This window comes from Anastrepha ludens, chromosome 2, assembly GCF_028408465.1.
Source record: "Anastrepha ludens isolate Willacy chromosome 2, idAnaLude1.1, whole genome shotgun sequence".
Taxonomy (NCBI): Eukaryota; Metazoa; Arthropoda; class Insecta; order Diptera; family Tephritidae; genus Anastrepha; species Anastrepha ludens.
The window spans coordinates 166,664,653-166,736,741 of NC_071498.1; the positions used below are offsets into that span (position 1 = coordinate 166,664,653).

The following is a 72,089-nucleotide window of genomic DNA, read 5'->3' on the forward strand; positions in this document are numbered from 1 at the left end:
TATATCCATATTGGTCATACCTTCTCAAATGCTTGTGCTATGCCTAGAAAGACGGCAACACAGTATTCTCTACTTTCGAATGCTTCCCTGGCGAAATTTTATACAGAGTTGACCAGCTCGATGGTGGATTGATGTTTCCTGAACCCAAATTGATGCTTCGGGATAAAATTTCTTTGTGCAATTATCGGGTTGAGCTGATTATATAGTTAATGTTTTTCGTAGGTTTTCAATGAAATAGGAATCGAACTTATTGGTTAATAAGAGGTCGCTATGCCCAAGGGTTTTCCCTGATTAGAATTATGTCCGATACTTTCCACGGCACTGAAAAATACTAGTGGTACTCATTTAATGTGGCATCTATGTAACAATCGCAAAGTTGCAAAGTTGCCACTACTGTTTAATGAGCGCCCCACTGGCAATACTTTTATAAGTTAGCTGTTTTTTATTTGCCAAAAGTAAAAATTTAAATGCCGAAAACAAGTGAAAAGCAAAAATTTCTAAAATTATTAGAAGGAACAGCGCGAAATGATTTTATGATTCTGGAATTCTTTTGTGAGGACGAAGATATGAATTTAAACTAGATTATATTTTATTTCATATGACTAACTTTTATTTTTTTGGCAGAAGAGAAAAAAACAAAGAAGATTAAATATTGGAGGAATTTCAATTGTGTTTGGCCCTAGGTGTAGAATGCAGATACAGTGTACCATTTATCCAAAATAGCGTGCCTAAATGTAAGGTATTTTTAAAGGAAGTTTTATGGGAACTTGAATAATGCAAATTCAAGAAGATTGCACGTGTGACTTGGATTGCAGGTGACAGCGCCTATAAACTGTCTCGTACAGTTATAACGTCATTTAGGGAAAATTCCAGAGAACTGACACCAAGTCGAAGGACTTTTTTTAACAAAACATTCAGTTGTTATAGAATACGAATTGAACACTGTTTCGGTATGCTGAAGGAAAGGTTTGGCAGTTTAAAAAGTTTAAGACTCAAATTAAAGATGCAAATGGCATGAAAAAAGTGAACAAGTGGATTCTCTGTTGCGCATTGTTGCACAATCTTATACTTCAACAAGATGATCATTTCGATTACCAACTTGAGGAATCGGAGCACGATATTAATGAGACATTACCTAGTGCACGAACTAATGAGGGAGAAGCAGTGCGACAAACAGTTTGTGAACTGTTAGAATATGCAAACAATCAATAAATAAATTCGTATTATTTTAATTGCTTTTTAACTTTGTACAATAGTTTGAGCTGTGCTCATTTATTCATATTACAAACCCATTTTGGCAGCTTATTAATTATTTACATTTTTCAATCCTTCGTGTTCCAATCTTAATTTTTCCATCTCGACTCTCTCTTCTTTCTCCAGTTGTAGTTTCTGCAATTACATTTATTTTCCTCTTTTTCTATTTAAAATTCCAGTTTTTGTGTTTCTAACCGAACCACCTTTTTCTTTTGAATTTCAAATAATAGAGCAAATGGGCTCGAGCTTTCAGCTCTCTTCAAATTTCTTTTTGTTGTCGTTGTATTGTTTTGTGTGCGAATATCTGATGCCAATGAACAAGGCGGACTGACTTGATCCTCAGGAAATGTTGGAGAAATTAAAACAGATGGACTCACAAATGGACTTTCAGGCAAACTCGTAGATGTTTCGCAATCAATTTCTAATAACACTTCCTCTTCATTATTCTCCAAGGTCAACACTGGCTCTGAAGACTGATAGATTGCTGGTGGCTGGATATTGATGCGCCGTGCAAAAATTGCGTGTAGGTCATTATAAAATGGACAAGTCTTTTTAATGTATTCTTCTACACTGGTTACATCTCCATTCTCAAGCAATCCTGCGCCCGTTTGGCTTTTCCACTTGACCGCGGCCAAAAAACTTGTTTTAAGGTGTCTCATTTTTGTGCGCATATTATCCCCTTTGATTGTGCATAACTTTGGCGAATTTTGCTTAATGCGATCATAAAATTTTTGAGCAGTTGGTTTCTAAAATAAGTTTGTAAAATGTAAACAAGCTAGTAATGGAAAATATAAGAGCATTACCTCAAATTGTTCCGGATTAGCCTTCACATTCTCAAAGAAAATCGTAAGCAAATCTCTGGTTTGCTGTTCACTCCACCGAAAAGTGCCATTAATGCGTAATCCATGAAGGTGCGTAATCGTTTTTCTATAAATATATAAATAAACCAATTGATTTTTACAAATGTATTTACTTACGTCTTCCATTTCAAAGCAAATAGCGAATCGCGCGTTTATGCTTAACAGCTGATAATGATTTGCGACAAATTGCCACGGATGCCTTTGAAAATAGTCTAGCAAAGTTGCTATTATATTGCAAACATAATTGTATGTAAAAATGAACAGCTGATTTGCGACTTTGCCACCTTGCGAAGTTTGCAATAAATGCCATATGTTTGCAACATTACATGAGTACCACTACTATGTTTGAATCATTGCATTAAGTATATACGCGACGAGCTTAAAGCCGGAAGTTGGTAGTTCCCTCAACACTTTGCCCATTATGAGATCATATCTGGGTGCTTTGTTTGGCTTTAATGCTTTTGTCGTTTTTCGTTTATTTCAAGTCTTTGCTACATTTGCTTTTTATCCTTTTATTTCCTTTGAAGTGAATTTTGGAACCGAAAAATCTATTTGAAAACTATTATGAAGAGAATGGAAATTTTGAATATCTATCGAGATTTATAGATTAAGACCCATTTTTAATGTCTCAGTGTGAGTGGTGAGCCGAATCCATGAAGGTACTTTTGCATTGACAGAAGACGGTAATTTGCAATACCGCTTTTATTACCGCTTCTGCAAAATTGGAGGGACTAAAGTCAGTCATCGATAAATATTCCTGCAGCCAAGGATTTGTTAAAAATTAATTTAAGAGGTTGCACCAAAGAGTGACAATTTTTAAACAAAGTTACAGAAAGACCCGGACATCGACATCCGAATGTCGATATGATGAAAAATTGCGAACTTGTCGACACGAGACGCATATTCTACAACATTTTTCTGTGAATACTCTCTTCAATCCAGTATTGAAGTCGAGCTGCAACAGCAAGTTGCAAGTTTATAAGAGCTGAAACAAAGTATTAATGGCAACTGTTTTCCAAACGGAAGATTTTGCCATCCTGAAAGTAGCCGAATGGATAATCGAGAGGAGATGGAGCGGGAAACAGATTGGAGTTTTCAGTGGCAGTCAGGCTGCACTGAAGGCCCTGGAGAACGCAAAGCAAACCTCAAAGACTGTTCAGGAATGTAAGAAGAGGCTTAATTCTGTCGCAAGACAGACACTCCAGTGTTCAGGGAAACGAAATTGCCGATGAATTGGCCAACCGTGGATCAGCGGTTCCCCTACAAGGGCCAGAGCTAATCATCAGAATTAGTTCCACAGGAATCGTGAATTGGATAGAACGCTGTAGAGCTGCAAAGTGTTTTGTGACAAGTCCGAACAGAAAACTGTCAAACTTTCTACTAAAACTTGGAAGGATAGACGTTCGGTTGATGGTTGATATAATTACACGACACAACCAATGGGGTCAGCCGACGACCACTATTGGAATCATTGAGGAACCAAAGTGCCTGTCATGCTTGGAGGAGGCGAATAGCACTGAGCACTTTCTCTGTGAGTGTTCTGCTTTTGCTAGAGCACGGCTACGAGTTTTGGGTTCCGATGTCGTGAGAATGAGTATATTCGTTCTCTAAAACTGGAGGATATGTACAGATTTCCCACAGAATCTGGAAAATGTTCACAGAACTTATATCTCTATCTCTGTCTCTATTCTTTCCTATCTCTTTCTCTGATACTTTTCTCCTTCCCTCCTTGACTATTTACCCCCTTTCCAGAGCTTTAAATACAATGGGCTTGTTTAGCCTGAGTGTTTTAGGAGCCTCCAAATCTCTTGGTGCTCCTTGGTTCGACCTTTAAAAATTTCAATTTCAAGTATAGGACTATGAATAAGTTCGTGCGGTTTTTTTTCGAAATTTGAAACTTTATTGACCTAAAATGGTTACAAATTTAATGTTCAAAATATTGTCCATCGCTTACTACTACTTTTTCCCATCTTTCTGGCAATTCACGGATTCCCTTTGTGAAAAATTCGGTCGGTTTTGCCGCAATCCACGAATCGATCCATTTTTTGACTTCATCGTAATTACGGAAGTGCTGGTCAGCCAGGCCATGTTGCATCGATCGGAAGAGATAGTAATCGGATGGCGCAAGGTCTGGACTATACGGCGGGTGGGGTAGGACATCCCATTTGAGCGTTTCTAAGTATGTTTTGACCACTTGTGCAACATGTGGCCGAGCATTGTCATGTTGCAAAATAACTTTGTCGTGTCTATCGGCGTATTGCGGCCGTTTTTCTCGCAGTGCTCGGCTCAAACGCATCAATTGTCGTCGGTAGACATCCCCCGTAATCGTTTCATTCGGTTTCAGTAGCTCATAATACACAACACCCAGCTGGTCCCACCAGATACACAGCATAACCTTCAGGCCATGAATATTCTGCGCCGACGTCGATGTTGAAGCATGGCCAGGGTATCCATACGTTGCCCGACGTTTTGGATTGTCGTAATGGACCCACTTTTCATCGCCAGTCACAATTCGATGCAAAAAACCCTTTCTTTTGTGCCGTTGAAGCAGTTGTTCGCATGCCATAAAACGGCGTTCAACGTCTCTTGGCTTCAATTCATACGGCACCCAATGGCCTACCTTTCGGATCATTCCCATGGCTTTTAAACGTTTGGAAATGGTTGATTGATCAACTCCCAAAGTTTTTGCAACCTCTTCTTGCGTTTGAGCCGGATCTTGATCGAGCAATTCCTCCAATTCGGTATCCATGAACTTTGGCGGCGCACCCTCGCGTTCTTCGTCTTCCAAGCCAAAATCACCACTTTTAAAGCGTGCAAACCACTTCTGGCACGTTCGCTCAGATAGAGCATGCTCACCATAAACTTCCACCAAGATACGATGACTTTCGGCTGCTTTTTTCTTCATATTAAAATAATGAAGAAGAATTCCCCGCAAAAACACATTATTTGGCACGAAATTCGACATTTTCAAGTGTGGTAAAAATATTGTTGTTTACGCTTCAAATAAAAAACTTATACTGACGTTTGTGCCTTACGACAGTAGCTCTCCAATGAATGTTTGGAAATGTGGATCGATGGAATAATAATCAAGTTACGCCATCTGTTGTAAAACCGCACGAACTTATTCATAGTCCATTATTTCTTATTTTGGTTTACTTTTTTCTAGTTACTCCAATAATTTCGAATTATTTTCTTACCAAAATTTCAAAGTCGATGCGCCTGCGGTTTTTATGTTTGATTTACTTTTCGTTCCCAAGTGCCGCTCAATGCATTAATAACTTCGCTTGTGGTCTTCAAGAAACCTTTCTGAGTTGTTCGGAAGTCGTCTTACGACTCGGATAGTTGCTAATTTCATTGCTTTTGTAGGCATTCCATGCTTTTTTGAATTACGTCTTGTGTCATTCCCAGCGATTCTGCAAGTTTTTTTACGAATGGCACTAAGTAATGCCTTAAAATTTTTGTTTCACACTTTTTCGGTGGAGGAACGTTTGCCTCGTCTTCGGTGTCAAAAGTACCAGATTATGGGATTGAAGAAGAAAAGTTAGATTTTCCATAAATGCAGTTTTTTTCATATATGCTGATACCCCTTACCAACACCTAAAAATAAGCGCAATACCTCATTGCCATTTAATTATTTGCAATTCTCTTATTTTAAAGCTTAATCAGTTACTAAAAAATCTCACACTATTTAATTCAGTTTTAAACTTATTTTAAGTCCCCCATACCAGCTGCATATTTTGAGCAAGGAGAGAAACTAAGCTTTATTTTACAGAAAAAATTCGCTTAGGTTACATACAAGGACGAATGTGTGTGTAAATGTGTGCATATGCATTTGCACATGAAATCACGCGGCGCCGACATGGCGTATGAGTTACTTTAGTTACTCAAACTAGATAGTACTTGGCGTAAATTGAATGCTTTTTAATGCAGCCAACAACAATAACAACTATAAAAACTTTGACAGAAATTCAGTAGCTAACTGCGCCTACTACACACGCACACATATGTAGCTGTGTGTATGTATGAGTACATTAAATATAGTTGCTACACACAAACATATGCATATAAGATGTCCTTCAGAGCGTGTGCGGCAAATATTCTGTCATAGATGCGCTGTAAATGATATGCTTTAACATCATATTTGCCTTCTAAATACATAAATCTATAAATTAGCTTACACACACACACACGTGCACACATACTAAGGAGTATAAAAATAAATGTGTGGTGTATGGCTTACACATCTATTTAGGTTTTTTATATCTGCGCTTTGGGTTACAAATGACGGTGGGTTATAAATGGAGCGAAGTAGGCACCAGCTGAGGACTTAAAAATATATCTGGGCTGAGTAGGTAAGAGAGTAGAGAATTTAAGCTCTTCCTAGTTGATCAATAACTTTATAAGACTTTCATGTCATGTCCGTACTTTTGTATTTCTCAGAAGCTTTTGTGAGAAAAAAATCTTATGAGATGGCTTTCGGGCTGCTTGCGGGAATGTTTTATTGGAAGTTTTTCTTCTGTTTATTTGGCACTGTGGCGATTGTGGGGTTTGGGCTGAGACCAAAGTATCGCCCACTGCCATATTGGTAAACAGCTTGTGTTTAGTTGACACAATTTTATCGTCCTAGGTCTATATTGAACGTAGATGATCCTAATAGCCAACCTGAAGATGGGCTTAGAACTGGCTTGGGACTTGGCTGACTTCACTGTCGATCGTAACTGAATATTTTGCTATCAAGCCTAAGAGCATAAGCGAACTACACTACAGTGGAATAGCAGGAAAATTTACTGCTCATTAGATGGCCATAGGGGTCACTTCAAATTGTTTCTATTGTCTCGATAGGTGACCCAAGAGCCAGTTCAGGGAGTCTTATTTCCAAATTCGAAAAGCCCTTCTAACCACGAGTGGAGCGAGGGCTAACAAGAATGCTTCTAGTTAACAAAATCTCTCTCAATGCTGCCAAATGTCAACCCATGTGACGCGAATCAAATTCAAGTTCACTCTGCGGATGATGAAGTGAAGGGACTGCGAGACTGGTGAGCAGTACTCTCAGTTGTCGTACATTCTTTGGGTATGCAGATGTATGTTTTTTGCTGCATAGAGGCGTGCACATATTTGGGCTGCAACAAGATAATGATCCGTGTCGATCTTGGACCCTCGGGTCGTACGTACATCTAAAACACTAGAAGGGGGCTTGCATCTATCACAACATGATTGATATGGTTTCGTGTTTTTCTATCAGCAGACAGCCACGTTGCTTGGAGTATCTTTTCATGCTGGAATCTGGTGCTGGAAACTACTACGCTTCGAGCCCCGGCGAAGTCGATCAGCCTCTGTCCGTTACTGAATGTCTCGTTGAATTTTCCGACGGTGGGACCAAAAATTCTTTTCTAGTCCACTCTGGCATTGAAGCCACCAAGCACGATTTTTATGTCATTGCGGACGCAGCGCTCATAGGAATGTTCCAGGCGCTCATAGCAGGAAAATTTGGTCGCATCGTCATTGTCTTCCGCCGCGACATGGACGCAAATGAGAGAGATGTTAAAAAATCCCGCTTTGATCCAAATTATTGCGCGACGCTCGAACGAAAGTGCTCTTCTTGCCTTGGCCCATCCATCGCATCTCTTTAATGGCAGTGATGTCAGCCTGTGCTCCTATGAGGATATCAAGAAGAGGATAGGATACCGAGAAGAGGAAGGATACCGAGAAGAGGCACTTTCGTTCCCATGACAGTCGGTTCTGCGGATTTATATTCGGCCAAGGACTGTCACTCAAGCAGCATTCCACGTGCTTTATGCTGCTACAACAACAACAACAGTCACTTTCCCCATTATGGGACTAGACATTCCGGGTGCATACCCTCAAATTATGATATGATATAATTCTAAGTTTGTTTGTAGGGGTCGTCATCAGAGTAAGCAGTTCTCACCCGAGGCTTTGTGTAGTTTTTCAATGGGGGAGATTTTTACGTGGCGGATCCCAAGGCCAGCGCTCAACCAGATATCCTGGGATGCTTCGCGTTCTCACAAACGGATGTTCAGGAAATATCCAGAGGATACTTGCGCGAAGCCCGGAAGTTGTAAACTTCTTGGACCATCAGGGACTTTCCCCATTTGCGTGAACTTCTACACACGGAACTATCCTCCGCACCTTTTTGAACTAGCAAGTGCAGCACTCAGACATTAATTAAGTCCATTTTACTACACTTGGATTCCCCTTTAATTTTCTTTAAATCCACATGATTTCCGAAGAAATCTGAGGGGATCTTGTGGTGCCAAGGAGCCAAGATGGTCGCTTCTTAACACATCAGTGCCAAAGACTTCAAATCTGATTCGAGGGAAGGTGCGGCAGACGCACAGGAAGTGGTCCGCCGTCTCATCCTCTTCAGAAGCTGGGCTGAGTACACTGTCTGAGATGCCCAACCTTTTCCATGTGCCTCGCCCATAGCAAGTGTCCCGTCATCAGTCCAACATCATCATCAGCTGCCTACAGTCTCTTCTGCTTAATGGCAAGAGGATCTGAGACAGTTGGTCGGACATGACAGGTAACATCAGTTTAGTCCATCTGCAGCCTCTCTTATCCTGTCAAGCTCGCTTGTGGGTTGTAGTAACCCATTTGCTAACCGTAGCTTTGATGGCCAGAGAAGGAAGTAGCAAAACTGGTTCCGGGACGAAGAAGTTGTCCTCAGAGCCCATCTTAGCTAAGGAGTGAGAGGTCTCGTTACCCCCGATACCCATGTGTTTCCGTGACCCACCTTGCTGAGCAGAAATATCTACACAGTTTGCCATTTTCAGCTGTCAAACTATACTTATCGATATCGGTAGTGTTCGGGCAGCTGCAAAAGCTGTGCATAAGCAGCTAAAATTTTAGAAAATTGAGTTCTCCGAAACTTTAAGGTACTTTAAGAGAGCAAAATAATTTCATGGCAATCACTCCTAATTTACAAATCGCTTTATTGACATTTTTTTATAGAAGGTGCATGATAACAAATTTGAAAAGTTTAATAATACGATTCGTACGAAAATAGGTATCACTTTTCCCAACTCTACTATTTAGTAAGCAAACAAGAAGAAAAGGATGAATAAAATAAAATAAATAAAAAAAACTCATTAATTTTATTCGTCTGCATACAGACTGAACGGTTTGTTGTTATTTTTAGCATCAACTTGACAAGCCCTTCGTCAAAAGGGCATTGTTAAATTGGGATACTTTCCCCGTTCCATCTACTCACATCCGCTACCCACACAACTCTATTTCGCACACACACACACACAAAGAGCCCACACTTGTCTCGATGTACTGTTGACCTTTGTGCCTTTTAAGTATGAAGATAGCGTCTATCACATTTTTGCCGCCTTTTTTCAACTTCACTTTCTTCATCCTTCACAAACTGCCGACCGGCTGCCGAAACTATCAGTCTCTATATCTTTTTTTGTGGCATCTAATGAAACCGTAACGGAAATTTCAATTTTGTGAACGTTTGTGCAAATCAGCTGACAATTTGTAATAACCTGCAATGAATTTTCCTATGCCCATCTACTCATATACGAGAATGAGTACATGAGTTCATAAACGGATGGTCCATTGAGGCAAGCAGGTCTGCTGAAATATGTAGTTGGACATGCAGTTTTGCGCAACGTAAGTGGGTAGGAAGTGTCACAGAGATGAGTGGAAGTGTAAAGGAATACGAGAAGCAGGCTATGATCGCCAGCCGCTGTGACACGGATATACTCCAACTATGTTATTCTTAATTGAATTGTCATAAATTTTGTAGATGACCGCAATTTATATTCCTTTTTTTAAGCTGTTGAAAGACTCTCATGTCACTATCACAAACATGTAACCATTCTGTGGTAAGAATCGGGCGAAAAGGTGATTGTAAAACTGTTTCGGGGTAGTTTTGTTAAAATTAAATTTGAAGGTAACCGCATAGAAATTCGATTGTCGCGACAATGAACACAATTTCGTTCTATAGGCTGTAGTGGAAGAATAGCCCGTGGCATACTAAGTATACATAGATATGAGGAGTGACTGACTGTGAAAGAAGATGGGACCAACAACACTTTCGCGTGGAGATTTTCGAATGTTCGCATGCAGTCCCTCTCGCTCCTATGCATGCATCGCTATAATCACAGATTTCATTAGCATTAGCATAGTTTTTCTATGTCGGCAGAAAAGTCGTAGGTGTATCCAAAGAGTATCCAAGCCAGCGGCTCATATCGCTCCGTCTATCAAGAGTTTTTACGCACGTACAGCATCCCACTGCTCGACAATTCCCTTCGTTGCCTTGTCTCATTGCTGTTGAAGTGGTTGAGTATTTCCACTGAAATAATCCTAATTAGTGACCAGTACCGTTTTACTACCACTGTTCTCGTAAGATGATGCCTGTTTTTTTTTGGTCTTCTTTTGTTCCAAGTCAGACCCATTTAGTGAGGTCCAAGTATAGCAGCAAATTCTTTATCTCGACGCCTGAGATCTCATTAATTTGCTGTAAGAAAGGCTGACCGGAGAATCAGAGTCGTGCCCTAGCTAGCCCTGGACATTCACATAAAGACTTTCCTTCACCCCTTCCGCTTGACAGCTTCTAGTGATGGGATTGAAGGGGAGGTTAAGTCTGGCTGCATGATGCTCTACTTTCCAATGACCTGTAAGGGTTGCAGTGATGCGTGAAATGTTATAATTTAAATGGGTTATGTTAGGAAACGCCATGCACATCTAAATTTCAAACTTTGTACAAGAGGAATAAAAACTGGACAAATTTTGAATAAAATTTTAAACTTTGTACCTAAAAACAAAAATTGGGTACGCAGTTTTACAACTCATTAAATTTTAGTTTAATAAAATGCAAGTTTGAAGTTCCTAGAAAATTCCGTTGATTTTTTATAATTTTTTTTGCGGTGTTGCGCATTTTCTTCACGAAATTTTTGAAGTGAAACTTCGTCGATGGGCGAGCGAGAATGGAGAGTAAAATTTCTAGGCTATGCAACGTTTTGGGCATTTTCGTTCCGCGAGAGAGAAAAAAGAGATAACGTAGAGGAAAAGGAGAGAGAGAGCTATACCTTATATATATCTTAGAAACACTTAAGGCTATTTTCTCTGAGTTTTTCCTTGAGGTTGCTAATTTCTAGTAATAAATAACACTGCCTACTTTTTGGCGCTTGTTTGTTGGCGCAAAACTGTAGGAATTATATTTTTGTGGCCTATTTTTGGCGTTCTATTTCCTTGTTGGCTACTTTTTGGCGATATTTTTCTTTGGTGCCTACTGTTTGCGGCGTTTTTTGGTCCCAATTTGTTGTCCCTTTTTTTTTTTTTTGGTGCCTACTTTTTGGCGGTTATTTCCGTTTCCTGGCTAGTGTGTGTGCGTACTATAAAGTGCTATCCATTCCGGCGTCGGATTTATTGGTATTGCCTTGCGCTAATTTGTGCCGTCGCTGCGGTCCTGGAATCGCTGCGTTCGAGCGGGTGATAAACGCTCGGTCGACCCTTCTCCGTTTTTTGTAAATTTTGTCTATTTGTATTCTCTGCAAATGTTGTGAATTTATTTAGAAATATATTCTTTCCCTCTTTCTTTCTCTCTCTCTCTGTCATTCCCTCTGGGGTCTCTCCCTCTTTCTTTGTGTGCCGTAAAAGTTTCACTTTATGTTTACTACGCTGCACGCACGGTTTTTTGTATGGAGATTACGCACTACTGTAAGAAAATAATATTTTTGAAATCAAAGAGAATCTTGAGCTCCTATAAACTTGCACTTTTTCATACTAAAATTTAATGGAGTATTAAACTGCGTACCTTAATTTTTTAGTGCTAAATAAGAATTTAATAAATCTTTTATAAATTTGAATATTAAAAAATTATTTAAAAGAAAAATTTATAATTAATTAAAACTGATCAAATTATTGAAATGCTACAGTTTGTCGCGGGCTGTAGATGAAAAGGAAAAATATATTATAATAAATAACTAGTTCCAAATGGGTCAAAGTGTCACTACTACCTTATAGGTAGGTGTCACTGAGGATTCAGCACAGACCAGCTGCATGCGCAATTCACTGTGGGGTATCAGCCGACATACAAAGTTACTTGGCAGTATGTATGTATGTGTTCGCCCACACATGCTTCAGTTGTTACTTGGAATTTTCATTGTTTGTTTCATACTACAAACATATACACACATACACACACACATACATAGCCTTTCTGTCGTCTATGCCTGTTTCTGACAGTCAGCTCAGTTGAACCCTTTAACGGAAATAAGGCAATTAGTATTGCCATCACTAGCACTTTTTGGCGCTTTGGACCCATCCATTCAACCTTTTACATATCCATCAAGTGACATTTTCTTTCTTCAGCATCAGCAAAGTGGCGCTAATACGTCTACTGTTATTGTTGTTGCTGTTGTTGTTATTCTCATTGCTTTCATTGGGCATACGTCTGTCGTTGTCTAAAAAGCCATTAATGTCGGTGCACTTGTGCTCACTAGTGTTTGTTGGTAGAATTTCTACTATACTTCTTCCTTTTTCCCCCTCACCTCCCCAGTTGGACCCGTTTCACTTATCCCACCCCTAATTGTAGGTTTGCTTTGCATCGATCGATTTGCCATGGCACACGAAAGCCTTTTGATTTGAAATGTATTTGTATATGTAAGTGCATGCGTCAGATTTCTGAAAAGCCTTTATAGCCCCATCAAAATGTCTATTGTAAGTACCCTCATTATCCTTGGCCAATACACTTGGCTTCAAACCACTCACAATCATACACAATGTGGGACCTTGTCTAGCGATAAGTGATGTGGCAGCTGATTTTAAATAAATATTATTGCATGTTTTTTGAAAACTTAAATTTTTGGATTTCAAGTTCATTAATTCATTCCAAGCGTTTATGGATGTTGTTAAGAAAATGTCGCGCAAATTCATCATCCTTTCGCAAGATTTATAATTTTTGCAAATGGCGTCATACATCAATCATATTTGCCACTTGTGAACTAGACCTGCTGCAGTATACAAACGGACAAGCAATGCAACGCGTAAAGTCAAAATAAAAATTTTGTTATCAAATTTTCCAAAAATTAACAAAATCAGGAACAAGAGAAATATTCAAAGTTCTTAAGATGCCCTTATTCTACAATATAAGAACCCTATAAACTAGCAAAAACTAGCTGCGGCTTGATTTTCGGGATGTCAATAAAATAAAGGCCAATTCCACAGTCCAACAATTTAAAAAAATTTTACTAAATTTTAACGAACGCTAATAAATTAGAGAAAAGATGTCTCCTCAACCAACGTTGGAAGGGCTATAATAACATTAAACTGGGGAGGGTGCAAAGGACTGCTGAAAAGTCTTTATTATCGGGGAACAGCTTTAGAGCAAACCTGCCGACTAAAGGTTCCTTTTAAATAAAAGATTTTTTTTTTATTTAGTTAGGGCAAATGACTGCCTTCCAACTACCAGGCTAAGACTGAATTGCCCGCCTTCTGATAGAATGGCTTTATTTTATACTTTCTTTTTGTCTTCTCATCAATAAGATATATAATTACAACTAAACATTGTTACCAGTAAAAATCAATAGCAAAATTATAAATTCAAAAAAATACTATACAATAAAATTTTGCTTAGGCTGACTTAAATTTAAATGGGTCTCTGAACTTGACAGTAAGCTATGGTTTTGCTTTGGAGTGAGGTATCATATGACAGAAAAAATATATTTGGCGTGTGCCTTTAAGAAAAATAATTTTGTCATTGAAATTAAAATGTTTATTTGACAACAATGGCATTGACATTGAAATGGTTTAAATAATTTAAGTTTGAGTTCATTTACCTCTTAAAAATATATTTAAAGAATTCGAAAGAAGTTTGAAAGTGAAGTGAAGCATGTAAAAGTTTTCCCAGTGCTGACCTGAATGTGCTTTTGCATTTACTTCCCATCGACTTTTACGTTGTGTCCATCGCAGCTCTAAAGTGCAATCTGGTTACAGGAGGTTGGCCTCTGGCGGCAATCTCTCAAGAGACATGGTAGCATTTCCTTGAATTTCGTACATATCTTCCTATCCGCAAGCTGGAGTTTGATGGTGGTGCTTGGGTGATCTTTCCAAAGAGGCAATATAAGAACGAGGGGAAAATCTGTACAGATGCTGGTACCTCTGTCTTCACTGACGAACTGACGATTCCAAGCTGGAATCGGGAATCGAAGCAGGGGTTTTCTCTAAGTAGCAGACTAAGTAGCTGATTTATCTATTTCCTTAAAATTGCCAAATATTGCTATTATTTTTCAGTTAGAAGTCTTTGCGGTTCTGCAGGCACGCAAAATGCTTAGGGAGCGTGGGAGCGAGGGAGGTATTAACATTTTTTCCGATAATCAAACAGCGATCACGGCTCTAACGCCGCCATGGTGCAGATCCACACTACTCAATTCCTAATAAGGAGGAGACAAAACTCTCTAACATTTATGTGATGTGGGTTCCAGGACATAGGAACATAGAGGGAAATGAAATTGCTTGCCAGGAAGGGGACTGAATTCGCCTCAGAGACCTCCTACCCGGTCATCGGCATCCCCTTGACAGTTGTTAAAGGGGAACTGCGCAAATTATTTCTCAAAAAAGCGCAGAAAAGATGGAGCTCCATTTCTTTATGTGCTATTTCGAAAATCCTTTGGCCTCAATACGATATACGAAGGATTCAAAAAGTACTTTGGACTCCTCGTCATTTAATTTAAAAATTTGTAGCTGTGTTTAACGATCACTGGACGATCGACACACACGCGGAAAAGCTGGGGTTACCATTTAACCCCCATTGCAGAAGCTGTGAGGACCTTTTAGAAAAGGAGACTGTTGAGCACTTTCTCTGTAAATGTCCGGGATTGGCAGCTAGACGATTAAGGTCATTGGATACTCCTTTCTTCGACAGCCTGGGGCAGTGTGCCTACCTAAATCCCATCAATCTTCTCTATTATTGTATATCAACAGCTCAGTCCGGCTTTAGATATCTGCCTGTTGGAGGTCTCATAATGGTATCGAAACAGCGCTTTAGTCCTACTTGAGAAGTGCAAGACTGGCACTTTAACCATTTCACCTACTTACCTAACTTAAGTTTTAAAAATGTTGGATAATTTATTTAAGTTTTTATGTATAAAACGTCTTCTCATATAATTTCTGCCCTCAGAATCCGGTAATAGAATTTAAAGCGGAATGTTTTTGTGGTACATTTTAACCCGCTATCTCCTACCTAAATGGCCATTTTGACCCTTTCTCAAAACAAGTGCTATAAAAGTTCATTAAAAAAGGCAGTTAGAAGGTTGAAATGTTCCATTGAAATTTTAAGCCGACCATTTTAGTTGGGCATCCCAGAAGACGAACGGGAGCTCGTTCCTTACACTATTGAATCTTCTCAGAACCAACGTGTGGATTTAATGAATTTTTTGTTGATTTCATCACCCCTAATTGTGAAACGTCTTCAATGATATGAAGAATAGCAAATCCGAGCGGGAACAGCCTTTTTCTGTATAGAGTAATGCATGCGCACAGGATTGGTTCCACGATTTTCTCTTCTTCCATATCTTGACAAAAGTCGAAGGTTGCCTGTCATTTGACAAAAGTGTGATTGCCTCCAACGAGCATTTGTAACATTGGTAGAGTGTCTCTATAAATAATTTGCACGTAGCTAAGATAATGATTATTTCATTTGCTGGGTGAATATTTAGGCTAGTGTTTTTCCTTACAAGCTCAACTACTTTCTATATTTCTATGGACAGGTGCCAAATCAGGTTTATTTTAACATATAGCAACACTTCGTATAATAATTTGCGGTACTCAAGTACCTTTTTTGACGAGTATTTTACTGATTCCAATGATTTCAGTGCGGATGACAATCCGGGAAGATATATATTTCCCTCGTAGTTAGAGGTATATTCTTCGGATACGAAATAAACACATAAGACAAGAAATATGAGCTTTCGAGAGCAACAATTTGTAGGGAAGTCAATTTGTTGATGGGGCCGCCGTAGCCGAATGGGTTGGTGCGTTATACAGCAAAATGATAGAAAAAGTTGTTTCTAATAGCGGTCGTCCTTTGGCAGACAATGACAAACCTCCAAGTGTCTGTCATATCTGTCATGCCATGAAAAAAGTTGCTCATAAAAAAAATCCACTCACCGCTCGGAGGCGGCTTAGGTTAGGTGCTAATGGTTGCCTAAGGAATGGGCCCGCTTGGACGCACTTGGACACCTTGAACCGCTTTATGCTCCTGATGAAATTCATCAGGTTTTGAATACCAATTCCGGTTATATCAGCAGGCGTAGCAAAGAAGTAAGAGCTAAGATGCCTGGATATTAATCCCTCCAGAGCAGCGCAGCTAAGGAGAAGATGCTGAGATGATTCCACCTCATTTTCCATACATCCAATGCAAAAAGGACTCAATGTAATTCCAAGTCTGACAGCATGCATTCTTCGCGCATAGTGTCCTGTAAGAAAACCCACGAGATTCGAGAGCCGATATTTTGTCAACCTCAGAAGCTCGCTGAGTTGGCGCAGAACCCATCTTTACAGGAGCAGACCGCATGTAGTCAGGGAGATCCCAATTCTCTCCGTCAAAGAATTCGGACGCAGTCGAAAGTGAGGTCAGGCATTCCCTGACCAGTTTCGAATGCACTGTCACTGATCCGAGGGCACTTATTGCCGCTTGGCTGTCGGAGTAAATATTTACTCATGTGAGCAACCAATTAGCTGCATTCTTGGTTGCGGCTACCTCTGCCTAGAACACACTGCAGTGGTCCTGTAACCAGAATTTGAGTCTGATGGGAAGCTCCTCTCAAAAAACTCCTCCGCCAACCTTACCTTCCAACTTCAATCCATTCACGAACAAGTTCACCAGGCCCTGTCTTCTGTTGGAGGCAGCTTAAAACTGTATACCCCCTATTTGTGGTGTACGCCTTGATGTCGGCCAAATATTTAACAGAATTGTACGCACCAATTATTTATTTTATTTTTTTAAACTTTTTGACTTACTGTATCACATCGTTTGATGTAAAAATGAATTTGAAGCACTGATGATGGTGATTTTTGGTTTGTCCGTAAAAAAAATAAGTTTGTAGGTAGTTAGGGGGTTGGAAATTCGACTAATTTGTTGATGCCGTTCCGCCAAAATTGTGAAAGAATTTGTTGAGCCAGTTTTTGAGGACCTCTTTGTTATCGAAGGTGACGCGCCTCATATGGTTTGATAGGTGGCGAAAAAGATGGTAAGCAGTCGGTGCAAGGTCCGTAGAATGCGGCGGATGCTGAAGGATCTCCCATTCGAGCTCTTGGAGTGCGGCTTTGACGACTTGTGCAACATAGGGCCTGGTGTTGTCGTGAAGGCCTATGATTTGATCACGTGGATCAGGTCTTTTCAGTACAATAGCCTCGTTCACGCGGGGCATATGGGCAATGTAGAGCTCCTTGTTGACCATGGCATTCTTTTCGAGGATATCCCAGTGTACTGTGCCCTCCCAGTCTCACTAAACATCTTCTCACATCATCTTCTTTGGCTGAAGATCCGGCTTGACTCTCGGTTCAGAAGGGCTGCCCACAAGGTGGTGTACTCTCTCTCCTACTTTGTTGCTTCGTGGTGGACTTTCTTCTTAATGATCTGCAGGAAATTGGATACATCCAAGCCTACGCAGACGGCAAAATTTGATCGAGTAACGTTGCTCCACAGATCACTGCATTTTCGCCACTGCAAAATCCTAACAGACTTTTAAAACAGCTTTCACGCGTGGAGCGATGTTGACTGCACCGCTGTTGCCAGCGAACTGGGAGCGGTTTCTAGTGGAAGGGGAAGGTCCAACGATCATTTTCCCCTACCAGCCGATTCGGTTGATCGCTTGGCAGACGCTCCGCGCAGAGAGGCTCATTACGTTTCAATCAAACCCTGTATGGGCGAGTTCCAGTCGCAGCAGAAAGCCTTTATTTGTCCTAGAAGTCGTCCAATGTTGGATACTTAATATTAGTTGACTTCTATGCGGCTGCAATTCGTCTTTATCTGACTTTCGTTTGAGGAGTGACATTAAAAATCAATGTTTGGCTAAAAATACTTTTTAAATTTTCTTACGTCGTATTTGCTCGCATTTATTAGATTCCCTTTACGAGTATGCGCCATCACCCATTCTTGCGTAATTCCATTTGCACTCGTGAGATTTGTTTACCTTGATTGTCTTTGTTTACTTTCAATCTTTGACCTTTCATGGCATTGATTACCTCGGAAGTAACATTTGCCGACCTATACACACACACACACGCACACTTGTGCATGCAGCTCGCTTTCGCTTCCCTTTGGATGCGAGAATATTTGGCTTACTGCCAAATTTATCACGTAGGCACGCACAGTTGCTCAAACAAAGCGCAAGAAAAAAGAAGAAGAAAGCGAGCAAGTACAAATATAGATCCCCTGGCTACACTGGGTAGCGATGCACGCAATCACATATGCAATGAAAATGCCTACCTACTCGCGCGTGTGTGTGTCTGTGTGTGCGTGCTGCGGCCCAACGAGCAATTTTCCAATTTTTATTTGACTTTTTTTTTCATTTGCTTTGAATTATTTGGCAATTGGTATTGGTGAATTCGCGCACGCATTCTGAAAATAATTTCGTGTGGCACATAAAAAAAGGTTGTGCAATAACTAAAGCGCCCATAGAGATGCGGGAGCTGGCAACCATTCGCATATTTGAATGCTGCATTTCACAGTCTGGCCTGGCTATGCAGTATTACAATTTTTCCAACTGTTGTTGTTTTCATTTAGTTGCTGGCAGTCGCTTACTCTGTTGTTGCTGGTGTTTGTGTGTACTTTGGCAAATGTAGAACAAACCTCTTACATAAGTGCACAGCTATGTAAATTGAAAATCAACAACAACTACAAGAGCAGCCAAGTACAACAACTGCTCGACAAACCACCCTTCATACTGCATACAGGGACTCAGGTTATTCGACATACTAATACAATATTTTAACAAAAACGTCTGCCAACAAACAAAATAGATGATGAAATAAAATAAAAGTACAACAACAACAAAAAAAGAAGGGAATGTATGACAATAACAAATCAATACTGTGTGCCACATAGAATATAGCAATCAGCCAGCCACACGCACCAAATCGCTATGCCCCACATGTATGTAGTGGTTTGCTTTCAAACATACGCGCTCTGTCTCTCCCTCTTTCTTTTTCTCTCTCGCGCTCTCTTTGCGCATGCGCTTGCTCTATCGCCTAAAAGTATGCAATTGAATTTTGCCACTGCCTGCATTCGAAGGCTGATAAGCACATGCTGATAAAGGGCTTGCCACACAAACACATGCGTGTTTCTGTGTGTGTGTGTGTGTATGCTCAGTGGAAAAAATTTGAATGCACAAAGTTTCAAGGGTTGCCAAGTGTGCTTGGTTCAAGTAGGTGTCAGTGCCAGCATAATGAAGAAAAGTTAGTTGTGTGGCCCAAAGTGTGCTTTGTGATTTGAATTTTTCTTTTGAACTTCAAGGATAAAAAAGTAAAATTACAGTTATTCTCAGATTATGTTTTGAGCATTGTTTTTATGCAAATTTAGTAGCGGTCAGTGGGTTTCAGACCATTTTTTCCTCTTTGCCCGTTTTCGCTTTCATCATAAGTTTTTTTGTTTTCATCATTTATGCCCTAAGAGGCAACAAGAGCAAATAACTTTCTTTCGCCCTGCAAGCCGAAAGATTTACTGTCTCACATGCAACTGGATAGCAAACATTTTTGGGTCTGAAGTGATGCGTGCGCTAAGATTGCTTTTACCTACGAATCGTAAAATGTTTTCCTATTACGTGGATTAGTTACTATGCCGTTGAGACAAGTCATTATAGGGTCCGGCACTCGAAGTGTAACCAATTAAAACGGCCATAAATTTAGTTTGAAAAATTACTTTTCTCCAATTCAAAGTAAAAAATGTGTGAAAATAATAAAAAATTAAGAATCAATTTCCTTTTGCTCGATATGATCACCTTTTGCCTTGACTATGGCCTTGAGATGGTTCAGAAACGAATCGCGAGCTGCCCGAATGTGACTTGCAGGTATTTTGGCCCACTCGCGGACAATGGCTTTTTTCAGCGCCTCAAGACTGGTGAATCTTTTAGTTCGGACTTTGCTCTCCAAAATGGCTCGAAGAGAATAATTCATTGGACTCGTGTCAGGTGAATTTGAAAGCCATTGTGTGGGCGTTATGAAGTTCGGAACTTTGTTTTTTAGCCATTCTTAGTTCACTTGAGTATTGTGAGACGGCGCCGAGTCCTGTTGAAACTTCCATAGTCTGCCACCGAAATGTTAGGCTCCCCACGGTTTTAAAGCAACCTCCAGAATACTTTCCCGACAATATTTCGCATTTACGTTGACGCCAGGCTCGATGAAAACAATTGAAAAGCGCCCATATGCGGTTACTGTGACCGAAACCATTACCTGTTCTGGCGGCAAATGTTGCCTCCTGGTAGCCAATCGATGACTCAAATTTTCATACGAATGGTTCCTCAAATAAACCATATCGTTTTGGGAGCTTACCAGTTACTCAATTTCAAACATTTTCTCGTCAGAAAACACATTGTTCGGAAATTGATCGCTTTCGGCCAAGCGCAGCAACTCCTTCGCTCTCTCAAGTTTGACTTGTTGCTGCTTTGGTGCGAGATCATGCGCCTTTTGGGACTTGTAATACTTGACTTTGAAATCATTTTTCAATATGCGGCAGATGCTACGGTGAGATATTTTTAGTTCTTTCGCCATTTGATTGGCACTTCGTCGGGCATTTCGCTCAAGTCGCTTCTTCACTTTTCGAACCATTTCACGTGACGTTGCAGTCTCTTGATGACAACCTCCATGACGTTTCGCAATGCTCCAGTCTCTTTGTAATGAGTAATGGTGCGATAAACAAAAACTGCGCGAGCGGTCTGAACTTGGTTACACTTCGAGTGCCGGACCCAGTATATCACCTTGAACAAAAAGCTCCAGGTACAACCGCCAAGTCCCGCTCTAAATCAACTGATTTTAGTTCTAGTTTTTTCGTTTTAGGTTGGCATTTCTGCGATTAACATACCTCCTAAAATTCGGGGACTTTTTACCCCGGGCCCGGAGTTCTCAGAGGGGTCCGGACTCGAGAATAATTCGAATTATATGAATTAGACATAATTGTAAAGTGGCCGCATTTGCAAGTTTCCCCCGAGGCCCGGATTTGCTCTCTACGGCACTGGCTGCATCTAACAGTAAACTGGATATTGATTCACTTTTCTGTTGTTGAAGTTTACATGAATTGACTTGGCATTGCTTAATTTTATGTGCCAAGTCTTCGTCCATTCTTCAATAGCTTTTGTTGCAATTTGAAGTTTGGCTTCAGCTTTTTCAGCACTTTTTCCAAGAACGCTTCCTTGCATTTATTTTTTCCTGCTTAGAGTATTCGATTCCTTGTTTAACGCGAAATCACCTGTTTTCGGTTTTTAAAGTTTTGAAAATGGATTTGAATTTGCAATGGAGAGTTTGCATTAAATTTTATGTTATAAATGCAAAAACCTTAGAACTGTTGGGATACTGTTTTGGGTGCTCTTGGAGGTTTCCCATCGCCTGCCGAGGGGTAGGTGTTGGTGGGACCGTGCGGATATCGCCAAAAACATTTCCAAGGCTGAATTTTATCCAACATTCATCAAAAGCATCATTACTGAACACGAGACGTTGTTTTATAAATACTACCCGCAATACAAATATGAGACAAGTGAATGGAGAGCTTCGAGAAAACCACTCCCAAAAAAGTCATGTCGTGTCAATCACAAAAGAAAGCGATGGCTGCAATTTTTATGGACTACAATCACGAATTTTTGGCCAGAAGGTCCGACAGTTCATAAGGGCTAAGCGAGACGCGAATTACGAAAAGCAAAGGATTTTGTACCAATATAACCATTATTATCCGTAAATTTTTGATCAAGAACGAAACGAATAACGTCCAATCCACCAGCCATCGAACGGAAACGGGTTTACCTATTAGCTGAAAGGAAGTAATGAAAAATCCGAAGACGGTTCTGATGGCTATACCGAATATAGCCAGAAATTATTCGAGAGTTGGATCAAACGCTGACATACAAGGAGGGTTCAATAAGCACCCGTGTTAGATATAAAAGTACCATTTTTTCAGAAAATTTTTGGAAATATACATTTCTTCCAACGCTCCGGCCATTTTTTAACCCCTCCAAAAAATATGTATTATTTGTCGAACTCTCTACGCCTCTGTCTCGCCGATGATCTGCTCGTTTGAGCTAAATTTTTTTCATGCGAGTCATTTCCTCATGCAAGGAAACAAGAAAGCACGGTCCTCGCACTTTTCCCAATTTACGTACTTTCCCTGTTTCTAACAAAAAAAAACAAAAAAAACTCATTCCTCACATCGCATCAAGTGGCGACAGCAAGATGAAGCGGGCAGCCACGGTAATAGCGCAGGCACACCACTTTAGCGAAGTCCTCAACCATCAGTGCGATCCTTCTGCCAGAAAAATGTGGCACACAGATGGCGCTCCAAGCAGTAGAGAAGGCGTTGTTCCTAAGCAACGACTGGTGGGCACTCCCACTACTTAGGACTGGTAGCGGCAGGTTAATCACCTACCCTGTCAGAAATCAAAATAGATTAACGAAACCAACGCAAGACTGAGTCTTGTTGAGGACCTTTGCTCCTGAGAGTAGTGAAGAAGGGGGGAAAAAACAAGGGAACAAGAAAAGGCCACAGGGGTACAGATTGGGTGAATACGGGAGGTGCGGCAGCAATTCATAAGGCAGTTCATGTAGTTTGGCGACAACAACTCCGGGTGAATGTGAAGGTGCGTTTTCTGGGTGAAACAGCACCTTCTTCTTCGCCAAATACGGCCGTGTCTCCTTCAATTTTTTGTGAAAGCGATCCAATAATTCACTGTAGTATTGTCCTGTGATCATTCTTCGTTTTTCGAAAAAAAATCCATGAGAATTACGCCGTTTGCATCTTAAACAATCGTCGCCATAACCTTTCCGGCCGTTATGACTGTCTTCGCCTTCTTTGGAGCAGATTCAGCAGGAGAAATCCATTGTTTTGTTTCTTGCTTAGTTTCTGGTGTGTAATAATGAATCCAGGTTTCATCAACGGTGACAACTCGATGCGAAAATTCTTTCAGATCTCGCTTCAATTGCTCCAAACACTACTTCGAAGTTAACAACCGCATCCGCTTGTTGCCCTTCATGAGCAATCGCGGCACCCATCGAGCCGACAATTGTTTTCATCGCCAACTTATCATGTAAAATATTAATTGCCGCTGCCGCCGACACACCTATGGCCTCTGTTACTTCGTACTTTTGTTCGTCGATCAGCGAGAATCATGTCGTGGGCTTTTGAATGATTTCCTCGGCAACCACGTCTGCCGGATGTCCTGGTCGCTCCTCATCAAAAACGGGTGTTCGCCCACGTTTAAATTCGTTGAACCAATATCTAACTGTGGTCATAGATGGCGAGGCGTCCCCATAGACAGCATCCAACTTTGCTTATATCTCCTCGCAGTTTTTCCCATCCAAAAGCAAAAAGCGAACTACCGAACGATTTTCTATCTTCGTGAAAATCTCGAAACACGTCTGACTCGAATAGCTGCCAAATCCCATCGAACGTAGCGATCAGTCTGAAATTTGTTTTGGCGTCCTTTGATAGATGGCAGCACACGATGCTAGCACTAACTTCCCTCAGAAACACCATCTCTCTTATAACGTTTTCTGAACATATTACGGCAATGTTTTTATCAAGGTGGTATGCATATATATGTGCATGATTATGGCATAACTGAATAAAAAGAAAATATATTTTTAATTGATAAAAAAAAAAAAATATGTAGGTGAGCGACTCCATGTCAAGTGATCCAATTTTTGCTTTTGTTTTTTTTTTATTTATTTATTTCTTACAGAAGTACTTTGGTGCTGCCCGGATTCGTGGTCTAAACACTCCAGCCTATACTTAGCATTACAGCATTTACGACCCTCCTACCCTCAAGGGAAGAGCGGTAATAGGACGATGTAAGACAGGGCGAGTCCATTCATTCATACACATATGGCTCAAAGCTCGAGGTCAGAGTGAGCGGAAGTGTACACTCCGAACATCTGGGGATCTCGTTCAGTTTTCGGCTCCTCGACTACTGTAGTGTCATTCAGGCTGAACTGATGACAGCAATGAAAGCCGCGACACTGGTACAGTGTGATACGATATCCGGAAATGATAGCTACATTTTCACTGAGAGCCAAGCGGCGATAAAATCCCTCACAAAACAGTCGACAACCTCCAAGGTAGCCATGAAACGCCGCACATCTCTTACTGAGATGGCTGAGACATTTCATCTAAAGGTAACATGGGTTTTTGGCCATCGCGACATTGGGGGTAACTGTAGAGCCGATGAACTAGAGAGAGTGGGCACCAAATTGACCGATGAGTACATAGACAGTGACTTAGGGATACACTTACAAACATTTAAGCTACTCAACCTTGAAGAAATTGTAAGGAAAGAAAACGAAAGATGGCGCAATGAAACCACCTGCAAAATCGCCCGTCAACTGTGGCCGACTCTAAATGGTAAACGAAGTAAACACAGTCTTAGCACATTGATCTCAGTAATAACGGGTCATTGCCTAATAGGTAGACACGCTCAAAGGATGGGTGTGCAAACACATGACTTCTGTAGAAGTTGTCTAGATGAGGACTAGGAAGAGACAGTCTCGCACCTACTGTGCCACTGTCCTGCTCTATCCAGACGCAGGCTTACTATTCTGGGTAAACATTTTTTAATGAGATGGAAGATCTCAGTTCTGCAGAAATCAGAGATATTCTAAAACTTTTGAAAAACACGCACTGGTTTTAGGATAGATAGGGACAAGCTCCCCATGCGGTATCACAATGGGCTATGAGCCTGAGTGTGTCCACAGAACAACCGCTTCAACCTAACTAGAGAAGAGAAATAACAAAAATAATTAGACTACGACTTGGGCACACGCGACTAACACACGAATATTTAATAAAAAAAGACCTAAATATCTGCAAATACTGCAATACCTCAGCTCCAAATATCAAACACATCCTAGACGACTGTACACATTTTACAAACCACAGAAAATCACTAAACAACACAAAACCTACTGATCTACTTTTAAACAATTCTACAGAGAACATTATTAATCTTATAAGCTATTTAAATTATTGTAATATCTTAAATGAAATTTAGCTAACACCCTACATACACATACATACATACACTACATACACACCCAGTATATTAGCTTAAGGCCACAGTAGCCATAGCTATATGCTTTTTTGTATTTTATAGTTAACTATAAATACAATTGTCAATAAAAAAAAATAAAAAAATTCTTCTATCAGATAAGCTCTGTAAGCCTAAATCCATGGCTCCGGCTCTGGGGTCTACGTGGAATCCAGCGGGACAGAACTGCATTTTGCTCTTGGAATGCATGCATCTGTGTTTCAAGCGGAGGTGTATGCAGTCCAAGAAGCGATGAACTTTGTTGTGGAAAAACGATGTAGAGGCAGATCTATATGTGTCTGCAGCGACAGCCAAGCAGCGCTTATGGCCTTAGACAGCCCTCAAACCACATCAGGGGTAGTGAAGTCCTGTAAATCCAGGCTGAACTATGTCGGCAGGCATAATAGCCTGATGCTAACATGGATCCCGGGACACGTGGGTATCGCGGGTAACGAGACTTCTGACTCCTTAGCTAAGATGGGCTCTGAGGCCAACTTCTTTGGCCCAGAGCCCGCTTTGCCACTCCCCTCTGCGGCCATCACGGCCACGATTAGCAAATGGGTAACTACTACCCACAAGCGAGCTTGGCAGGCTGAGAGAGGCTGCAGATGGACAAAACTGATGTTACCTGTCATGTCCGATCGACTGTCGCAAACCCTTCTGTCATTAAGCAGAGGGGAGTGCAGACGGCTGGTAGGACTGATGACGGGTCACTTTCTGTGGGCAAAGCACATGGAAAGGTTGGGCATCTCAGACAGTGTACTCTGCCCAGCTTGTGAAGAGGAGGATGAGACGGCGGACCACTTCCTGTGTGTCTGCCCCGCCTTCGGTCGAACCAGGTTTGAGGTCTTTGGCACTGATGTGTTAAGAAGCGACCATCTTGGCTCCTTGGCACCACAAGATCTACTCAGATTTCTTCGGAGATCGGGTTGATTTAAAGAAAATTAAAAGGGAATCCAAGTGTAGTACAATGGACTCAATTAATGTCTGAGTGCTGCACTTGCTAGTTGTCCCGACAAAAAAAAAAAAAAAAAAAAAAAAAAAAAGCCTAAAGTTTACGCCAACTCAAATAATCGGCACAACCATTTGGCCAATGAAGTTTGGATAATGCAAACTTGGTAAAAATTCTTTGTTCAATTCTGTGCACTTCGTGTGAAAATTTTCAAGACCAATTTGAAAATTACTGCCATCAGTTACGTTACGGATTCTCAAAAACAGCTTCACATCATTCGCGAAAATTTAACTTTACGCATTAAGAAATGATTTGGTTCACTGCACCCATTTTTTCAAAAAGCTTCGTCCCAGTAAAAAATTTTTTCTTGGATATTATCTAAATTTTTATGTAATTGATTTATTTGTGAAGTTTTAGTATTCTAAGAAGTGAACTAATTTTTTTTTTTTTAATTTAATAATTGTTAGATTTATTCAGTGTTGACAATTTCAATTTTTTTTGAATTTGATAATTTTTATATTTTAGAACAAATAGCGGCAGGCTAATCACCTACCCTATCAGATATCAAATAGATTAACGAAACCAACGCAAGACAAGTCTTGTCGAGGCCTTATGCTCACGAGAGGAGTGAACAAGGAGAAAAAAGACGAATAACTTACCATAAAAACAATTTTTTTTGAATTGTTTTATACAAATATTTGGTGAAACAATTTTTATCTTGCCTGATTTGAAAAACACCCTCGCTCTAGTTTTTTTCTAATTTTTGTCATTAATAGCGGAGACCATGCTCAATAATCTCTACAAGTTGTTTGATGGACTTCCTATGACACTTCAAGTGTTATTCCAATACGTAGAGTGAACCAAAGAAAAATTACGTGTATCTGCTTGCTAACGTACGTGACGACGCTTCGGTCGATTTGCAAGGCGACGTAATATTCGATACGAGCCGTTCGATAGAGCAGTATTTAGTGCTGGTTTTGCATTGATTTGTCGTACGTGTTCGAATATTTTCTTTTAGGCTTCTGCTGCCTTTTTTATTGTGTCAGCTTTCGAGTCAATATTTACAGATTGTGTCAGAAAAAAGTTCCTTTTATTATTATTCATGAAGTATAAAAGATATATATTTAAATTTTTTTTACTTAAAAGTATGTATAAAACTGCGAGTCGCAATTTCTCAATAAGCCGTGTAGTATTCATCGTTGTCGAGTATAGCCTGGCTTCTTCTTCATGCTTTGAACCAGCTTTTCTGCGTAGCTCGTCGACAAGCAGGACTAGATTTTGCGAACTTGACTCACGAGTTGCTTTAAATTATGAACTGGCCTTCTGGCAAGATGCGGTTTCATAGTTCCTCACACATTTTCAATGGGGTTGGCGTCTGGGGATTGAGAAGGCCAGCCCAATACTGTGACGTCATTTTGTTGTTTCTCAATGTGTTTTTCTTAGAGCAGTGGTTTTGATGATGTGAGACGGTAGGATATGTTCGTCTATTTCAGTCGACGTTAGACGGTGTTCATACGTACATCTACATATTCCCTTTTTAGCAAGAGCTGAATGTGCTTGGCGTAGTCACAAAGAAGGCTCCCGTTTAAAAAGTTGGACGATCACTTTGTCCTGCTTTTTTGTCATCACTCGCTTCAAGCCGCCGTCGGAAAAGTCAACCTTTTTGTACACCTTTTACCGCTGATTCCACATCGCAATCAACTTTTTTGATTTTTGAATTACTTTTGCAGCCGCGACGTAAGATAATGTAAGATAATCTGCCCGTTCGAATGCGTGCATAAAAATACCGCCTCGAAACGCTTCGCGTACTTCTCACTCATTTTTGTTTGGTTGCGTTTATGGGAAAGTTTCGAACGACACTAACCTGAGTTAGCACTGGCGTCGTAGCGCTTGAGTGGGACTATTATGCAGAAAAAAGCAGAACGAAATATATCCTAAAGTTACAAGAAAAATCCGGTTATTTTCTTCTGACACAGACTGTAGGTTGCGCTCGTGATCGGAGCTACGGATAAACCAAGGACCACCGACTGCCCATTTAATATTTTATTCTAGAAACTTTGTATAAGTTGAATGTTACTTTGGTTGAAGCAGCCCCATAACTGAGCGCCATAGGACCAATAAGACCAAATTTGTTTGTATATAATTCTAATATTTTTTATTATTGGTGGGTACTGCTGATTCCTTTTCCATAAGCCAATACATATTTTTATACTTTAATTTTATTTCTTCTTCTTTACATGGGCGTTCCATCTTAGCTTGACTTGCTTTTGTTCAATTTAATATATCATTTATAAACAAAATAACTTGCACTGCTTTCCAATATGATGAAAAGTATTTTAGAGGCAGCCACCGTAGCCGAATGGGTTGGTGCGTGACTACCATTCGGAATTCAGAGAGAATGTAGGTTCGAATCTCGGTGAAAGACCAAAATAAATAAAAAGTGTATTCTAATAGCGGTCGCCCCTCGGCAGGCAATGGCAAACCTCCGACTGTATTTTTGCCCTGAAAAAACTCCTCATAAAAAATATCTGCCGTTCGAAGTCAGCTTGAAACTGTAGATCCCTCTATTTGTGAAACAGCATCCAGACGCACACCACATATAGGAGGAGGAGCTTGGCCTAACACCCAAACAGGGAGCATGACTTTGATGGCGACATATTTTCAATGAGTTAATGCGTTGGAAGTTACATCCTTAGATGGCTTCCAGTGAAAGCTTGGTGACCTTCGGTTCAGTGGAAGCGAAGTTATTGCGTCTGAAGTGTCAGCATGTTTGTGTCAGCGGTACAAAAATGAGTTTCAAACAAAGAGCTACATAATAACAAATTTAGTTTTAAAATCGTTAAAAGTTTTACCGAAACATTTGAATTGATGAAGAAAATTTATGCCGATGATTGGCGATCTCGTGCCAGGGTCCATCACATTTCAGAGATGGTTGTGAGGACACAAATGATAATGAACATACGGGCCGCCCAAAATCAGTAAACACCAAAATCTTCATCGAAATTGTTCTTAAATTTATCAAAAACGAACCGAAATCATCGTTAAAATTCATGGCATCGGAGTTCAATATCTCCAAAACATCGATTTATGACATTTTAACTAATCATTTGTGCTTTCGAAAGGCCTGCGCACGTTTCATTCTGTACAAGTGAAATGAAGTTGAAAAATTATTCAAAATTCAACATTCGAAAGTCGAGAAAAGACGAGGCGAGAACTTCCTGTACAACATTGCAACTGGTGATGAAATGTGGTGTTTCCAACATGAACCTGAAACTAAGCGTCAAAGTGTCGAATGGAAAGCCCCAGACGAGCCACCATCCAAAAATCGCGTTTGAAGAAGTCAAAAATCAAGTCGATGGTCATTTGTTTTTACGATTCCAAGGGAATTGTCCACAAGCAGCTCGTGAAAAGGGTCGAACCCTCAATGCAATTTTCTACATTCTTAGCGTTTTGAGGAAACCGGCGCTTATTGTTTGATAATGCACCATCTCATCGATCCACTTTTGTGAAAGATTTTTTGACTAGAAATCGCATTTCAACCATCAATCACTCTCCGTATTCGCTTGATAAGGCTCCCTGTGAGTTCTACCTGTTCGGAAAATTGCATTTGGACATGAAAAGAAAACGTTTTGCGTCTATAGAGGGCATCGAAAAGACTTGTACCGACATCCTGAAGGACATTCCGGATTTCGTTCAACGACCTGAAACCCTCTTTCGCTTTTAGATCGCGCAAAACAGTGTATCGTAGCCAGATAAAATGTTTCACAGTTTGTACTTAGTTGAAATTGCAAAGGCTGCACATTTTTTATAAGGCAAAGGCAGGCCACAACGTGCTTCGAAAATCATTGAGATATCTTCAATCCGCATTCCTTCTTTTATGTGGGTTGGACCGTTTTTTTGACTTGAGTATTTGTATTTGCGTGTATGCTAAGGCTGTGCCACTGCGACGATTTATGCCGAAGTCTGCTTTCCTTATATTCATGTAAAATTTTAGAAATATATATCATGTGAAAAAAGTGGCTTCCTACATCTGCGGTTTTCTGCAAAATTGCATAGTTTGGTGTGAAATCTGATATCCTTAGTATCCGCTTTATTAATTATCTTTGCTGTTTTTTGACCTCATCCGAAAATGTATAACCCCACACTTCGGCAGCATAAAATTGTATTGATCTACAGACAGCTTGAAAAACTTTCCTTCCAGCTGCAATTAATGCCTGCTTTGGCTGCCTTTTTCCTGCCTTAGAAATGTTTTACGAATGTAATTTTGGCGTAAATATGACACCCAAATAGCGATATTTCGCCACAGCTCTTACATCTTCGTCCAATTTCTCTAGTCTATATATCATAGCTTGTAGGATACTTGGATTATCTGCTAATAGCAGAATATCGACCGCAATAGCAGTAGCCTTGTATTAATGTTTTCAACCATTAGACCATTTCACAAATATTCAAATATATTCAGAATTTGTACCAAATTAGACCGTTAATAAATATAATTTTTCGGAATACCAGCATATCAGCACCACATAGCGGGAGTATGGGTGAACTCTACGCTTGTTATCCTTCGAATAAAGAATTAATGCAATTCAGCTAAACATTGAAGAAAATGATTCCAGAAGAACGACGTTTAGCATATTTTGACATTCAATAATTTATTTTTGTGTTCAGTCATTACAATAATCTATGCATGCCAGCATATGTTATTAAAATAACCGTAAACAAGCGTTATTACTCATATCCGAGTGAAATAAATAAATACTCAGAGCTATTGAAAAATTTGAGTAAAATGACAAAATGAATCTGTTCCCCTTAAACCACCGCTGAGTAAAAGTTGAGCTGTGCAGTTGAGAGAATAGTTCACGCCAATGAGTACAACGGTTGAGTGCCTGCTCAGCTGTCGCATATCAACCCACGTACACAATCAAGTGGTTGATAACAATGCTAGTGTTGACGAGCGCAAATTTTTGGAGGAAAAGAAAGCAAACATAGTAGCTGTTCTCTTTAACACTAAGGAAGGAGCGTCATGAAAATATGCTTGCTTACCCATTCACGCCAACAGCAAAGTAAGCCAGTTGGTTGATATGGCGAGCGCGTGAGGAAAAAGTGAGAGCGCGAGAGCATGCAACTGTAGTTGCTCAAAACGCATGTTAATGTTTTTGTTTTAACATCTTTTGTTTATTTGTTTTTCTTTTTTTGTCTTGCTCCTCAGCGAGCCATATGTTTCGGCATTTCGGAGTGAATTGTTGTTGTTTACATTTTGAAAGCATTTATGTGCTAGTATATATGTGTGAGTTTGGCGGCGCACGATTGTCAAGCATTGGAATGGTTACACGTGCAAACGAAGCTTGTAACGTTCTGGCGCCGACGTTGACGCCAACGTTGCACAGCCGGAAAATATGCTACAGACTCATTTTTTTCCTTTGGTTTGCTGCCCTTACTGCCAGCGCTTTGTACTTCGCGTATGCTGCGTTGGGCGCGAGCACGACAGGGAACGAACTTTGTCGGCGTTTTCGTGCCGAACGTTTGAACGATGAGCGAGCTATTAGAAGCGGTAACGTTTGGCGACACATCGTCGACGATGTGCGTTAGTAACGATGATATAAGAGGGTAGGAGCAACGCGAGTGAGTGCTTATGTGTGTGTGCGCTGTTGTTGTTAACAGTGGCGCCATCAACCATTCGCCTACTAATACCAAAAGCCACCTAACTGCGCTGCTGCGCCAAACAGCCGTTTATCGGCAACTGCGCTGTTAACGAGCAGACGACCAGCCGAACAAACGCACTCATATACACACGCACATACTTGCATGTTTGTATGTATGTCTGTACGTGTATGTAAGCTTGACGGGTTGCGTTTCAGTTTTGGGAGCACCACTGCCAGGCAGAAGAAGAGTGCGCACGAAGCAGCAGCGCCACATAACATCAGAAGCACAGTGTTAGACAGGCAGAAAAGTGTATCGCACGGCGCACAGCGCACAGCCTAAACTCGTATCGAATCGAATCGTCTCTAAATGCAACCAACGAGCTGCTGCATTGCAAGCGAATAAAACACAAACTAATTGAAAGCGTAAAGTAATCGCAAATTGATATAAAAAAGAAAAAAGAGAAAAGAAAAAAAACATCAAGCTGCCAAGTGAAGCATAAAAAGCAGTTTGTTATATAAAAAAAAACACAAAAAATTAACACACAACTCGAAGTAAAATTGCTTGGTGTTAAAGAAACAGAACGAAGCGGGATAGCAGCAGCACACAGCTGAAGCCGTCTTGCCGTTTCCATGCTATTGAATTGGTGATTTGATTCTTCTGCCTATAGCAGTAAAGAGTTTGAACTAAAGCCATAGGCCAAAGCAGTGAAGACGTTAACATATTTGAAGTTAATTTTTGTTTTCCTTTCGGTTGGTGCATATGCAACGTGAGGTGAAGTGAGCCACAAGCCGGAGGAAAAACGCAGTGAATACGGTTTTTTCCGTTTATTTTCTTCCATTTTTCCGGTTAGTGTGTCACCTATGATAATTCATGTTTTTCTATGCACGAATGTTTTAGTTAATGTAATTATAGTAATGTACTTTTCTTTTTGTTTTGGTGCAATGCTTTTGAGAAGCACTTTTTTGTCATGAATTTCTCCTTAATGAGAAAAAAGTAGTAATTAGTAGTAAAAATAGCTAATACATTTTGGGTTTAGAGAGTTGTGATATTTTGTTTGCTATCCAAAAATGCAGGGCTCAATATGAATTAGTGTAGAAATGAAGCCTTTTCTTTTAGTTTTCGCTGATATTAACTAATGTGCGCTTTCGTAAGTTATAAAATTATCCACTCCGTACAAATTGTGGCTGAAATTATGATGATAATTTTTTTATTGATTTATAAGAGACTCATAGGTATTTCGAAAACTGTTTTAAAATTTTTGGTATTGCAAATTTTTAATTTTTTGTTTGTTTTAGTTAAAAATTTTTTAGTTCGTTGTTAGAAGTGACTGAACATTTAATTTAGGATAAATTTATCAATGCCTGGATGCAGTCCAACTTGACTATACAGTCACTCACACCTTATTTGATGCATATACGATTTTTCTTTTTGTAAAGTGTTCTATATTTCGTAGTATTTTTTGGGAAAATGGAAAAACAGTGTATGCAGTTATTTTATTTATTTTGTTTTATTTCATTTCTCGGCATAAAATACGAAAAAGTGCCCACTCATTTCATTGTCCAAAAAAAAAAAAAAACAAAGACATACAGAGAATTCGGTGTCTGGTTATATCGTGAAAAAAAACGATATGTTATTTTACAAAAACTTATACAAAAACACCATCTCTGTATCAAATAAGGCGTGAGTGACTGTATATCACATATCACAAAAATGTCTCAAATGTAATGGTACTAAATTTTTTTCAAACTTTACTTCTTACTTACAACTTTTTACTGCACATCCCGGTGTATAAGTTCAACTCGACTGTTTTTGTAAATTTCGGCTCAAATATTTCTCTTACTCCACACGCTATACTACGCGTTACTATGTTGAAATATTTCTAGAACGTTTCTTCGCAAACAAAATATTTTAACTGCTGTCATTTTTAGTTCTATTTATTTCAAATAATAAAAAAAATACATAATAGTGAAAAAAATTTCAGTTGCAGTAACTCAAAAACAGAAACCCCAAAGAGTCCTTTCACAGTCGAATTTAAGTTATCCCGTGGCATACTTTTAGGTAAATTTGTATATCTTAGATTGACAGCATTAGACAAAGTGGGTGCTTTGTTACATAAATTGCTAACGGTTAAAGTTTTCTTTGTTGTGCTCTTTGAAATGACGACAACTTGCGCCTAAAAGTCGCTACCACTTTTTATTTATCACTTTTCCAACACTAACTCTTATCTCTCTTATGATGTGGCTGATAACAAAAGCTGCAAATGCTGTTATTTTTAAGCGTAATTATGTGACGCCCTATGCGCCAATAGGTGCTAAAGGAAACAATTATATGAAATGAAAATAATATTAAAAAAATAAATTTAAAAAATAATATAAAATAAAAATAATACAAAAATAAAAATTATATAAAAAAAAAATAAATAAAAAAAAATAATAATATAAAATGAAAATATTATAAAAATAAAAATAATGTAAAAAAAAAAAAATAAAAAGGATAATAATATAAAATGAAAGTCATATAAAAATAAAAATGATATAAAAAACAATAAATAAAAAAATAATAATAATATATTAAAATAAAAATAATATAAAAAAAAATAATATATTAGTATAAAATAAAAATAATATATAATTATAATAAAAATAAATAAATAAAAAAAATAATAATATAAAATGAAAATAGTATAAAAATAAAAATAATCTAAAATAATAAATAAAAAAAAAATATTAATATAAAATGAAAGTCATATAAAAATAAAAATAATATAAAAAAATAATAAATAAAAAAAATAATAATATAAAATGAAAATAATATAAGAATAAAAAGAATGTAAAAAATTAAAAGTATAATAATAAAAAAAAATAATAATATAAAAATAAAAATTATATAAAAAAATAAATAAAAAAATTAGTAGTATAAAATGAAAATAATATGAAAATAAAATTAATAAAAAAATAATAATAATATAAAATAAAAATAATATATAAATAAAAATTATATGAAAAAATAATAAATAAAAAAAATAATAATATAAAATGCAAATAAAATAAGTAAAAAATAATAATTATATAAAATAAAAATAGTATAAAAATTAAACATAAAATAATAGATAGCACATACCTATCTTCTATACTATTATATATAGGTGAATGTCTGTACGTTGTCCGCGCATCACTACGAAACGACAACACCAAATGACATACAAATTTTTATGCATTCATATTTTCACCCAACGAAGTTTATAGGCATGTTTTTATATTGGAACTCCCTTTCCACCGCCCCCAGGCCGCGCCACTACTCTCATTCGTCACTAATAATCGAATATTTGCTTAAATGTAATCTAAAAAATCTTAGTTTTTCCTATTTCCCACTATTTATAGCACACTCTAGACTTCATAATCCGCAAAGGCTATTCAACTATGAGCCAAATGCAAAGTTGAAAAACGGTTTGAAATAGAAAATTAATAAAAATAATTTTGCTTGATATTTTTTTGATTGGTTGTTTTGATTTTATTCAACGAGGCATAGCAACGGATGCCGGGTATTGTAATATTATGGTTATTAATAAAAAACTATTTTCTATGTAATTATTGTTTGTAATTCTTTTGTATGTATATCCTAAATCCCTCAAAACTACTCCTACGCGAGCAAGGCCGCGGGTTAAAGCTCTCTATACTTATGTAAAATTATTTATTATTTAAAAATATTCACTCATAAGTTTTCTAATTTCTCATTGCATAATTTTAAGCAGCATTTTTTTGCTAGTTTGTGTTAGAAAATTAAGGCAAACTCTGGCTATATATGGGCTTAAATTATGCAATGAATAAAAAGTGACATTTTACTAAAAGGTTTTCCAATAAGAAGTGTTATTTTGATATTTAAAGATATTTCTTAATATAAATGATCGTACGTTTATTTCATTATAAAGAGAAAAAATAGTGGAAAATAACATCACGCAAATGACCACCACGATCACGCTTACAGGACAATATACTTTTCATGAAATTTTCCATAACCGAATTGCAAAGTGGCTGCCCTATATCCTCGATAGCCTCAAGAATTCCATCTTTGAGAATTTGAATCGACCCTGGGCTCTGGCGTAGACCTTCTCTTTTACGTGGCCCCAAAGAAGAAAGTCGCAAGGTGTTAAATCACAAGATCTCGGTGGCCCATTGCGATCACCTCTTCGAGAGATAACACGCTGCGGAAACTTTTCTCGTAAAAGCTCAATGGTTTCGTTGCTTGTGTGGCACGTAGCGTCGTCTTGTTGAAAACAAAAGTTGTCCAGATCAATACCATCCAATTTCGGCCATAAAAAATCGTTAATTATATCTCGATAGCTGCGGGCTATTCAATATAACACCTGTTATTGGAAAACAATTTATATCACACATACCTATACTCGAATTATGTAAAATCCAAGGATGGTAAATGTAAAAAGAAAAAAAAAAATTTTTAATATTCACTCATATTCATGCATAATTTTAAGCAGCATTTTTTTGCTAGTTTGTGTTAGAAATTCAAAGCAAACTTTGGCTGCATATGGGCTTAAAATTATGCAATGGTTAAAAAGTGACATTTTATTATTTTTTATGTTTATACTCATTTACCGGTATATTTAATTTTGACTTTTTTGTAAAATTTTAACTTTTTCATACTATTTTTTACATTTTACTTTTTGAAAAGATTTTTACGTTTTCATTGTTGTTACTTTTGTATACAGCTCATACTTTTTTAATGTATTTACACAATTTTTACTTTCTCATATTATTTTTACTTTTAAAAAAAAATTTCTTTTTCATAAAATGCTTCCCTTTTTATACTTTTTTGTTTAATTATTTACCCAATTTTTACTTTTTCATGCTATTTTTACTTTTTTGTACTGTTTTACTTTTATAAAAGATTTTTACTTTTTCACACTATTTTAACTTTTTTATAGAATTCTGACTTTTTCATACTATTTTTCCTTTTCTATACTTTTTTTAAACTTAGTTACAAAATTTTTACTTTCTCATACTAATTTTATTTTTCTTTTCCTTTTTTTAAAAGATTTTTACTTTTTCTTTAAAAAGGTTTACTCCTTCTTTTTTATACTTTTTTTTAGGATTTTTACCTTTATACAGATTACACTTACATAAATAGCCATTGGCACAGACAATTCAACCATTAGTTTTTAGAAAATTTTTCCATCTGGGTAAATTCAATATTTTATGCCGTCGCTGCATAATTTTTTGTGAAATTCGAGGCAAAGATTATTCATACGCCGCCAAGTCTCTTATAGAAACTGATGGGGAACACATAAACAGGCCTCCATCCTTGCTGACATAAATAAATGGAGAAGAAGGCTTAAGCGCAAAAATCAAAAAGCCACAAGATTTGGGCCATTAAAAAAAAATTTATTTATTTCTATAATACTTAAGCACCCCAGTAAGTAGTAAGAATATTCCAAAACTAATTTGTTTTATTCAAACTCACTACAAACTGCTCGGCTGCTTGAAATATTGCGTAACTAGTCGCAATGAAAATTTAATAAAAAACAAAAAACAAAAAAAAAAACAAAAAAAAACAATGCTGCTCCTTTCACTCCGTGAAACCAGTTTTTCAGCGTTAGTTTATCTTTGGTAAATTTTGTAATCCGAGTTTAAGTATGCGACATTTTGCATTTATACCTGGTTTAACTGGAAAGCATTGCATAATTAGGAGTACAGCATTTATTTGCCTAAAATTATGCAATAAATATAAAAAAAAAAGTGGCGAGCAGACCTGCTTAAAAGTACGTTCATATATGCGTTAATTACCAATAAATCCACAAATTGAATCTATCCCCCCACATATGGCAGATTACCTGCAAAATTGACAACCAGCTGTCAAAACTGTTGAGAAAGATTTTTCTTCATAGAAATTATTTTAGTGGAATATTTCGGTGTTTTTGGTTTCATTAATTATTATTAATGATATGAAGAACACATAAGGAGAAGGAATAGCTAATTTAATTGCACAATTGGCTGCTAATAATAAGCAGTTGGAGGAAATTCCTGAACGAATTTTGCTGAGGTTGCACAAAATCATGGCAGCAATGCGCATGGGATATCTTGTATTACATTTTAGAATAATTAATAAGAGAACAAACGTTTATGGACACATGTTTTTTTTTTCTATTATATAAATGCATAGTTAATAATACCTAAAAACATTTTATTAGAATTATGTCTACAAACCTGTTTTCTTTGCCGGTATTTAGTTTTTACTTTGACGTTGTTTCTTTACACTCGTAAAAATAATGATCTACTACACAGAGTATTATTCAGGATTATTTTATAATCTCAGATTTTGGGAGAGAAATTTGGGAAATCTCGCTTTTTAATTACGGTTTAAGCACGCAAAAGTAGATCATCTTCTTACATGTGAACGTATTATAAATATCTATTTGCCACATTCATGCATTTTTGATTGCTGCAGATTTATTTTTCAAAATAATGCTATCAAGTTTTTATGTTAAATGCTACATTTATTAAGAAATAAAACATATTAGTTCAAGTTTATTAAATAAAAATTAATTATAAATAAATAATTAAAAATAAAAGAGTTATTACAAAAATAACAAAAAACGTCACTCTATGTTATTCGCTCACCATAATCAGTGTACCTACTTTTGTTAAAATGTTGTGGTTTATGGATCTATTAATATAATGCGCCTGTTACTCAAATGTGTTTGATTTGCAGATATTTTCTAAGGTTTTCAGATTTAAGAATTTTTTTTTTTTTTCTATGCTTCATTTACCAATTTTTGGCAATTTTGTTTACGTAAAATTCGGTGAACACAAATATTATTCTAATAAAAGTGGTTATTTATAAATTAACCTCTTGCGGTCGTATTTCTACTCTCACCCAACACAGCAAGGAGCCATACAAATATTATACTGTATTTATTTATAAAATTTACAAATCTTGTTTATCCTTCACAAACTTACATTTTATGTATCACTACTTTTTCAACGTAAATTACTTCCAATCAGTACGACACCTATATCCAAATACGACTGAAAAGGGTTAAAAGCTCAATGATTAAAAATTACAATTTTGGTATGCCCAGTCTTAGTATTTTAACTTTCATATTTTCAGTGCAACTTGGGATATAGAATATTTTGCTACTTTTTGTTGTATAAATTTAGTTAAACGAGCTTTAAGTGCTTTAAAATTAAAAAAAAATTGCTAAAATTTTATCACTCATCAGTTAGCTTGCGACTTTTGAAAGAGTACGGTTTTTATAGAAGAAACTATATATTTTCAAAATGTTTTCATATTTCGAGTCTGAAATATTCTACGGCACAAGCAGTAATTCAGTGTGGTCATACAAACATTTAAACGACAATTCTTGTCGACAGTCATTAATGAAATAACGAGAATATTATCACTAGACTTCTATCAGCAGAAAGCAGTTAAATAAATTAGGGAGCGCCTAAAAGATACTACACAAAATGACCTTAACGAATGCAGCAACGCTTATTGACTCATTACCAAGCGTAGCTGGCTGATAAATCTTACAGCTCAATAAAGCGCTTGGCTTGGTATGGAGTTCTACCTTAAGTGCTAGCTCATCAGTAGAAGCTTAAGCCACTGTAAGATAGATGTTTTGTTAGTCGCAACCACATCTGATGAGTACGAGATGAGTATGAGAGATGCATTTATATTTCCTGCATACAGATGCATAGCTCCTTGAAGGGTGCATGTAATATTTTCAGGACCGTTCTATTAGAAATATATTTAATTAAATATTAGCTTAGGGGAAAAGAAACCTATTATTTTTGCCACGACTACTAACATGACGGTCAACTTTGATTATTTCTGTGAATTTATCTACACTTTCGATGACGGGCCTGCCTGTGTGAGGTGCATTTTTAACACCAAAAATGCCTGAACGGCGTCGATGAAACCAAAGTTGCACATAGTTAGCCTCTGCAGTATCGGCACCATAAACACCATTCGCAATTTCACCGGCTTGGCGTGTATTTTTGCCTTTATCAAAGAAAAGCGGCCGCTGTAAAATGTACCCAATTTTCCCTTTGTTGACTTCCATTGTTTAACACCCTGTAACTCACAACTGAATGGAACAAACAAAAACTAGCAAAAGAAGTTTTTTAGTGTGAAATCTCACCTTGACAACGAGCATAAACCTTAAATTGTTTGATCGATACTTTACGAGACATCGATCACTGCAGCCCTTTACCGAGCAAATAATGAATTAATTATTTTATTTATTATTTACTTATTCATTTATTCAATAACTTCGTTATTATGAATTTTAAAATTATATAAAATTACTTCCATGTCACTGCATAATTTCGAGCAAAGCCTGTGCTTGTGACGGACAACTCACAAAATGACTACCAAATGAAAAATAATACCATAATTCCAAGGCACATTCATTAAAGGTGGTGGCACTAGACCAACAACAATATTTTGTACATTTGATTGGCATGGCAAAGTATTGAAAAAGTAGAAAAAAAAATAAAATGATAATTCGCCTTGCTTTATTCTGTGCTGACAGCCACATAGACACAGCAAAAGAAAAAAAAAACAAATCAGCTGATTTACCAACACCGCTTTTAATAGCCTCGCCTTGAATAATTAAAAATTACGTAAAAATGGGCTGGTGTTTGTAAATTTGTATGGCAAGTTCATACATTTTACAGTTTTTTGAACTGTCCTATTGAAAATTAAAGTTTTGGTAGCATGCCGCACTTCACAAAGTCCCAAATTCCACAATTAAATTCCTCGTATCGACAACAAAAACCTGAAAATCTTTTTATGTAGCACAACACAATATGAAATCGAAGACTTGCTTTAAACTGGCATAGGTGTCAAAAATAGTTGGGAAGCTAATGAAATTTACGAGTATTTCCGCTCTCCCATAAACAGATTCGCAAAATGCGTCATTAGCTTTGGAATTTTTTCCTTTTTTTGCTTAACATTAAAGTTTTTACAATTTCTAAAAATTAATTTTTCTGGCAATGCCCGCTGACTCAAATTAATTTAAAGTAAAGTGAAGAGAAGCGGCATGCGTTTAACCACCCAGCTTTTGTAGTGAATTTCAAATGGTATGAATTTTGTTCTCTATAGTTAATCTAAACATCCTTTAAGCTAGAAATATTCCTTGTCAAAGAAAGGGAAATTTAAATTGTTTTTAGTAGCAAAAAAACTGTACCAGTAATTCTATGCCAGTCCTTTAGGCAGTCTTGCTTACTTAAAGCATTGCGCCATGCTTTTACTCAACAAATTTCCGCTTGCTTATATTTTCTACATAAACTCAGTTTGTTTAAGTTCAAAGCTATCATAGAAATGGGAAAAAATCTACCTTTACGAACTAGCAAGCTGCTAATGAAATAAGAACTATAACCAGCTGAATGTACTGTGAAGTGAAAGTTGTAGCTCGCTGCATGCCTTCCGCCCTGGAAGTACAGGGAATGTTTAAATAAAACAAAACAGAGTTAAATTTCAGGAAAATTTATTTTATCTCCTTCAAAATATGACTTGTCTGAAGCAACACACATGTGCCAACATTTGACCCAGTCCTCCATGCACCCCTGGTAGCCCGACGAAAGAACGACCTTCAGCTCCTTCGTCGCATTCTTTTTGATCGCCTCTATCGACTAAAATCTCCTACCACGAAGTGATAACTTCAACTTAGGAAACAAAAAGAACTCGCACGGCGCCATATCAAGTGAATACGGTGCTTGCACGATGGTATTTGCTTGGTGTTTGGTCAAATAATCCAGCGCAATTTGGGTTCGGTGCAATGGCGCTTTATCATCATGCAAAATCCAAGAACTGTTTGCCCACATTTCCGGCCGGCCAGGCAGACACTAATCATCCGATGGCGCTAAAAAGTGGCAGATGTGTGTCTTATAGTCCTACCAACATAAGAAAAAATATGGATCGGTTCCTACGTGCGCGGTTCGTTTGAATTAAACATTCCCGGTATTTTCTGATTATGGGTAATGATCGATATTTCTTAGCTGTTTGAAATTTCCATGAGTTCATCCTATGAGTTGAATATTTTTTTGTTTTATTAATAAATGAAAACTACTTAATTATTTCAAGTAAATCTTTTTTTATTTCTCTACATAGTCTTCTTTTACACTTATAAGCTTGGTTCAAGTTTGGCAATCCCTGCCGAATAATTTAATTTGTCGAAGGCTGCAAAATAGCCATTCGTCTCTGTAGTCATCTCTGCGTTTGAATAAAATCTTTTTCCCGCTAGCCTCTCCATCAAATTGAGGAGTAAATAGCAGTCCGAGGGATCCGAGGGAGCCAAATCAAGAGGATAGAGGGAGCTGTGAAAGGAATTGGCATCTTATTTCCGCTGACCTTTCATAGGACATATCATCTTTTCTAAATTTTGGTAATTTGCACAGCTCATCTGATGAAATTCGAAGGGGATGCTTGCTCTCAAGCCTTCGTCACATACAGATGCTGACGGTCTTTCAGATATTTTGCTCAAGAATTGTACGGCTTTCGCAAAGAAAAATTATATTCAACAAATTTCTATGTACAGCCACTTTCTTAGATGAATGGAAATTTACAATAATCGCACCTTTTTTCAAAAGCAGATGAAAATAATTTCCAAGCTATCAAGCATCTCCAAGCTGTTGAAATGTATTTAAAAGACAAAACTTTATATTTCCGGCTAAGTTTTTAAATGGCCTAGCCAACATGGTTTTTAACTGGCTACATGCACTAATCTTGCTGTTTTTAGTGATTTCTGAATACCATTGCATTGCCCGGCATTTACCCTTACTTCTTTAAGGCATTTGACAAAGTGTCACACGAGATGCTAGCAAACAAGGTAGCTTTCTTGGGCTTTCACTTCACTTTCCTGCAATGACTTAAATCCTATTTGACGGATAGATGGTGTGTGGCAAAACCGATCAAGTTTTGTCGCTCCAAAAGTCGACTAGCATAAAAGTCTACTTCTGGTGTTCCACATGGGGTTAGTCTAGAGCCACTTCTTTTTGTCACTTTTATCAGTGACATAAAGGTATGTTTTTGCTTTTAAAAATTTCTTGCTCTTCGCGTATGATTTAAGCATTTTCTCATCTATTTACTAAGTCCCTAATGAATGCTCAGATTCTTCAAATCGTCTTTAACAATCTCAATCGATGGTGCATGAAGACGCGTCTGCCTTTGAATAAAAAAAAAAAAATATTTTCATTTACCATTTTCGAGGCGTCAGTACGTTTTTGACACATCCTACATGGGTGGCCGCCGTAGCCGAATGGATTGGTGCATGCCTACCATTCGGAATTCAGAGAAAACGTACCATAGGTTCGAATCTCGGTGAAATACCAAAATGAAGACAACGTTTTTTTAATAGCGGTTGACCCTGGGCAGACAATGGCAAACTTCCGAGTGTATTTATGCCACGAAAAAGCTCCTCATAAAAACATCTGCCGTATTAAAAAGTAAGAGAGCTTGAGGAATTCGGAACTTTTATTCGTTACGAAACCTTGCTTCAGTGTTCACATAACATTTATTCTTTCAAAATTGTACTCGGTTCTAGGCCTCATTCGTCGCAATTCGCATTCGAATTTTCTGATCTGTAAACCAATAAACTGCTGTTTGCGGCTCATATTCGTTCTCGCTTAGAGTTCGCTGTTAACATTTGGAGATCTTACGACCAACTTTCGAAAAATAGAATTAAGCGAATTAAAAAAATATTTCTAAAACAAGCATCACGTTCTATATTATATGATTTGAATCCCCTGTTCCATCTAATGATTCTCTACTAAAACGAATTATTTTAGAATCTCTAGAAAAGAGAAGCAAGGCAATACCTATAAATGCGACGCCGGAATGGATAGGACTTTATAGTACGCACAAGCACTAGCCAGGAAACGGAAATAAGCGCCAAAAAGTATGCATAAAAAAAACGCCAAAAAAATTAGGACCAAAAAACGCTCCAAACATTAGGCACCAAGAAAATATAGCGCCAAAAAGTAGGAACCAAACATATACTTCCTACAAATTTGCACCAACAAACAAGCGCCAAAAAGTAGGCAGTGTTATTTCTCACTAGAAATTAGCAACCTCAAGGAAAAACTCAGGAAAAATAGCCTAAAGTGTATCTAAGATATATATAAGGTATATCTCTCTATTTCTCTCCTTTTACTCTACGTTATATCTTTTTTCTCTCTCGCGGAACGAAAATGCCCAAAACGTTGCATGGCCTTGAAATTTTACTCTCCATTCTCGCTCGTCCATCGGCGCCTAAGAAGTTTCACTTCACACAAATTAAAGTAGTATTTAAAAATTTAAAAAATAAAAACACTGGGTAGCCTTCACCTCCACGACGTTAATTTTGAACGAATATCATCAGCTCATTATGTATGAATGTAGGTGTGCATATATTTTGTATGCAACATTCAATAATTTGAAGCCCAAGTATCACCTCAATAACAATTTTCCTCCATAACTATTCCACACGCATTTCCATTTGAATTTCACTTCGTACAAAAAATTATCCCTGAATGAGTGGCTGCCCTATTCCTCAAGCATAAGAAAATGCTCAGAAATGCACTTTTTTTAACTCTCAGCTATTTAAGTTACACAACACTTTAAAAGCACATTTCATTTACGCTCATTAAATTGTCTAGTTTGTCTGCTTTAAGGTGATCACTGGTCACGTATTTCCAAACCTTTTCACCTTTTTCGCATACTGTTTTTTTTTTTTGTTCGTATTTCCACTTTTTTGCTACACTTCTTTACACTCCGCTTTTTATGTATTTTTCACATACCAAAATCATCGATTTTCGTAGCATTCGCTCACTCTAAGCGCCAGCTGTCAACCCATCAGCTTACGTACCGAATCACATGCTTTACAGCCCGAAAGTATGCCACAAAATGTACTTTAAATGGGTAAAAGCAAAGCGGAACGGTGAGGAAAGCTGATGGTTGCGCGTGAATAAACAGAAATGAAAAGTACAACAAAAAAAAAAGGAAAAACAAATTGTGAACGAAAAAAAAAAAAATGAAAAGTTGTGAACGAAAAAAAAAAAACAAGCACAAAGCGAAATAAAGAGTAGTAGTTAAATAAGCAAAAAAGAAATGAGCGAAATAAAGTGCGATTCCGGTAAAAGTGGAAAGCAAGCAAATAACTAAGATGTAGCCGCATTGGCGCTGTACGTTACTGACATGCTGGGGCCACGCGCAGTTCACAAAGTGCGCCACTATCATCATCACCATCAGCAGCAACAATAACAACAACAACTTCATCATCGGCATTATTATCATTTACGCCGTTCACCCAGATCGCCGCCATTGCCACGCTTTTTCACTATATTTTTGCAAAACAGCAACATAAAATGTTTACGGATTCTTTTTTTTTCGCTTTTTTTGATGCATTGTGCTGCTTCTTCCTTCGTTGCCACCACTTACCTGGGTTTGTCTCTGCACTTTCTTCAGTTCTATTGATACCCGCGCATTTGTGCCCAAGGGTATTATAACTTTGTCCACATAACAGTTGTATGCCTGAAACACAAAGGACGTAAGAGAGATAAATAAATGCTCAGAATGCTGGGAGCAGTCGATCTGGCCATGTTTATTCGTCCATCCGTGCGCACCGTAGGTGAGGTTTTTTCAACTTAGCCAGGTTGCTTGTCTAAGACATGACACTCGGTGGCCCTAAGGCCTATTGGGATACCTGCATTTGATTTCCATCCTCTAACTAAGTTGCTGAAACCACTTAGATCTTTTTAAGAGGGTAACTAATCCCTCCACTGAAACATATTGCAAGTTTCCCAGGTCTTCAAACAAATAATCACCGAGATATTTGGCTCGGCTTCTTTGAAGTGCAGGACATTCACAAAGAGGTTTCGTTGTACCGAGCCTCCTGCAGAAATCGTTGTGAGATATCCCAATACTACTGGCTACGCTGCCAAAGGCGCAGTGACCCATTATAACACCTGTGAGGTCTCTAGTAGTTGATCTGTTGTGTCCAAGCAGATATTTTATCCTTTCAAGATGCAGTTTTGGCCAGAACGCTTCGCAGACTCTGCAGTTAGTAGTCAGAGACTTCCTTCTATTGATTTCCACAATTACGTTCAAGTCAATCGCAGTGTACAGTTCATTTAGAGGAGTGCTTATGCCCTCTAGCACACGCAAAAGGTCAAGCTCAGAGCCCTTCCTTGCACACTCATCCGCTCTTTCATTTCCCACCACTGCAGAGTGGCCGGTGACTCAACAAAGTGTGGAGTTGTGTTGTTGGGTAAACAGGAGTGACCTCCTGCATTCTTTAACACATCTTGCATTTATGCGCGTTAAGTCCAGTGCCTTGATCGCTGCTTGACTATTAACAAAAATGGTAAGGTTTGCCGGAGGTAAGTCTATTAGTCGTATGGGTTTTACTGCTTTTTCTATAGCTTAGATCTCAGCTTGGAAGACGTTGCACCGGTCTGGGAGTCTAAATGAGCAATTTAATTGTTCCGAGTACACACCCGCTCGCGTGCCATTGGCCATCTTTGAGCTGTCGTTACAAATATGGTAACCCCTTTCATCTGATCTGACTCTGGTCTGCCAATCCTTTCCGTTGGGTATTCGTATATTTTAGTCTTTGTACAGATCTATCTTGAGAAGCTGATAGTTTATTTTCGATGCGTCTTGCCAGTGTTTTACAGATAGTAAAACTGATGAAGAACTGTGCGTGTTTTCTTTTAGTTTGGAAATAGATTTTGTCGCTATGCCTTTATCAAATGGCTGGAATATGTAGGATCACTTCCAGCGCCTACTGAGCTGTCGCTTGGAGTGCACCTGTTATTCCTACCTGAGCTAATCATTGGTATTTTTTGAGATTCGTTAGCTAGCATTGTGCCTACACCGCCTCCCACCACACGCAAGCTCCATACATCAAAATGGGTCTGATGATCGTATTGAGTGCCTAGTGGCTTTTGTACAGTTTCAGATCCCATTCTTTGCCAAATGTTCTCTTACAGATGGAGAGTGCATTACAATCTTTCTTCATCCTTTCCTTGGTGTTCCTTTCTCAAAAACTCTTTGAGTCCCGAATAACGCAAAATACTTGACTACGTTGAATAGGGTTAGTGTTACTTCATCTACGGACGATAACTGAAAATTAGGTATCTAATATCTTCTAGTGAACAAACCTAGTTCGGGCTTGGCTGGGTTAACCATTAGAGCGTTTGAGGTCACCCACTTAGAGAGTTCCCTTGATGCTGATTGCATGAGCCCGCTGTTCATCATCATCATCAACTCCTAGAGTTCCAGTGTGGAACATAGGAGCACAACGACTTTCTCCCATTCGGGTCTGTTTTCCGTCAATCTTTTAACTTCATTCCAGTTAAGCTGCAGGGCGCCGGTTTCTGACTCCAGCTGTCGTCTCCAGTTTTTCGCTGGTCTTCCACGTATGTGGCTTCCTTAGGGGTTCCAGTCTATGACGGTCCTTATTAAGTCACTATTTCCTCTGCGCAGACAATGTCCAATCCAGGTTCCGTTACTCTTTCGGGACTCTAATAGTATTGGCTTCTGCTTCGAGATAATATTTGGCCAGAGTGTTTTTAGAATTTTTCGAAGGCATCTGTCGTGGGTGCCGATACGCGAGTGCGCCGACTGTTTGTTTGAAGACAGGAGGTACTTCGTTTTGTCCTCGTTCACCAGCAGACCCATTCGCTTTGCCTCTTTATCCAGTTTGGAGAAGGCAGAATTAACAGAGCGGCCGATGATGTCAATATCATCAGAGACCAACATAACACTGCCTAAATGGTTGCCTGCTTTTCGCACTGCTTGAATCTTCGCTGCCATATTAAGACAGGTGACATCTGCATAATCAAGATCAGCTCGGCGCCCTTGCAGTCCCCAGGTAATACTGCCCACTGATGACGAGACGTGTTTTGAAACAACGACCAAAACGATGTTGAAGAGAAGTGGCGAGAGATTACATTCTTGTTGCATACCTGCTAATATTTTGATTTTGTCCCCAAAAGTTTATCGTGCTGTATCTGACAGCTTGCGTCCTTGTAAAGTTCATCAATGAATTTAATTTGAATTTCGATGGGACCCCTTTGAACTCGAGGGCGTTACGAATAGCGCCATGATGTAAAGTATCGAACGCTTATTGGAAATCTATAAAGACAAGGTACAGTAGGGTCCTCCACTCAACTTACTGTTCAAAGATAGCGCGGAGATTGTTGAAGTGCTCGATGCATGAACGGTTCGCTCTGAAGCCCGCCTGTTGCTGTCTGAGTTCTGGTTGCAGCACCGCTGAAAGTCTTTTGTTTATGATTTGTGCGATTATTTTATTAATCATACAGAGCGAGGTAATGCCCAGTTCTTTCATATTCTCAGGATTTCCTTTCCTAGGTATTTTCACGATCACGCCTTCCTTCAGTTCATCAGGCAGCTCGCATATTGCCCACAATTTCAAAATCAATGGGTTTCTATTATTTTTTGTGGTTTCGTTAATCTAAAATAAATAAATCTAATAAAAGATGAATGGGTGATTGGCCTGCCGCACCCGCTGATAGTCGAGAGAAACTTCCCCGTCAACATGATGACTACATTGTCCGCGTAGGCAACTATCCATATCTTGAACCATAAAGCTTGGTACACATACTGCGCTTTGTCCCGGATAGTTTGGTATTGAAAATGGTGGAAAGATAACAACACTTTTCAAAAAAATAAAATTTAATCAAATTTTTTACAATTAATATAATAAATCTAAAAAAATATATACAATGCAAATAAAACTCTGAAGAATGGGTTGCGCCATACCCAGTTTTTGGTAAATTCGTCTATCTCGATGAGGACTTAATGAAACTCTCCCTAACTTGAGTCATGTTTTCCTCTCCCACCCCATTTGGTTAAAAAAAGTAACAAAACCACGCCCACTTTTTATTTGCCAAGATGAAAATTCCTTCCCAATACTTTCATTTTCTAAAATTTCTTTTTGATTCCAGAAATTAACAGCCAGCCAAATTAAATTTCTCTAAAATGTGCGCGTGCATATAAAGTTTGACTCGAACAGAATTTAGCCTTCCTTACTTTTTTTTCATTACTGTTTTTTTTTTATTATTTTTCATCTCTAATTCTTCTTTGCACCGCTTTTGACGTAAAGTAGCAAAAATTTAGCTCAGTGTTTTAATCCTTTTAAAAACTTAGTCTCTCTGCCTGCGTGGAGCCCTTTCGTCTGCTGCGTATGCATTTGTATGTGTGTGCGTGTGGGGTGTCTTAGGACAGCCAAGCGCCACAGCACACTTTAATGTTGGGCAATTTGTTTGAAAGGCTTAGGAGTAAAACATCTTAATCCAATTAGCAGTAATGTTGTGCGATTTGAGCGCCACTGCTGATGCTGCATTCCTTGAAAGCGGAAGAAGAAGAAAAAGGAAACAAATCGTCGGCAAGTTGTGCTACTAAGTCGAGTTCACTTGGGTGAGGTTGAGTTATGAATCGAGGTAGCATCTCACTTTACTGAAAAAAAATTAATACAAAGTGGCGAACAAGCAATGCTGACAGGAAAAATTTAATTAACTGAATTTGACAAGAATTTTTACGCGGAAAAAGGGGATATGGTTATGAAAAATTGTGACTCAAGCTTGCGTGAGATGCGTTCTTTCTTGTCTTCGAATGTGAAAATATTAACGATTCTTCTTAGAAATACATTTTTTTATGTACTCTTAATTGTTGATTTTCTTGAGCTTCTGCTGGGCTTTGAGGAGAAGAAAGAAATAAGTTCTATGGGTAGCATCGCAAGAGTAGCATTTCTTCAACTATTAGGCACCTGCGCGTGAATCAAGAGTCTCTTAAAAACATATTTTATTCCAAGAGGATTATTTTGATTGATATTGAAATGCATTTCTCTGTAAGATCGGTGACCTGATGGGAGTTATAAACTGTTATGTAAATGTAATCAGGCGGCCTCGGTAGTTTAGCGTAGGTGCACTAGCCTGCCATCCCAGAGGTTGTGAGTTCGAATCTCACGTAAGCACGTACCTCGCACTTTTACCAATTTACCTACTTTCTCTTTCTAAAAAAAGAAGCAAAAAAGACACACCAAATTTAGCGAAGTCCTCAACCATCTGTGTGATCCTTCTGCCAGAAAAATGTGTCACACAGATGGCGCTTTAAACAGTAAGAAGGCGTTGTTCCTAAGCAACGACAGGTGGGCATTTCCACCACTTAGGACTGGTAGCGGCATGCTAATCACCTACCCTGTCAGATATCAAAATAGATTAACGAAACCAACGCAAGACAAGCCTTGTTGAGGCCCTGTGCTCCCGAGGGGAGTGAACAAGGAAAAAAAATGCTATGTAATAACTGATTATCAATACCAGACATTTCGTTACTTTTGTCCGGAAATTACTCGGGATTATTGTTTTTGTTGAAGTGGTTGAGTATTTGTACTGAAATAATACTAATTAGTGACTAGCGCCGTTTTACTACTGAAGCAATGGATGTTTTTCTATGGTCTTGAATGAGGTAGCAAATGTCAACGCCTATGCTATGTCTAGTGTCGAACCTTTTCTTCCAAGCTCATCTGCTAACTCATTACGCTCTATATTCATATGACCGGGAACCCATATCAGAGTAATTTGAAGCCAACGACCACTCAATTCTAGTTCCTTTCTACCCTTTAAAAGTAGTTTGGAGGAAACGGAATTGTAATCTAAGGCGTTGATAGCTGCTTTACTGTCTGAAAAGATAACTGCTCTTGTACCAATTTCTTTTTAGTGTTTCAGTGACTTGCAACCTTCCCTGATTGCTAATAATTCTGCCTGGAATACGCTGGCATAGTTAGGAAATCGAATAGATTTGGATCAGTTGAGCGCTTCCGAATAGAAAAGGGCAGCTCGCACACCGCAGTTCATTTTCGAATCGTCAGTGTAGATCTCGACATCGCATCTACCAATCACTTTCTCTTTCCACCACTCGACTCTCGGTGGAAAACGTATCGTACAGTCTTTCTTGAAGTTGAGGTTGAGGATGGTGAAGCCTGAGTGGTTTTTGAGCAGTGAGGGATCCTGTAGGAGGATCCTGTGGGAGCATCTTGCTGTGATCGTACGATATTGATGTCCAGCTTCCACTCTGAGTCTCACCTCGCTACATGTGGCGCTTGTTTTTATGTGTAAAGCAAATATTCCAATATTCCTACCAAAACTTATGGGCTATGACGAACCAAACTACAACGCGAATGGAAATTTCTACTGCCCAAAATGCGAGAGTTAAAAGTCTTCTTTGCAATTATGTTGCCTTCCATTCGAACTACGTTTCTCAGCCATGGAGGGCGTTGCACCTTCGCGAAGCGCGCTACGTTTTGTCAATTTATAAGTTTTTATTCTATAAGACCCATCAGGTTCGCAAACAGAATAAAAAAGTTCTCCTTAAAATTTTACGCACAAAGCGTGAGAGCTGCTTCTTTATATTACTAGTCAGACCCATGTTTTATTATACATTCATACGTAAGATAGACAGATAGATTCAATTTGAGGTTTGCAATCCGACCTCATAGTCTTCTGTGCCCTCTACTCATCATAGTACCTCATGCAAACCCAGTTTCCTTATTAAACTCATTGTGGAATTTATCTAGTCTAATCAAGTCTAAGATTGCGTTTTAACTGTATAGTTTCATTGGTTGTGTCTAATAAACAAATAGCAGCTGGATTTATGTGATTCGATAGTCGTTCTAGATATCTAGAGCTATATTTTGGAATTTCATTCTTTATAAAAGGAATACCTAAGTCGTTATGGATGGATTCATTGGTAATAAACCAAGGGGTATTAACAAGGTGTCGTAAGGTTTTTGATTGATAACGCTGCAAGATCTCCAAAGATCTCTATCAGCAAAGTTTTGTAGAGCCGTATTTTATTTTCTGTACTAAGCCGAGAGTTACGGCCAAGCAGCCAGTGCATACGTGTTGTTTTAATTTTTACTTGTTGTTGCTTAGCCTGAATGTGACTCTTCCACGTCACTAATGGGAATTTGTTTATTATTTAAAAATACAGCAGGGTATTGCTCTCTTCTTAATGTAAAAGAGACATGTGTAGACTTTTCCGAATTAACTTTTATTTTCCATTTGTTTAGCCAAGACTCCAAAATTTGGAGTTGATTTTGCAAAAGATATGAAGCTTCTACAGGGGACTCGTTATAAGCGATAAATGCTGTATCATCAGCAAAAGTTGCTACTTCTACTTTTTCTGAATTGGGCATATCAGCTGTAAATATACATAGTATACAGGATGGGACCTAAGAGACTTGGGGTACACCGGCATTAATGTTATAAATTTCGGCTGAGGCATCCCCGTGCCTTACATAAAAGTGTCTGCCACTTAAATAAGATTTAAGTACTAGATAGAAATGTGCTAGTCATATCTTTTTTACTTTGAACAGAAGACCCTGGTGCCATGCCCTGTCAAATGCTTGTTCAACATCTAAAAAGGTTGCAGAACAGTATTTTTTCTCTTCCAGTGCAGCTGTAATTACATTTGCGACCCTGTGGCACTGCTCTGGTGTACCATGTCTTGCTCCAAACCCAAACTGATGTTCAGGTATGATGTTGTGATCCTCAATTACAGGCAACATTCTTTGCAAAAATATTCTTTCGAATATAAATAAAAGTGAAAAATAAGAATTATATTGTAATTTAAATCTTTTTCGTAAACTTTACACTGTAAAGCTAAACATTATTAATTTGGTCAGTTTCAATATGTGAGCACTTCTACTGTTAGATACTCGCACATCTCTAATTAAAATATTATTCGAGTCAAGTCGCATTTGTCGACTTAAAAAAGTTTATTATAGATTTCCCTATTGGGTTGAAATATATGGATTTAACAAAGTTACAAAAAATTTCTTAACTCTCTACCTGGCCCATTTCAACTGCGGGCTACTAGAATTTGAAATCGTTTTTGTTATTTTTCCCTCTAGATAAGAATTTCTAAACCCTTATGCTGAATGCACAAATCACAGGAAGGGAAAATACAAAAAATGTATTTTGACATGCAAATGGTATGGTAGGTATATGCATGTATATGTGTGTATGTATGTATATGTATGTATATGTGTACGTCCAGAAATGTACTTTGATACATAGAAAGAAATCTATATCATTTTAGGCTGTCATTGAATATTTTTGGATAATATTTATTGCATTTGCGATAGTCGCCTAAAGCATTGCTTCGACTTCGACACTCAGGTCCTTGCACATTTTTTGTGTTAGCAGAAATGTGTTAGCATATAAATCTAGGCTTACATGTGTATGAATTTTCTATACTCGTTAAAATATGTATACAACTACATATATGGATACATATTCACATTTAAAATATACATAAAGCAATCCAGGCTGGTATCCCTGGTGTCAAACCGGCCAATTTAAAGCGAAAATAAGTGATTTTTGACTGGTTGCAAAGTAAATAAAAGTTGATAAATAACAAATAAATTGAATATTTTTTAAAATATTGTGGCTTTTTCACTTTTACTGGACAACTTTCGTGAAACGCAGATATTATGTTTGAATGTAGTTTGTTCGATTCGAACTCAAGCTCAGATATAAGCTGAATGTGACGCCTAGAGCAGTTAACACTTTGTTCTAAACAGAAGTGAAAGTAGTCCCAATTAGTTTTTCTGGGGTTTCTGTAAATTGTCATTTGTGGTTTGGTTGCACCTATATCGAATCTAATATGTCTGTGATCCGACATAGATGTTTCCTCTGACACATGCCAAATTCAGACTTCGGGCAAAACATTATGGCTAGAGAGAGTGATGTCAAGGACTTCTCCCCTGATTGCATTAATCAATGTCGGTTCGATGCCTTGATTTAGGATAGACATATTATACCTAAGTAGAAATTCGAAAAGGTACTCACCTCTTGGATTTATGTTTGTGCTCCCCCATGCTGAGTGGTGCGCATTTGCATCACAGCAGAGGATCCACCGGAGACGTTTTTGCTGACAGTATTCCACCAGGGATATAACCTCCCTTGTTGGAGCAGTAACCTCATCTCCTGGAAGGTAAGCGGAGGCAAGTACTACCTCATGCTCACCTTTGCTCGTTGGCACTTTTACCCAAATTACCCGGAGCTAAATACAGAGTAAATAGTAGGGAGAATACTCAAAGCCCATACTAACCCACCGAGATGTCACACTAGAACTCCATCAATTCAAAAGGCTTATTAAACCTTTTACCTATACTAGGGAACTGCATAACTTGCGTACAGTAGATATCAATAAGTTGGTAGGTTTTCTTTTAGGTTACTACTACTTGAATTACCAACTCTCAGAAATTCACATTGGGAATGAGGCAGAGTGTAGACTCTCTCTGGCGGCCTATTGCCTTGTCAAAGACAACTCTGCACATTTTCCATCGAGCTCAAATGGATCCGAATGAAATCAAGTATGCTCCTGTTGCAGATGTTCACAAAGCGCACAATTTACTGAAGAAATTTGACTTTCGACCAATTTCCAGTCTGAGGCAGGGAACATCTAGGTTGGGGGGCATTTTTAGATGGCGAATTTCAAACCCAGCGTTCAACCAGCTATCCTGGGTTGTTTCGCCCTCTCACAATAGCTCGCTCTCCGACGGGTGTTCAGAAGCTACCCAGATGATATTTGGGCTAAGCTCGGATGTTGTGAGCTGCTTGGACCATATTGAGAATAATCGTTCTGGCCACTCCCAAGTGAATTGCAATAAGTGACTTTCCCACTGGCTCGACTGGACTTCTACACATACAACCATTCTTGTAACGTATGGCGCAGAAGCTTGGACGATGACAACATCCGATGAGACATCCCTTGGAGTATTTGATAGAAAGATTTTGCGAAAGGTTTTTGGACCTTTGTACCTTGGCGACGGCAAGTATCGCAGGCGATGGAACAATGAACTGTATGAGCTTTACGTCAACGTAGACATAGCGCAGTGATTAAAAATCCGGAGGTTACGCTGGCTGGGTCATGTCGTCCGAATAGATACAAACGGTCCGGTTCTGCAAGTATTCGATGCGGTACCAGCTGGTGGTTGTAGAGGAAGAGGAAGGCCTCCTCTACGTGGGAAAGATCAGGTGGAGAAGAACTTGGCATCACTTGGCGTGTCCACCTGGCGCCGATTAGCACGAGAAAGAACCAACAGGCGCTCTTTGTTGAACTCGGCCAAGGTTCCGTAAGCGGTTATCGCGCCAATTAAGAAGAAGAGGAGAATTAAAAGCGAAATGTCTGTCATTTTTGCGATAGAAAGTACCAGAGCAAATTCCCTAAATATGTGGCTCTCGCAAGATGAAGACTTGTATTCCTTTGTGGTGTGACTCTAACTCTATTGCTGATATGGAACAAAAACCTGAAGGAGTACTCAGCTTCATGAGATGCTTTTAATTACAGATTTGTGATCAAGTAATAGAGACTAGACTACAGACTATAGAGTTCGTAAGGCTTTGGGGTCCAATAATGATGTTGTGGTGCTTGAAACATACTCATATTATTAAATTGAAGTTCCGTTATTCAACTATATTTGATCTTTCATTTATATGCTTGCTCATTTATATGCTTGTTCATTTATACATTGTTCTTCGATTCGTTCTACGGACAATGTTTGAAGTAATGATTGTATGTGCTTGTGGAATCCATTGCGCCAGTGATTGATTTCATCAAAATTTGTGTTCATCTAATCCTCACTGTGTGCATTCTTATTTTTGTTACCTTGTTCACTCTGCTCGGGAGCATAGGACCACCCATCGTACACGGTTCTGGGCTGTTATTTTTGCGTTGTCCCATGCGATGTTGACATCTGCATCCGACCGCAACCTCTGCTCCCTTGCGGCTTCCAGTCCAGTGCCATTCTCGTGGTGCTATCTGGTGGTTTTCTAGGCGTGTGACCTATCCATCACCACTTCCTGCATTTGATTTTCCATAGGATGGGCTCGTCATTCATTGATCTCCACAGCGCTCGTTGCAGATAGTGTTCGGCCAGAATATTCTACAGATAATGCGGAGGCATTTGTGAACGAAAGACTGTAGCCTTTGTGTGATGGTGTTAGAGACCAGTCTTGTCTCACCTCCGTACAATATTATTGACTTCTTACATGAGTATTCGTACTTTAGAGCTGCTGGAGATTTGCGAACTCGCCCAAACTGTACGTATTCGCCCGAGCGTCGCTCTTGCTTTGTTTAGCCTGCAGTTGACATCTTTATCTGCTCCATCGTCTGCCGTAAGTCAAGGTAGCAGAAGAATTTCTGGTTAATAGAGAAATGTTTTTAAATTTTTTTTGCATACAACTTTTGGTGTTCATTTTGCAACTGGCACAATTCGGGTCACGTTTTGATTTAGTATGACCTCTAACCTTTACTAACAAATACCAATTCACGAGTTAGAATGCTTGATGGGCGACTACTCGTTCGACTGCTGGGATGTAATAAATCAGTATACATAAACATATATACAAACATACATCACCTAAGCAATTGGCTTATATTTGCATACAGTTATCCGGTGCAATTCATATGTACGAGTCTGTGTGGAGCTGTGCGTTTCCTGCTCACAATTTGATTGTCCCATACGACATTTTAAATGTAAATTTCTGTCGTAGCTTTTTACACTCCAAACTGATATTTGACATTTTGAAATAAATATTACAAATATTACACAAATACACATAACCAAACTCACATTTTATGACTTGTTCAATACATATTCGATTATATTTCCCTAAAAGTCTTTCTGTATATCCACCAACAAATGTACCGAAATACAAACACACATACAGGTGTGTGTTTATAGCAGCCAAACTCTTATCCTCCGTAGATGAATCAAATAAAAAATAACAATTCGATTTATTCGCACGCTTCATTTGACACTTACAAAAGTTAACTGATCCATATTAAATAACTCAGCATTGGCTGTCACAAATGTGGTAAAAATAAGAAATTTCGGCTTTGTACAGTCAACGATTCACAATAAAGTAGGGAAGAGTCTGGGTAGTAGAACAAGTGTTTCAGTAGGGCGTAAAAGCTCACCCACCGAAGCTGTCGAGCTATTTTTTTCGTATCGTATTTTTGGTAGGCTTAGCGCCCAACATACAGCTGTGATCACAATAATGGAAGCACTTCATATTGTAAATTTTATTTATTGGTTTCTAATTACTTCCAATTTTTTATAAGAATATCGCTTATGAAAAAAACCAAAACAAAAAATACATTACACCTAAGGATGAAAAAGGTGTGTATAAAATTTAAAGAAAATTCAAAGAGTGTGTATCAAAATTTCAAATTCTGAGAAAAAAAGTTAATTATTGTAATTTTTGAAAAGAAAAAGAATTCTGAAACAAATTTCTTAAACAGTTTAATAATCCATTGAATTTTGTTATTGCGCATTTTCTATACATAAAAAATATGTAGGTTATTCGTTATATGGAAGAAAATGCACAGCACCGGCACCAAGAAAACAGACAGAATTATAAAAATGCAACGCAAATTTTCAGTCACTTTAAACGACAAGTAAACACTAGGGCCGGTTTGGTCTTACGGCCTATTCAACGTCTGCCAAAGAAACTTCTGCGGGGCATATATAAGGATGTTGACATACCAACAGTGACTTAGGTAGGTAGGTAGGTAAGATGGCAAGAGTACCCTAGGTACACTTCAAGTAGCACTTCCGTGCCGTTTTGATACCATAGAGTGGACCACTACCTGTGAAAGGATTAAGGGAGGAGATAAGACCGTCTACAGCCATCCAGTGCTGTTGATGTAGCGGAGGAGAGAAAAGGGATCTAGGCTGGAGAATTTCATCAAGTCATCCCCAAAGGGGACGCTGAGGAATCTCAAGCGCCTAGCCGCCAGAGCCGATCAATTGCGGAGAAAGTGCTCAACAGTCTCTTTCTCTGCAGGATCCCCACAGCTTCTGCGATAGGGGTTGTATGGAACTCCAAGCTTCTCCGCATGAGTACCCATCACCCAGTGACCAGTGAACACCGCAATGAGTTTGGAAATTGAATGGCGCGGGATTCCCGTCGCCTTAAATGGTTTGTTTATATCGTATTGAGGCCATAGTATTTTCCTTGCTACCACCTTTACCCACCCCTGCTTAAGCGAGTTAAAGCTTCGTCAATAGCTACTAGCCAAAGTACACCCTTATGTACGAACCTAGTGATTCTAGCCCCACAGGTCCTGGCAGGACCACAGCATTTATTTCCCTACCACCAAGCGAGATTCAGAGGTAGATAGGTCTTTTTATCCCTAGCCTATTGAGAGCAGTGACAATTGACTTAACCGTAACATTACTAAAGGCGCCCAGACGGCTCCTGTCTATAAAGCCCGCCGAAGTGAATGGTTTTCCCTCCGGAGATTTCTCTACAGTCCCTACAACCCCGTGTAAAGCTGTCTCGGTATATTTTCCTTTCAGTTAAGCGTGATGAGCTGGAGGCAGTCTGGTTCCAGGTTCTGGTGCTCTCGAACGTGATAGTCGATCACTCTTTCGCACACCTTGAGAATAAGGCAGGTAAGACTTATAGGTCTGAAGTCCTTGGCCAAGACGGAACCCCTCATTCCTGTTTTAGGAATGAAGACCACCTCGTTTTCTTCCAGCTTGCAGGAACGTGGTTTAGCGAGTTACACGCCAATAAGATCTTTTGTAGAACGGGAACCACCAAGGTTTCAGTCTTCTGAAGCATTACTGGCATGATACCATCGATACCTGGAGATTTGAAAGGAGAAAAGCTATCGATTGCCCAGTTTATTCTGTTGACGGACAGGACAGGTGTCAGGGACATCCTAGGTAACCCCTCCTGCCGATTCGCGCCTTGGTTACAGACTGGGGCAATATAATTTTCCGGGAAATGGACATCAATAAGGATTTTTAAAGATTCGCTGCAGATTCAGCCCACTCCCCATTCTCTCTTTGACAAGAGTTTTACAAGAGTGGTTCTTGGAGAGATTCCTGCTGAGTCTGCCCGAGTATTTGACGGATTCAGTGGATTCTCGGTACTGTTTCCAAGAGTTGCGCTTCGCATTACTAATGGTTTTCTTATACTTTTTCAAAATTACTCGGTAATCTGGAAAATAACAGTGATCGGAGCAATTTGCCACAGCGACAAAAACTAATGCAGTGATTAAAACGCACGACGGTAGCAGATCTTATGGAAAGCGAACAACGAGTATATTATAAATTTTCAAATGAAAATGGCTTATTAGTATCATCAGGCCTATAGGTCTTTAAGCCTGTAAGTCTTACCTCATTTATACTAAAAATGTTTGAAAGATTGATTGATTATCATATCCGCACATCGAATCCAAATTATCTCCAGCGCAACACGCTTACCTGAAAGGGAAATCAATGGAATCAGCCTTACACGAGGTCGTAGGGACTGCGGAAAATTCTCTGGAAGGCAAACAATTCACTTTGGCGGCCTTCATAGATATAGAAGGTGCTTTTAATCACATTACGGCGGAGTCAATTGTCACTGCGTTAGATAGACCTATCTGTCTCTGGATATCGTCCCTGCTTGGCTGCAGGGACGTTAATGCGGTCGCAAGAGGGGCTAAAGTCACTAGATTCGTTCACAGGGCGATGCCGCAAGGTGGTATCCTTTCGTCCCTACTTTGACTAGTTGCTATTGTCGAAGTTCCAATAATGCTAAATAAGGGTGGGGTTAAGGTAGTAGCTTTCACCTGATTTACATGATTTGGTCCTAATGGTATCGGGACCGTTTCCCTCAGGCATGGCTGAGTTTTGGAAAGGCCACTGGCTGTACTCAGTCGCTGGGCTGCCACTTGCGGCCTCTGAATCAACTCTGACAAAACGGAGCTGGTGCTATTTACCAGAAAATATAAACAGGGTGGAGGTTTAAATTTGACTTCCCAAACTAAACAACGACGTTCTCCCGCTCTCATCGGGAGTTAGATACCATTGGAAGCTCCACATTGAAAATCGGGTTAAGAAGGCCAGCATAGCCTTCTAATCCTGCAAGTCTACGTTCGGTAAAAAATGGGGACTCAAGCCACACATCGTGCTGTGGATGTACAATGCAGTGGTTTTGCCAATTTTATTCTAGAAAAATCTGTGGCCCATATTCTAGAAAAATTTGTAGGCTGAACTTCTGCCTTAATTTTTAATAATACACAATGCGAAACAATTTGTGTTAAATAGCAAACCGGATTAAGTCCTATACGGCTGGAAAGAGGATCTCAAGTATAGGCTAGGCTAGGTAGTAATGGTTGCCCAGAGAGCGGGCCCACTTCGACGAAAGAAGTTTGGTTCCTTTGGGATCCTTTGTGAGACGATTGCAGGTGGGGAAAAAAGAGGCGAAGGTAAAGACGGTAGGACGAAAAGGAGAGGAGTGGAGAGGGTTGAGTATTTGTGGACTATGGACGATGACTAATTTGCGGTTGAGTTAGCCGTTTTATGCTGCTGATGAAGTTCATCAGATTTTTGATATCAATACCTACTATGGCAGCAGGCGCAGAAAAGAAGTGGGAACCAAGATGTTTAAATCTTAATCCCGCGAGAGCGGAGCAGCTAAGGAGCAGGTGCTTAGGTATTATATAATACTCAACTGAACTCAGTTTTACCAGATACACTCACAATGCGAATTAAAATGCAGACGAGAGTTATTGCAAATAGAATAGAGCTTCATGCGGCCTCTAAGTGGCACATATTTTTTTACGAAATGCTTTTTGCGTGCAAAAATTTATTCAAATCTCCGTCATTGCCTACCGAATGCCAATAGAAGTAAGAAGAGTAAACAAAAGGAAATTATGAAAGAATTCAACCAGCCATACGGCTGACATTTGAATGAAAGAAAATAACATCAGTTAGGCAAGAAACCCTGCATTTAGCCGGCTCAACCGCATTACCCCTAGAAATAGGATCATTTACTTATGAATATTCCACTATTTTGCGTGCCTAATCTTACATAATAAACAATAAAAAGAAGCCACTAAGACGCTGCTTTGTTTAAGAATAAAAGGGAATTACGAAAGAAAGAGAAAATACTAAATTAAGTCGAATTTTTTGTGCAAGAGGAGCAGCATCAGTTCCTGCCTACTGCAGTTCCGCAGTTCCACATTTTCTAACTAACTTTCTCATATTTTCAAGACGACCTAATCCACGTCATTAGATAACTCATTTGTTTAAAAGTAGGCGCATAATTGAATTCACTTTTCTGGGCTGCAACAAACGCACGCCTTCGGAATCCTTTGTTACAATGGCAACGGATGCGCCGCATTGAGATCAAGGGATTACTGTGGCCCTACTCACACGTTGGCCATAATCGTATATTCCCCTATTTCTATTTAGCAAAATCTACTTTGCAGTGACAAAGTGTGTGTGTGGGTGTGTGTGCGTGTGGATGCTCGCATGTGTTTGTGTGCTTGTGTGCGAATTTGATTTGCGTTTTGCACTATTCACCATAGGCGGACAACTTCTTCGCGCCGCATTGCTGTTGTCAATGTGTACGTGCATGTGTGTGTGTGTGTGTGTGTATCTTCCGGTTAGACGGCTTGTATTCAATGCCACTAATGCAGTGACGCAGCCTGGTGGAACAATTTGTTTCCATTACGTTGGTTGTGTTAATTTGTACAGACAAAGAACTCTGATCTAACGGGAAAACAAAGGCAAAGCAATAGAAATGGTAAATGGAGTAGAGGAGTAAAAACTAAAGTCACTTTAGCGCCCCACTGAATGACTTAAAATAGCAGGCATAGCTGTGAAAGTAGAACAAGCGCACACAAACACACACGCTCACACATACACATGCACTCATGCACACCTAATCTATGGCAGTACTTTGTAGTGGCATCTTCCACAGGCAGTAGGCCAACTATTAGCGGTGAACTTGTTTTGTTATGTGGCAACACAGCAGCGAGGGTTGGAAGTTGGTCGTGAAATTCGCAAAAAATAGACACATAAAATGTTGGCAGAAAAAAGAGGATTAGCAAGTTAATCTGCAACACATATGCGAAGGAGATATGTGTGTCAGCTGAGGATAGACGTGCGAACATGTGGCTTTTGTTTTACTTACGCGCACGCACTGCACTTGAGGAGGGCAGAAAGTAGAAGCGGAAGGTTACTTGGTTCACTTGATTCTAACGAAGAAGAGGGAAATATAATACATTTACCAGGGAGAAATACTTGCATGTATTTACTTGCCTATGGTCTGTGATTGATAAGCTTTCACTCGAGTGAGTAGCGTAGAAAAAGGGGGAGAAATGGTTTTTATGAAGAGTTGATCATTCCGAGCAAAAATTTGTGTATGGCTCGTTTGATAAAAAATATGTTTTGCTTTTTAAAACAACATGCCTTCATAGAATATCACAGCGCTGAATAGCAATAGGACAAGTTTTGAAAATTTATTTACTTCGTGTTCTATTTCGATAATTTTTTTCAGAAAACATGGTTTGATTTTCTACAAAAGCCATGAAAATCTAGGTTTCAGACTTTGTGGAAATTAAAAAAAAGTGCGTGTAGCGTAGGACACAGAAGTGAAACTTTCAAGGCAGGCAAAGAAAGAGGGAGAGATCTGATAGAGGATAAGAAAGAATGAGAGAGAGAGAGAGTCCCGATAGAGAATGAGAGAGAGAGAAAGAGACAGACATAGAATATATATCTAAATAAATTCACAACGCTTGCAGAGAATACAAATAGACAAAATTTACAAAAAAACGGAGAAGGGTCAACCGGTGTAGGTAAACGCGGGACACTAACCGAGGCAACAACGCGCACTATTCTGAGCGTTTATCACCCGCACAAACGCAGCGATTCTAAGACCGCAGCAACGGCACAAATTAGCGCAAGGCAATACCAATAAATCCGACGCCGGAATGTATAGTACTTTATAGTACGCACAAGCACTAGCCAGTAAAGAAAAATAAGCGCCAAAAAGTAGGCACCAAAAAACAAAAACGCCAAAAAAATTGGGACCAAAAAACGCCCCAAAGAGTAGGCACCAAAGAAAAATATCGCCAAAAAATAGGCACCAAGGAAATATAACGCCACAAAGTGGGCACCAAAAATATATTTCCTACAAGTTTGCACCAACAAACAAGCGCCAAAAAGTGGGCAGTGTTATTTCTGACTAGAAATTAGCAGCCACAAGGAAAAACTTAGGAAAAATAGCCTAAAGTGTGTCTAAGATAATATATAAGGTATAGCTCTCTCTCTCGCTCCTTTTCTCTCCTTTTTATATCTGTTTTCTCTCTCGCGGAACGTAAACGCCCAAAATGTTACATGGCTTTGAAATTTTACCATCCATTCTCGCTCGCCCATCGACGCCTAAGAAAGTGAAGCACTTCCAAAAATTAATAATTGTAAAAGATTTCGCTGCTTGTGTGAAGCCCGTTTCTCCAGAAGTCCCTTGCGGTGATCATCACAACTCCTTGGAGATTCATCTAAGATCAATCGGACAAGAGAAAATAGTTTCATAAATAAAAAGTGGTTAAATTTTTTCTGCATTTCATTTGACGTTTTTCATTTTCAGACTAATTCAATTGGAACCGTGGAAAGATATACAATCGCGGCTTATTATGAGAACGGGCATTCAAATCAAAATGCATATCAAGCACTTCGTGATTTTTTCGGTCAATTTAATCGTCCAAATGTGCGTACAATCGGAAAAACTGTGCAAAAGTTTGAACAAACGGAGTCTGTAGGAGATGTGAAAACACTGCAGAAAATATTGCTGCTGTTCGCGATAATGTGGTTGAAGAGCCGTCCACCTCAACTCGTCGTCGTTGATGAACATTATGCATAAAGACTTGCATTTATACGCTTACGAGGTGCAATTGACTCGAGAACTAAAGCCTCTTGACCATTTCAAGCATCGTCAATGGTCAGAATAGTGGCAGGAAATGGCAACAGTGAATGACCAAATTTTGAAGAAAATCATCTTCAGTGATGAGGCACATTTTCACCTCAGTGGATTCGTCAATAAGGAGAATTGCCGCATTTGGGCGAATGATAATCCAAGAGGGATTGCCGAAAAACCAATGCACCCACAAATAGTGTCTGTTTGGTGCGGTTTATGGGCGGGCGGCCTCATTGGGCCGTATTTTTTCCAAAATGAGGCCGGTCAGGCAGTTACTGTGAATAGTGTTCGCTATCGTGAGATGATAACGAACTTTTTATGGCCCGAATTGGAAAATTTGGATGTGGACGATATGTGGTTTCAACAGGATGGTGCCACTTGTCACACAGCTAACGAAACAATGGCTCTTTTGAGCGAAAAATTTGATGGCCGAATAATCTCACGTCGCGGCGATGTCAATTGGCCGCCAAGATCATGTAATTTGACACCGTTGGACTTCTTTCTCTGGGGTTATTTGAAAGAAAGGTGTACGTCGATAAGCCAGTAACAATTCAAGAGCTAAAGGGTGAGATTGTTCGGCACATTAACGGCATATAACCTCAATTATGCCTCAGCGTCTTCGAAAATTTGGACCATCGGATGGAGGTGTGCCGCCGAGGCCGTGGCGGCTATTTGGCTGATATTTTGTTTTATGCGCAATTGAGCTATACCAATATTTTCATAATAAGGAGCAATGAGAATAATTTCCTAAAAAAATTGTATTTTATTCAAAATCAACATTGGGTCTTGAAACTTAACCACCCTTTACATAATCTTGTGCCTGATCGAAGCTTAGAAAGTATATTTCAGATTTACGAGGAAAAAACCGACAATTATTTATTTAAGAAAAATCAAGATTTTTGTCAAAAAATAGTCCTTCGATCAGGCACGAGTGTTTTATGTTTTTCCAAAGCAGTACTAATTTTATTGAAATCTACCAGGCGGTTTTTAAGTTACCGTGATCACCAGTTCCGAAAACCTAGTTTCGAGAAAAACGCTTATAAAGTTTTGCTTTGGAATCGGAGCGTCCGAATGCCCTTTGTTTATTGTTGAATAACTCGAAAAGTATTTGTCGGATTCACTTCAAATTTTCACACAATATTTTTAAGGTATTATACTTTAAGAAAATGGAAAAAATTCACTTTTTTTTTTTAAATCTGACTACCTCGAACCCCTTAATACAATAAATTTTTAAATTATTTTTGATTATTTTTTAATGCCAAATAACAATTAAATGAATGAAAAGCTCTGATTTTATAATACTTTTAAATTCAAATATTTCGCATGCGTACATAATTTGCTTTATAAAAATTTGCTTCGCTTGTTCTGCTATCTTTTCAGCATCTATCTTGCAACTGTCCTTTTCACTGATATTTTTCACTGAACTTGGCGGACTCTTCAAAGCTATCTCTAGCACTTGTCGCGCGTAGAAAAAACATACTGTGCTCTAGTTACAACGGCAAAAGCAGCAACAACAGCAATACCTTCTTCAACTTAGGCAACAACTTTTACAACACAGCTGAGGTAAGTTTCGTAGTATGCAATTAATGCACATACCACACACACACACACACACATACACATATAAAAACTCATTATGCAAATGAGTAGAGAATAACTTAGTCAAACTGAAAGTAGCCAGTGTACGAGTAGAAGTTTAGAATATTTGATAGGCAGGTAACTTTTAAACAGCAACTTGGCATTTTAAAAATTGTCAACTATTAAGAAATCGCAAGAGAAAGTGCGCTGCGTGCATCCGAAATGTCTATAATAAGTGATTGCGCCAGTGAGCGCCAGTAAACGGAGTGCAGCGCGCTGAAGCATTTGAGAATTTTAGAAACGAAAATGAAAAGCGCTTTAACTTGCGCACTTTAGATGGAGGAGAAGCAGAAAAGGGAGAAAAGAAACGCGCCTTTTTTCCCTGTGTTGGCGTGCAAATTTTACGCTAAAAGCCTGTAAAATGAAATTTTTTTCTTTTGCCCACACATAAATGCATCTAATTTAATTTTATGCATTATTACATGAAGCCTGAGTGGTGGGCGACCGACGGTACAACCGGCGCATACATTAAAAGATGCACTGCGAGGACGGCAGAAGGCGACAGCGAGAGTGCAGCGGCGTGATTTATCCAACGCTTGGCGCATAAAAATTTCATAATTCACAAATTTAAATGCAATCACATACATTTCTTGAGGTTGGTTTATGTATGCATGCAGTTAGCGCGCACGTTCCTTTCAACTTGCAACACTTGCGGCATTACGGGGAAAAATACAAAAAAATAAGAAACGCAGACTCTTGCATACTTAAAACGCTCGTACATCACCCGATTGCTGGTACGCGTTTTGCATTTTAAGTTATGCCATTTACATGCATTCACACACACACGCACACACTTGCAATATACAAGTTTGTATACCACCAATACACATGTAGAAAATGTGCACAGCCACAGACACGCACACTTGCAGCGCAATGCATATAAAAGCAGTTGCAATCATGTCGCCATAAATTTTCGGTAAATGTCACCTTCACAACTGGCCGGTTGTTCACTCTACGCAGACCCTTTAATTCAATCCAGAAGTTCGTTGCTGCAGCTGTTCTTTTAAATTTTCACATAGTTTATTACGGAGTAGATGCTTCCTTTGCTTGTAGTTGCCTTTGTGGTACGAGTATGCAATTTTGGTATAATTTACAGAAGACCCAACTTCCGCTCAAATTTGCTGATTTATTTAATTATTTTTAAAAGCAAAGGTTTAATTTAATGAATTATTGTGGTGAATAATAATATTTTCTCATACTTAAATTCGCACTCACTGCGATGAGTGAAGCCCCATCGGACCATTCCTACTCTACCGCTCATGCAAATATGAAATGAGAAACCTGTGAACAACGCAGGTGAAATTACTGCTATAGATGAAACCAGACTGAGGGGCTAGGGCTTAAATATCATCTTAAGGAATGGACACTTCTCTATCCTTAGGTACTTTAGGACACATCAGTGTTTTCGCGGGAAAAATTATCCGGATAAAAAAGCGGGACCTGAACGCAGACACACAAGCATAGACCTTGTAATGAGAAAGATGAAACGCCACTCTGAAGTAATGCGTAAGCGGTTCCAGAGTGGGCGACGGTTTCAAACAAGAGTGAGTTTTTTAATACCCGGACACACCATTGCTGCGACGTCAGTTTTGTTGATAAAATAGGCATTCCAAACCCCCTCATCCGCATACAAAAATAAAAACCACAAAAAAAGAACCCTAGTGATGCCTACTCAGTGCACACCATTGCTGGGTCTAAGTGGACATTCACCCTTCACACTCCCTCAATAAAATAGTGACCATCTCGCCCGGCAGACGTTGAAGAAAAAGCCTAGTCAATCTCTTCCAGGATTACGGTTGGTTGGTTGGTTGATAGAAGTGGTGATTCACCAAGAGTTCCAGTGTTTCGACACCATTTTTATTGCCGCATCTTCGGCACCAACAAGTAATACAGTTATTACTTCACGACTGTATTCAGTCCTTGCGATTGAGAAATCTTTTAAAGTTGTTCACTTCTATACCGGCCAGCTCTTCGAGATTTTCAAAGATTTGCCATCCTCGCCTTTTATAGGGATGGAATGGGTCATCATCATCCTATTGGCTGGCATTACAGTGCGAGGTGGACCATTCTTCTTCTTCTTAATTGGCGCGATAACCGCTTACGTGACTTTGGACGAGTTTAACACGGCGCGCCAATCGTTTCTCGTGCTAACTGGCGCCAATTGGACACACCAAGTGAAGCCAAGTCCTTCTCCACCTGATCTTTCCAACTCAAAGGAGGCCTTCCTCTTCCTTTAATACCACCAGCTGGTACCGCATCGAATACTTTCAAAGCCGGAGCGTTTGTATCCATTCGGACGACATGACCCAACCAACGTAGCCGCTGGATCTTTATTCGCTGCGCTATGTCTATGTCGTCGTAAAGCACATACAGCTCATTGTTCCATCGTCTGCGATATTCGCCGTTGCCAACGTGCAAAGGTCCAAAAATCTTACGCAGAATCTTTCTTTCAAACCCTCCAAGCGTCGCTTCATCGAATGTTGTGGAGCATTAGCTCCTCTACAATACGACTCCATTCTTCTCGACAGCTCGCTTTCGCTGTGACATTCTCATCTCTCGTACATCGTCTTCTAAAGGATTTTCCAATAACAGGTATTATGAGTGAATGGATTGCGCTATCGAGGGATGATGAACGATTTTTTATGGCCGGAATTGCATGGTATTGATTTGGACAACGTTTATTTTCAACAAGACGGCGCTACGTGCCACACAAGCAACGAAACCATTGATCTTATGCGGGAATAGTTTCCGGACCGTGTTATCTCTCGAGGAAGTGATCACATTTGGCCACCGAGATGTTGTGAATTAACCCTTTGTGTCTTTTTTCTTTGAGGCCACGTGAAAGAGAAGGTCTACGCCAACAGCCCAGGGTCGATTCAAGACCTCAAATATGGAAATCGTGAGGCTATCGAGGACATAGGGCAGACACTTTGCAAATCGGTTATGGAAAATTTCATGAAAGGAATATTGTCCTGTAAATGTGGTAATTTGTCTGACGGGGTTTTCCACTATTAACGGCATACCTTCCTCTTTATAATGAAATAAACATCCGATCATTTATATTAAGAAATATCTTTAAATATCAAAATGACGCCTCTTATTCGGAAACCCTTTATGTCTTGTAACTATCGTCGCCTTGGCCGGCTTCTCCTTCTTGTTCCTTCAGGATTTGCTTCAAAAACTTTTTTGGTCGCTCCTTCGCTTCTCATTCTTAGGACGTGCCCTTACGAAAGTAAACTTGGCGACTTTATAAAACGCGTTACATTTCGTCCTACGCTTAAAGCACTGTGCTTGTGGTTATACCATGACATGTCGTCTAATCGTATAGGGCCGAATATTTTTCTGAGAAGTTTTCTTTAAAATCGCATCAGTTAGTTCATGTCATTAACTTTAAGGAGCCATGCTTCACAGCCGTAGGTTAGAACCGGTCTTATTATAGTTTTGTAGATCTGAAATGGATGGATAAATGGAAGTTCAACAGAAAGTTTGGTAGAGGAGTATCCTACGAGGAGCTCCTCACTAAATTCAAGCTCAGGCTGTCGTACCACTGACGTGTGTTCTAGACGCAAGTAGCCGTAAAGAAGCTGATTTATGTTGCTCAATTATACATATAACAACATCTGGAAAGTAAACGTTTACTCCGATAACCCAGCAGAAATTAGAGTATTCAGCTCCATTATGGTGTACTCGAAACAAGTAGGGGAAACTAGGCTCATTTGTGTACCAGTGCATAGCAACATTGGCCGAAAGTGCCGGGCGGAGGAGCCACCTAGACACGGTACTCGTAGGAAGGTTTCCCGCAAGAAGAGACAACTGGAGTTCATTTAACCACATTTGATCTGTTCAAGGGAAGGAGGGTTTCGCGTTAGCTCAGCAAACCAACTCATAACTAAAGTCATGAGTTTTTTCTGGCTATAAAAGTAGCGGAGGCACTTGGGGGATTTTACAAGGCTAACAAAGCCATCGCTATCGTTTTTTGTGAGCGTATTTTCCGTTCAGATTGTCAATTAGATATTCTCGTAGTGAAACTAGGCACTACTTTGACAACTTTTTGCAGTAGTTGCATATGATCAGGTATAGTCAGCTTATCTTGTACCGTCTTCTCGGTTTTACTGCTATTACGAAACTAAGGTACATATATATCATACATTTTGGCTCACCCTTTTTTGCTATGCATGCGGGTATAGTAGATTTTGATATTATCTTCGGATGACTGTGATCAATATTGAGATATTCTAGGCAAGTAAATTACTCTAGATAATTATGGAAGAGATCTTGTCTACTGATGAGAATTTTCGTTTAGAAAACCGAAGAATTTGCAAGTCACACAGCTCATCGAACCAAAGTAAACCGCCAAATGGCTAGTAACTTTTATTCCTGTAGAGTGTGCAATATTTAGGGGTCATAAAGACACTTAAGCTTAATTGGAGTTTGACCACTTGACCTTGCCGAAAGCGTCTCAAATAATATCTAAGTAGGTGAAATACCTCAAATACTACTCTGAGGCTCCCTAAGTAGCACCAAATCGCAGCTTTGATACCATTTTAAGACCTCCAATAGGCAGATATCTACAGCCAGCCAGAGCTGTTGATGGAATGGAGACGTTTGATGGGATTTAGGTTGAAGCACTGCTCCAGGCTGTCGATGGAGCACCCAGTGACCTAATTCATCTAGCTGCCAAACCCCACCATTTACAGAGAAAGTGCTCAACAGTCTCCTTCTCTAAAAGGTCGCACAGCTTCTGCAATGGGGGTGCCGATTGTCCAGTGACCGGTAAACCCAGCTACGCGTATGGAAATTGAATGGCGAGGAGTTCAAAGTACTTTCTAAGTCCTTCGTATATCGTATTGAGGCCAAAGAGTTTTCGAAGTAACACATGAAGAAATGGAGCTCCATCTTTTCTGTGCTTTCCTGAAAAATAATTTGTGCACTTCGACTTTAGCAACTGTCAGGGGGATGACCGGGTAGGAGATCTCTGAGGCCAATTCAGTTCTCTTCCTGGCAAGCAATTTCATTTCCCTCTATGTTCCTATGTCCTAGAACTCAGATCAGAGACCTGCACACCCAAGGAATTGAGTAGTCTAGATCTGCACCATGGCGTCGCTAGAGCCGTGATCGCTGTTTGATTATTAAAAAAAAATGTTAATACCTCCCTCACTCCCACGTTCCCTAAGTATTTTGCATGCCTGCAGGATCGCAAAGACTTCTGGCTGAAAAATAATAGCAGTATTTGGCAGTTTTAAGGAAATAGACAAGATAAACACTTATTCAGCTAGAGAAACCCCGTGCTCCGATTCCCGATTCCAGCTTGGAATCGTCAATGAAGATAGAGGTACCAGCATCGGTACAGATTTTCCTCTCGTTCCAATCCTGCCTAATTGGAAAGATTGCCCTAGCACCACCATCAAACTCCAGTTTGAGGATAGGTAGATATGTACGAAATTCAGGGAAATTCTACCATGTCTATTGAGAGATCCCAGGACTTTCGAGTCTTCCGCATATTGTACTGTTGTCGAAGGGTTTTTGAGATATCATCTGAAGAAATGGAGCTCCATTTGGTCTGCGCTTTACTGAGAAAAAGTTGTGAAAGTCCCCTTTCACCTTTCTCAAAGACCAATTCAGTCTCCTTCCTTCCATCCTTCCTACGCTTATCAGCAATTTCATATCAGCCTTGATCACAGCTTGATTATCGGCAAAAATGTTAATATCTCCCTCGCTCATTCGTCCTTCAAACATTTGGCATGCTTGCAGGATCGCAAAGACTTGTGCCTGAAAAACACTAGCAGTATTTGGCTAAGCAGTAAACCGTAAATTAGTTGATTTAGAGAAAATCCCTGTACCGACTTCCGATTGCATTTTGGAGCCGTGAGTAAAGGCAGAGCTACCAACTTCGTTCCAGTCCTGCCTACTTGGGAAGATTACCCTGGTCGACCGTCAAATTCCAGTTCATCAATAGGGAGATCTGTTCGAAGTGCGGAGAACTGCGGTATTAACGTTGATTCCGTTGTTACGTCTGCGTTAATTGAGCTGCGCTTGTTTTTTATTTATTTTGTTTTTTGCGCGGCGTTTATGTTATTTGGTGTAGGTTGCCGTTGCGGCCTACTGCTGCGGTATGTTCACCTACATTGTGATTTAAATTCAAGCCAAAATGTTTTCCCTATTGAATATTTTTTGCGAGTGGGGGAATGAACTGAAATCAAGGCAGCTCTACGTGATTCAGTTCAAAATAAACCAAATCCCTCGATTCCACGCTATTCGCAATAATTGATCAACTCTCTGTCTATGCGACCTTCAGAATATCTAATTAGCTAAGAAGGTGAAGTTCCTTGATCCTTAGAAATACCGAAATTAAGCTGTTTAAAAGTTATGACACGCCCATGCATGGGAAAATTTGTATATTAACTGGGATTAAAAACCGTGGAAGTGACATGAAAAGTTTGTGGACTTTTTTGAGTTTTTGTATACAAATTTTTGTATAAAATTTGAAAATAGAATTTATATGTTTTTTGTTATATAATGAGCTATGTTTTTTTATTGAAAATTAAAAACAAACAAAAAATAATTAAAACTGTTCAAAATGTTTATGTGCTTTGCGCTACTTTTCGATGGCGTGTACCTGCTTGACCCCCTTAACAAAGGTGGCTTTAGTGCACTAAATAATTAATACAATAAGCAAATAGTTAAAATACTGAAAAAT

The 72,089-nt window shown here is 38.9% G+C and overlaps 1 protein-coding gene across 1 annotated transcript; it reads right to left on the reverse strand.

Annotated features, from left to right (window-relative positions):
- Positions 1 to 1,421: 1,421 nt before the first annotated feature.
- LOC128855660 (uncharacterized) lies at positions 1,422 to 45,282 on the reverse strand. The gene is made up of 4 exons (XM_054090748.1): positions 45,152 to 45,282; positions 2,058 to 2,181; positions 1,726 to 2,000; positions 1,422 to 1,539 (listed from the first exon to the last, which is right to left on the reverse strand). The coding sequence occupies exons 1-4, from the start codon at positions 45,280 to 45,282 to the stop codon at positions 1,422 to 1,424; spliced, it is 648 nt and encodes a 215-aa protein (XP_053946723.1).
- Positions 45,283 to 72,089: the final 26,807 nt, after the last annotated feature.

Coding starts and splice junctions, on each gene's coding strand:
- LOC128855660 (XM_054090748.1), bottom strand. CDS start 45,282: ATGGCGGCGATCTGGGTGAACGGCGTAAATGATAATAATGCCGATGAT. Junction 2,001..2,057: donor CTAATCCGGAACAATTTGAG/GTAATGCTCTTA, acceptor AACTTATTTTAG/AAACCAACTGCTCAAAAATT. Junction 1,540..1,725: donor CCACCAGCAATCTATCAGTC/TTCAGAGCCAGT, acceptor CACACAAAACAA/TACAACGACAACAAAAAGAA.